We start from the raw sequence: 72089 nt of genomic DNA on the forward strand, positions 1-72089 counted from the left end.
CGCCTCAATAACCCTATAATAAATATTATTAACCCCTAATCTGTCCTCCCTAACATTGCCGACACCTAACTTCAATTATTAACCCATAATCTGCCGACCGGACCTCACCGCTACTATAATAAATGTATTAACCCCTAAAGCTAAGTCTAACCCTAACCCTAACACCCCCCTAAGTTAAATATAATTTTTATCTAACGAAATAAATTAACTCTTATTAAATAAATTATTCCTATTTAAAGCTAAATACTTACCTGTAAAATAAACCCTAATATAGCTATAATATAACGAATAATTATATTGTAGCTATTTTAGGATTTATATTTATTTTACAGGCAACTTTGTATTTATTTTAACCAGGTACAATAGCTGCTAATAATTCTGTTTAGAATTTTAGAATTTTAGATAGCCACTCATTTATAATTTAATCAGATTTAAATTGTAGATTTTATAATTGTAGATTTTATATATGTATTTAGATTAACTCATCGCACATTCTTGAGGTCATATAGATTGTTATATATATATATATATATATATATTTTTTTTTTTACTGATGCCGGCATCTTTTTCTAGGAGTCATTTGTTAGAATCAATTTTAAAATGCAATTAACATTGTTATAATAAATATTTATTTATTTGAACACATATATCCGATCAACTTTTTTTTGGCAACTTTGATACGCTATTTTAAATTAATTGGATCCTTTTAACATTACTCTATGTTTTTATCATCTACCTTTTTACATATATCAACATATTTTTATCCACATTTTTTCCACTTTTTATCCATATTCCTTATGTACTATCTCATATGAGTTTTTATCAGATATTTCGGCTCTCAGCTATTCGTTAGCGCTATCCCTCTTCCACACTTTCTCCTGAACCAAGAGTGCACTTTATGAGGTTAGCACACTCTATTTTGGGATTAGCTAGGAGAGCAACAGTGTAGTATCCCTAATCACACTCTACATTCATAGTTTGTATTTAACCTCAGATTAGGAGATCCACCTATTTTCTATCATTTAAGATAATATTTAAATCACATATTCTTTTGTATTTTCTTCACTTTATCACGCAATTATTCACAGTATTGTCATATACACTTATTCATTTGTATATACACATTGTATTTTTCCTTTAAGTATTTATTATCATTAATTTTATTAATATTTGTTACACATTAATTCTAACTGTCACACTAGATATTTCACATCACACAATAATTTTAGTAATAAGAAGATATTTCACATCACATAATAATTTTAGTAATAAGAAGGTTTACTCCTTCCAATTGATCCATTTTTTTGGATTTATATAATAAGTTCTATATTAAGATATATACACACAAAAATGGACATATTCTCTCATAGAGATAAGATCCTCAATGAGATTGCTAGGAATGATAATACAGACATCGAATACAATAATGAAGGGAATGATATGGAAAATATCCATATAGATTTGGAAAACACTCTCTCCAAAGAAATAAAACATACTTTGGAAATTAAATATATGCAAAATTATTTAGATTCAAATATGGTGCCAAGAGGTCTCAGATTAAAAAAAGATTGTACATTCACACTACCAGAACAATTAAAAACAGAATGGTTTGAAGTATTAGAAAATGCCTCTTTAAACCTTATGAAAATTGTAGTTAAAGCGAGAAATATACAACTTTCAGATGTAAAAAAAGACATTGAAACTATAAAAAATAAAATGAATAGCATAGAACACAACGAGGAACACAAGAATACACAAATTGAAATAATAAGGAGAATCTCTGAACTTAAAAGTAACATTACCTTACAGAAAAAATCTAAATTCCAAAGAGATACAACAGATTATAAGACAAATGAAAATGACAGTAATAGCAATTCCAAACAAATTACTATAGATAGGAATATGGAGGAAATTAATATTGATAACCCTACCACAGATAACTCTAGAAGAGAAATAGCACATTTATTTAGCAAAAAGAAAAATATGAATAAAGACAAAGAAAATGCACCCAATTTTACAAATAATAAGCACAAAACTAATTTTCAGAATCATAATAGAATTGAAGAAGTGAATAAACAGTTTAATAAGAGAAAAGAAAATCATCACAATAATGATAATGAATATCAGAACATAGACTCTGAAAACTGGCCAAAAACATCAGAAATACAAATAATAGTTGGTATACAAGAAGAGAACAATATATACCACAAAGGAGAGGATATAATCAATATAATAATGAGAGAGGTTATGGTAACACATATAACCAAAGAAATTACCAAAATTGGTACCCCAATAGTCATCAAAACTGGCACCAACACAGATATCAAAATAGACAACAGAACCATGAAAACTCAGACAAAGAATATTACAGTCATCAACGCAATTATTACAATAACAGGTACAATGATAATGGACACAATAATAGACAAAATGACAACGGATTCAGAAATCAATCAAACCATTCATATAATACGTATAGAGAACACCCCAAACACTCCTATAACGAACAACAAAACTGGAGAATACCCCTACAAAATAGATACACACCACTACAAGCACAACAGAGTCCTGCGAGAACCCATCAATTCAGGAAACAACTAAATTCAAACATACAAGAAGATAACACACAGACAAAACATTTTTTAGAGGATGCCCCCGTAAAAGCGGGGCCCTCAAGAGATTATCCAGGAGCTATAACATCACAAAGAAACACACAAGGAAAAAGAAGATTAGAGGTAGAAGAGGGAGAGGAACCTCTAAACAAATCACAAAGGAGATAGAAAGCAAAAAGACAGTTGGAATATTTAATTTAAGTAAGGTGATTTTAACTAAAGAACAAGAGAAAGTATTAGGAAAAGGCCTCACATTTGCACCATCATGCAGACTTAATAAATTTGAGACCCTAATTAATATCAACCAGTACATCAGAAAACTCACATTAAAAAGATACTTTCTAAAAAATCCCATACAACATAGAGACACACAAAACAGTTATATCCATACAGACCTGAAGGCGAAATCTGATTTCTTTCCCATACAGGAGAAAAGTGAACACATAAAACTATTTGAGGAGAACATCAAGAAAGATTTAGAAATACTCGATCAAAGTAAACCTTTTAAAAATAATATGAGCAAAAAAGAGAATGAAACACTTAAGGAATTACAAAATAACACTGATATAGTAGTGAAACCGGCAGATAAGGGTGGGGGGATTGTCTTAATGGACACAAACTATTATATTCAAGAAGCAAATAGGATCCTGCAAGATAAGACTACTTACACCAAACTTAAGCAGAATCCATTAAAGCAAAAGGAATTAAAATTAGGAACATTACTCAAAGAGGCTAAGAAAGAGGGCATAATTAATTAATCAGAATTTAACTTTTTAAATACAACATATCCTAAGACCCCCACTTTTTATTTTCTACCGAAGATCCACAAAGACCTTGAAAATCCTCCTGGCCGCCCCATAATCTCTGGGATAGGTTCCCTTACATCAGGCCTATCCCAGTATGTAGATTTTTTTCTACAAAAATATGTGATAACATTACCAGCATATTTAAGAGATTCGACGCATTTTCTAAATAAAATAAAAAATCTAGAATGGCAAGAAAATTACATTATGGCAACATGCCATGTCAATTCTTTGTATACTAACATATCACACCATATGGGAAAAGAGGCTATCAAATAATTTTTAGACAAAGATATAGATCTATCTGGGACTCAAAATAAATTTATTTTGGATTGCATTGGTTTTATCCTACAAAATAACAGTTTTTTATTCAATAATGAGGTATTTCTCCAGACCAAGGGAACTGCAATGGGCACAAGGTTCGCCCCCAGTTATGCTAATTTGTTTATGGGCCACTTTGAAGATAATTATATTTACAATGGCCACTGGGAGGCGAACCTTGTGCTCTATTGCAGATTCATAGATGATATTTTTATTGTGTGGCGTGGGGACGTTGAATTATTAAACATATTTTTAACAGATCTTAATAGTAACAACTTAGGAATATCCTTCTCTCATGAATACAGTTGTAGGAAACTAAATTTTTTAGATATTGCAATAGAAATTAATGATAATCAAATACACACTAAAACCTACTTTAAAGCTATTGACGCTAATAATTATATGCATTCATCCAGCTGCCATTTAAATCAATGGAAACACAATATCCCAAAAAGTCAGTACACGAGAGTAAAGAAAAATTGCTCATCTCTAGAAAGCTATCAGTTACAATCCCAAATATTAACAACCAGATTTATAGAAAAAGGTTATGATAGCAACAAAATAGGCAAAATACAACAAGAGGTTGCTAAAATTGATAGAAACACCCTATTATTACCAAAAAAGAAATCAATTACAAAAAATTCCAATGAATTGTTTGTGCCTTTCATTACTGAGTTCAGCTCAGAACACTATGAAGTTAAAAAAATTCTGAGAAAACACTGGCATCTAATTAAACAGGACCATATACTAGGGAATCAAGTAAAAAAACAACCTGACATAATTTTTAAAAAAGCTAGAAACCTAAAGAGTTTATTATCCCCCAGTGAATATAAAGAAAAAAAACATCATTCTACATATAAAGATATGAAAGGAGAAAAACTAATTGGTTTTTTTCCATGTAACACTTGTAAGTCATGTAAATACAGTTATAAGATAAAAGAAATAAAATCACATAACACGAACTTCAGTTTTAAAATGAAGCAATTAATAAGATGTTCTGATAAAAATATAATTTATTGCATCAAATGTTCATGTAACCTGTTCTATTTCGGACAGACAAGCAGGATTCTAAGAGATCGAATCCGGGAACACATTTTAAAAATAGAACATGGCTCTTCAGAAACAAAATTATATAACCATTTTAAAGAGAAACATGAAGGGAGTCTAAAGGATTTTAAATATTGGGGTGTAACACAAATTAATTTGGGGAGTAGGGGAGGGAATATCAACAATGTGCTATTAAAAAAGGAAGCTGAACTCATATTTAATTTTAAAACCCTCCACCCCCATGGCCTTAACTCCGAAATGGATCTTAGTAGGCTGATATGAAAATCCATTTTTAAAAAAAAAAAAAAAAAAATTTTTTTTTGTCCAAACTGTTCATTTTTTATATACATGTATGATTTTATATTTTTAATATATATGTATATATTTTTAATTTAAATTAATCCTTAACTTTGTATATAACTCAGGAATTTTTTAGATATGGTTTAACTGGTTGGAGTAACTATATCAGATTCTTATTATTTTTAACAATTGTTCGCTATCTCAAATACCGCCACGTAAATACACATCTGTAGCTATCAAAACCATTTAGGAACATAGTATGGATGGAACATTTCAAAATACTCTCAAATATATGTTGTCGATATATATATATATATATATATATATATATATTTTATAAATTTATATTTTTTATATATATACATTTTTTGTATATTTTTTGTATATCTATAAAGAGGTTGCCAAAATTGGATTTATTGTATCAAATAAATTAAATACTAGATTTATAAATAAAGATACAATAAGATCAATTGTAAACATGTGAATTGACAAAATAATGTAACACGTATGCACCACATATTTTGACCGAAGGGTTTGTAATACAATGATTCAAATAACGTCACAACATATTTCCAATAGCTTACTCACTATTGGCTGGGTATTATCCAATAAAAATAGAGAGAGGGCTATTTAAAATGGCCAAAGCATTTAGTAAGCATCTTGATAAAGGCCCCTGGAGGCTGAAACGTGTAGAATTTGCTTACTAAACCTTGAACACTTTATATTTTCTTTACTAGCTGAGGTATCGTTGGTGGATAGGACAGGTACATTGAGCGGTCACTGATCACCGGTGAGCCATCTCTGCATGTGTAATTCCTGCCCCAGGACCCATGTAAACGAACCCAGAGTGCTTTTAAAGGTCTATTATTCATAGGCTTAAACACTGCAAAACGGCACTTTACCATTTGGAGACTTCACCTGAACTCTAACCCGGAATTTGATTTCTCTGGGAACATTTCCAAACGCTGAACACCCGCGGAGGACGGACAAACACAAGCTAAGAACAGACTACAAAACGGAGTAAAGTCACACAGAAGGAAAAAAGTTACTTTCTACATCAAACCGCTTAACCCTGTCTTTGGATTGACACACTGGTAACATTACCCTCTAAGGAGATCATACTGGTAACAATATTACCCACGGATCAGCTCCATTTTGGGAACATTGCTATTAAGCACTTTTTATAATAGACTTTTTAGTTTTATATGCTGCTAATAATTCTGTTTAGAATTTTAAAATTTTAGATAGCCACTCATTTATAATTTAATCAGATTTAAATTGTAGATTTTATAATTGTAGATTTTATATATGTATTTAGATTAACTCATCGCACATTCTTGAGGTCATATAGATTGTTATATATATATATATATATATTTTTTTTTTTTACTGATGCCGGCATCTTTTTCTAGGAGTCATTTGTTAGAATCAATTTTAAAATGCAATTAACATTGTTATAATAAATATTTATTTATTTGAACACATATATCCGATCAACTTTTTTTTGGCAACTTTGATACGCTATTTTAAATTAATTGGATCCTTTTAACATTACTCTATGTTTTTATCATCTACCTTTTTACATATATCAACATATTTTTATCCACATTTTTTCCACTTTTTATCCATATTCCTGATGTACTATCTCATATGAGTTTTTATCAGATATTTCGGCTCTCAGCTATTCGTTAGCGCTATCCCTCTTCCACACTTACTATTTAATAGCTACCTAGTTAAAATAATTACAAAATTACCTGTAAAATAAATCCTAACCTAAGTTACAATTAAACCTAACACTACACTATCAATAAATTAATTAAATACAATACCTACAAATAAATACAATTAAATAAACTAACTAAAGTACAAAAAATAAAAATATTTAAAAACATTAGAAAAATATTACAACAATTTTAAACTAATTACACCTACTCTAAGCCCCCTAATAAAATAACAAAGCCCCCCAAAATAAAAAAATGCCCTACCCTATTCTAAATTAAAAAAGTTCAAAGCTCTTTTACCTTACCAGCCCTGAAAAGGGCCATTTGCGGGGCATGCCCCAAAGAATTCAGCTATTTTGCCTGTAAAAAAAAACCATACAATACCCCCCCCCAACATTACAACCCACCCCCCACATACCCCTAATCTAACCCAAACCCCCCTTAAATAAACCTAACACTAAGCCCCTGAAGATCTTCCTACCTTATCTTCACCACGCCGGGTTCACCGACCCGTCCACCGAAGTCTTGATCCAAGCCTCCGAAGTCTTGATCCAAGCCCAAGCGGGGGCTGAAGAGTAACGTCCATCCTCCAGCTGAAGTCTTGATCCAAGCGGCAAATGAAGAAGTCCATCTTCGGGAAGAAATCTTCATCCTATCCGGGCAGAAGAGTAGATCCGGACCGGCAAACATTTTCATCCAAGCCGCATCTTCTATATTGTTCCATCCGATGACGAGCGGCTGATCTTGAAGACCTCCGGCACGGATCCATCCTCTTCGTTCAACGTCCAACTGAAGAATGAAGGTTCCTTTAAGGGACGTCATCCATGATGGCGTCAATCGAATCCCGATTGCCTGATAGGATTATAGGATTATATCAGCCAATCGAAATTAAGGTAGGAAAATTCTGATTGGCTGATGGAATCAGCCAATCAGATTCAAGTTCAATCCGAATGGCTGATCCAATCAGCCAATCAGATTGAGCTTGCATTCTATTGGCTGTTCCAATCAGCCAATAGAATGCGAGCTCAATCTGATTGGCTGATTTTCCTACCTTAATTCCGATTGGCTGATAGAATCCTATCAGCCAATCGGAATTTGAGGGACGCCATCTTGGATGACGTCCCTTAAAGGAACCTTCATTCTTTAGTTGGACGTCGAACAAAGAGGATGGATCCGCGCCGGAGGTCTTCAAGATCAGCTGTTCGTCATTGGATGGAACAACATAGAAGATGCGGCTTGGATGAAGATGTTTGCCGGTCCGGATCTACTCTTCTGCCCAGATAGGATGAAGATTTCTTCCCGAAGATGGACTTCTTCATTTGCCGCTTGGATCAAGACTTCAGCCGGAGGATGGACGTCACTCTTCAGCCCCCGCTTGGACTTGGATCAAGACTTCGGAGGCTTGGATCAAGACTTCGGTGGACGGATCGGTGAACCCGGCGTGGTGAAGATAAGGTAGGAAGATCTTCAGGGGCTTAGTGTTAGGTTTATTTAAGGGGGGTTTGGGTTAGATTAGGGGTATGTGGGTGGTGGGTTGTAATGTTGCGGGGGGGTATTGTATGTTTTTTTTTTACAGGCAAAAGAGCTGAATTCTTTGGGGCATGCCCCGCAAATGGCCCTTTTCAGGGCTGGTAAGGTAAAAGAGCTTTGAACTTTTTTAATTTAGAATAGGGTAGGGCATTTTTTTATTTTGGGGGGCTTTGTTATTTTATTAGGGGGCTTAGAGTAGGTGTAATTAGTTTAAAATTGTTGTAATATTTTTCTAATGTTTGTAAATATTTTTTTATTTTTTGTAACTTAGTTCTTTTTTATTTTTTGTACTTTAGTTAGTTTATTTAATTGTATTTATTTGTAGGTATTGTATTTAATTAATTTATTGATAGTGTAGTGTTAGGTTTAATTGTAGATAATTGTAGGTATTTTATGTAATTAATTTATTGATAGTGTAGTGTTAGGTTTAATTGTAACTTAGGTTAGGATTTATTTTACAGGTAATTTTGTAATTATTTTAAATAGGTAACTATTAAATAGTTATTAACTATTTAATAGCTATTGTACCTGGTTAAAATAATTACAAAGTTGCCTGTAAAATAAATATTAATCCTAAAATAGCTACAATATAATTATTCGTTATATTGTAGGTTTATTTTACAGGTAAGTATTTATCTTTAAATAGGAATAATTTATTTAATAAGAGTTATTTTTCTCCGTTAGATTTAAATTATATTTAACTTAGGGGGGTGTTAGTGTTAGGGTTAGACTTAGCTTTAGGGGTTAATACATTTATTAGAGTAGCGGTGAGGTCCGGTCGGCAGATTAGGGGTTAATAATTGAAGTTATGTGTCGGCGATGTTAGGGAGGGCAGATTAGGGGTTAATACTATTTCTTATAGGGGTATTGAGGCGGGAGTGAGGCGGATTAGGGGTTAATAACTTTATTATAGTAGCGGTGAGGTCCGGTCGGCAGATTAGGGGTTAATTATTGTAGGTAGCTGGCGGCGACGTTGTGGGGGGCAGATTAGGGGTTAATAAATACAATATAGGGGTCGGCGGTGTTAGGGGAAGCAGATTATGGGTACATAAGTATAACGTAGGTGGCGGCGGTGTGCGGTCGGCAGATTAGGGGTTAAAAAAAATTAATAGAGTGACGGCGATGTGGGGGGACCTCGGTTTAGGGGTACATAGGTAGTTTATGGGTGTTAGTGTACTTTAGATCACAGTAGTTAAGAGCTTTATGAACCAGCGTTAGCCCAGAAAGCTCTTAACTACTGACTTTTTTCTGCGGCTGGAGTTTTGTCGTTAGATTTCTAACACTCACTTCAGCCACAACTCTAAATACCGGCGTTAGAAAGATCCCATTGAAAAGATAGGATACGCAAATGGCGTAGGGGGATCTGCGGTATGGAAAAGTCGCGGCTGCAAAGTGAGCGTTAGACCCTTTCCTGACTGACTCCAAATACCAGCGGGCGGTAAAAACCAGCGTTAGGAGCCTCTAACGCTGGTTTTGACGGCTAACGCAAAACTCAAAATCTAGGCCTAAGATAGCTACAATATAACTTGTAGCTATCTTAGGGTTTATTTTTATTTTACAGACAACTTTGTATTTATTTTAACTAGGTACAATAGTTATTAAATAGTTATTAACTATTTAATAACTACCTAGTTAAAATAAATACAAATTTACCTGTAAAATAAAACCTAAATCTAAGTTACAATTACACCTAACACTACCACTATAAATAAATTAATTCCCTAAATTAACTACAATTAAATAAAATTATCTAAAGTACAAAAAAAACAAACACTAAATTACAGAAAATAATAAAATAATTACAAGATTTTTAAACTAATTACACCTAATCTAATCCCCCTAACAAAATAAAAAAGCCCCCCAAAATGAAAAAAGCCCTACCCTACACTAAATTACAAATAGACCTTAAAAGGGCCTTTTGCGGGGTATTGCCCCAAAGTAATCAGCTCTTTTACCTGTAAAAAAAAATACAACCCCCCCAACATTAAAACCCACCACCCACCCAACCAACCCTACTCTAAAACCTTCATTCAGTCGTCGGATGTCGTTAGAAGAGGATGCTCCGCGTAGGATGTCTTGAAGATGGACCCCCTCTGCGCCGGATGGATGAAGATAGAAGATGCCGCCTGGATGAAGACTTCTGCCCCTCTGGAGGACCTCTTCTGCCCTGCTTGGATGAAGACTTCTGCCCGTCTGGAGGACCTCTTCTGCCCGGCTTGGATGAAGACTTCTGCCCGTCTGGAGGACCACTTCGGCTGGCTTCATTGAGGACTTCGGCCCGGTTGGGTGAAGACGTCTCAAGGTAGGGTGATCTTCAAGGGGTTAGTGTTAGATTTTTTAAGGGGGGATTGGGTGGGTTTTAGAGTAGGGTTGGTTGGGTGGGTGGTGGGTTTTAATGTTGCGGGGGTTGTAATTTTTTTTAAAGGTAAAAAAGCTGATTACTTTGGGACAATGCCCCGCAAAAGGCCCTTTAAAGGGCTATTTGTAATTTAGTGTAGGGTAGGGCTTTTTTTATTTTGGGGGCTTTTTTATTTTGTTAGGGGGATTAGATTAGGTGTAATTAGTTTAAAAATCTTGTAATTATTTTATTATTTTCTTTAATTTTGTGTTTTTTTTTGTACTTTAGATAATTTTATTTATTTTTATTTAATTGTAGTTAATTTAGGGAATTAATTTAATTATAGTGTAGTGTTAGGTGTAATTGTAACTTAGTTTAAGTTTTATTTTACAGGTGTATTTGTATTTATTTTAACTAGGAAGTTATTAAATAGTTAATAACTATTTAATAACTATTGTACCTAGTTAAAATAAATACAAACTTGCCTGTAAAATAAAAATAAACCCTAAGATAGCTACAATGTAACTATTAGTTATATTGTAGCTATCTTAGGGTTTATTTTATAGGTAAGTATTTAGTTTTAAATAGGAATAATTTATTTAATGATAGGAATATTTATTTAGATTTATTTAAATTATATTTAAGTTGGGGGTGTTAGGGTTAGGGTTAGACTTAGGTTTAGGGGTTAATACATTTAATATAGTGGCGGCGGTGTAGGGGAGGCTGATTAGGGGTTAATAAGTATAATGTAGGTGGTGGTGGGCTCCGGGAGCGGCGGTTTAGGGGTCAAACAATTTATTTAGTTGCGGTGGGCTCCGGGAGCAGCGGTTTAGGGGTTAAACAATTTATTTAGTTGTGGTGGGCTCTGGGAGCGGCGGTTTAGGGGGTAAACTGTATAGTATAGTGTGGGTGTTTAGTGACAGGGTACCAAGAAAGCTGTAAAAAAGCCGAAGATCAGCGAGATCGATGACTGTTAGTTAACAACAGTCCGCTGCTCATCGCACCGTACTTGGTGCAGGGCTTTTTGACAGCTTTTTTATAATTTTGGAGAACGTATTCAGGTCCGCGGCAGCGATGTTATCTGGCTCTATATCTGCCCCGGTCAAATGTATGTGCTATTATTGTGAAGTGGAAGAATCTAGAAACATCATAAGCCCAGCCACAAAATGGTAGAAAATGTAAACTCACAGTATTTAAACTTCACCTATCAGCTTTAGCATCACTGACAATAAAATTTCTTAACTGCCTCTGGAAACAACACCAACACCTCTGTGTGTCAGGAGTTTCATGATAAAGGTATCCATGACCCAGCAGCTGTTAACACGCCTCACATCAAAATGTGCAATGCCAAGTGTTGGCTGGAGTGGAGCAAAGCACACAGCTACTGGACTCTAAAGGAGTGAAAATGTGTTTTCTGGAATGATGAATCATAATTCACTATCTGGAAGTCTGATGGAAGACTCTGGGTGTGGTGGATGCAAGTAGAATGCTACCTACCAAAATGTATAGTGCCTACTGTAAAGTTTGGTGGAGGAGGGATAATGATCTGGGTTGGGGCTAGGCCAATTAGTTCCAGTGAAGACTCATCTTAATTCTACAGGATACAAATTCATTTTAGACAATTGGATGCGTCCAACTTTGTGGCAACAGTTTGAGGAAGGCCCTTTTATGTCTCAACATGGCTCTGCCCCTGTGCACAAATCTAGATCCATAAAGACATGTTTTGATGAGTTTGATGTGGAGCAACTTGAATGGCCTGCACAGAGCCCTGATCTTAAAGGGATAGTAAACCCAAATTGTTTCAGACAGAGCATGCAATTTTAAGTAACTTTCTAATTTACTCTTATTATCAATTTTTCTTCCTTCTCTTTGTATCTTTATTTGAAAAGCAGAAATGTATATTTAAGAGTCGGCCCATTTTTGGTTCAGGACCTGGGTTGCACTTGCTTATTGGTGGTTAAATGTAACTAACCAATCAGCAAGTACAACCCAGGTCTGAACCAAAAATGGGCCGGCTCTTAAACATACATTTCTGCTTTTCAAATAAAGATACCAAGAGAAGAAAGGAAAATTGATAATATGAGTAAATTAGAATGTTGCTTATAATTGCATGCTTTATCTGAATCGTGAAAGAACACATTTATGTTTACTATCCCTTTAACTCCACTGAATGCATTTGGAATGGATTTGAATGGTGATTGCAAGCCAGACCTTCTCATTCAACATTAGTGTTTGATCTCACAAATACTCTCTGAAAGGGCACAAATTCTCACAGACACACTCCGAAATCTTGTGGAAAGTCCTCCCAGAAGAATAGCAATTGTTATAGCTACAAAGGGGAGAATTCCATATTGATGCCCATGGTTTTGGAATGGGATGTCCAACAAACTTATATAGGTGTGATGGTCAAGTATCCAAAAGCTTTGTCCATATAGTGTAACATTTAAGGGACAATAAATTCAAATTTTACATAAATTGTTTATTTAATCATTCAACACATGCTATGTACATTAATTATTTATTTTGTCCTCTTTTCCTGTAATTGAGCTCAGAAAACTATTTTTAATTCCCCAGAAAGGCTGGAGTACAAATAGCATACTTAAGGATGGCTAACTTGTGGCCAATGGATCACATACAGCCCACTGGACACATTTTTCAAGTGATGGAAAAAAGCAGGGCTAAGAATATATGCCATTGTTTTTGTTGTACCAGGAAAAAATAAAATGTGTGCTTTCGGGGCTTCTGGTGGGTGAGCAAAAAATGTTGCTACAACTCAAGAGTCTGCAACCTTGTGCAACTGAACCTTTTTTAGGAAATACATTACTATTTGCATGTTTAATAGCTCTTAAGACTTCTAAAATAAATCTATATGGTCACAGCCCATAGACAGATCAAAATACGATTGTTCCATAATGATTTTGGAGATTACTCTTGGAAGAAGAACTAGAGGCAGAAAGATATAACCACCTGAGTTTGCCTGGACCTGGATAGGTACCTGGAAAGTTTCTTGCTTAGATGAGAAGCCATTAGATCTATTTCTTGAAGACCCCACATCTGTACAATTTGACAAAATACATCTGGATGGAGATACCACTCCCCCGGATGTAAGGTCTGATGGCTGATATAATCCGCTTCCCAATTGTCTATACCTAGGATATGCACTGCAGAAATTAGACAAGAGCTGGATTCTGCCCAAGAAAGTATCCAAGATACTTCTTTCATAGCTAGGGGACTTTGAATCCCACCCTGATGATTGACATATGCCACAGTTGTGATATTGTCCGTCTGAAAACAAATGAATGGTTCTCTCTTCAACATAGGCCAAACCTGAAGAGCCCTGAAAATAGCACGGAGTTCTAAAATATTGATTGGTAAACTTGCCTCTTGAGGTTTCCAAACCCCTTGTGCTGTCAGAGATCCCCAGAAAGCTCCCTAACCTGAAAGAATTGCATCTGTTGTGATCACAGTCCAGATAGGGCAAACAAAAGAAGCCGCTTGAACTATATGATAATGGTCTAAAGTCAGAGAGAGTTGAATGTCGGGATTTAAGTATATCAATTGTGATATCTGAGTATAATCCCTGCACCATTGATTCAACAAACAAAGCTGTAGCGGTCTCATATGAAAATGAGCAAAGGGGATTGCGTCCAATGCTGCAGTCATGAGACCTAAAACTTCCATGCACATAGCCACTGAAGGGAATGATTGAGACTGAAGATTTCGACAAGCTGAAACCAATTTAATTTGTCTCTTGTCTGTTAAAGACAGAGTCATGGACACTAAATCTATCTGGAAACCTAAAAAGGTGACCCTTGTCTGAGGAATCAAGAAACTCTTTGGTAAATTGATCCTCCAACCATGTCTTTGAAGAAACAACACTGGTTGATTCGAGTGAGATTCGGCTAAGTGTAAAGACTGAGCTAGTACCAAGATATCGTCCAAATAAGGAAACACCGCAATACCCTGCTCTCTGATTGCAGATAGAAGGGCACCGAGAACCTTCGAAAAGATAACTGGAGCTGTTGCTAGGCCAAATGGAAGAGCGACAAATTGGTAATGCTCATCTAGAAAAGAGAATCTCAGAAACTGATATTGGTCTGGATGAATAGGAATATGAAGATATGCTTCCTGTAAGTCTATCGTGGACATATAATGACCTTACTGAACAAAAGGCAAAATAGTCCTCATAGTCACCATCTTGAAAGTTTGGACTTACAAAATGATTCAAAAACTTCAGATCCAGAACTGGCCTGAATGAATTTTCTTTCTTTGGGACAATGAATAGATTCTAATAAAACCCCAGACTCTGTTCCTGAAACGGAACTGGTATCATTACCCCTGAAAGCTCTGGATCTGAAACACACTTCAGAAAAGCCCGAGCCTTCACCAGATTTGCTGGAACGTGAGAGAGAAAGAATCTTCTCACAGGAAGTCTTACTCTGAATCCTATTCGTTACCCATGAGAGACAATACTCTGAATCCACTGATTTTGAACAGAATCTGCCCAAATGTCTTGGAATAATTTCAATCTGCCCCCCACCAGCTGAACTGAATCAATGGCCGCCCCTTCATGCAGACTTGGGGGCTGGCTTTGGTTTCTTAAAAGGCTTGGATTTATTCCAACTTGAAGGTTTCCAATTGGAACCAGAGTCTTTAGAGGAAGAATTGTTTTCTGTTCCTTATTCTGTCGAAAAGAATGAAAATGATTAGAAGCTTTAGATTTACCCTTAGATCTTTAATCCTGAGGCAAAAAAACTCCCTTCCCCCCAGTGATAGTTGAAATAATTGAATCCAACTGAGATCCAAATAAATTGTTACCTTGGAAAGAAAGAGATAGTAATCTAGACTTAGATACCATGTCAGCATTCCAAGATTTGAGCCATAAAGCTCTTCTAGCTAAAATAGCTAAAGACATACAGGTATATTTAACATCAATTTTGATGATATCAAAAATAGCATCACAGATAAAATGATTAGCATGTTGAAGTAAACGAACAATGCTATACAAATCAGGATCTGTTTCCTGTTGTGCTAAGATATACAACTAAAAGGTTGATGCAGCCGCAACATTAGCCATAGAAATGGCAAGCTTGAGAATATAACCAGAATATAAATAAGGTTTCTTTAGATAAGATTCAAATTTCCTATCTAAAGGATCTTTAAAATATGTACTGTCTTACATAGGAATAGTAGTACGTTTGGCAACAGTAGAAATAGCCTCACTGTCAAACGGTACAACCTTTTAAACCTAGACAGGAAGGAAAGAAGTACCAGGCGTAATCCATTCCTTAGCAATCACATCAGAAATAGCATCAGGAACTGGAAAAACCTCAGGAGTAACCACAGGAGGTTTCTAAACAGAATTTAAATGTTTTCTAGTTTTGATATAAAGAGGACTAGACTCCTCAATATCCAAAGTAACCAACACTTCTTTTAACAAGGAACGAATATACTCAATCTTGAAAAGATAAGTAGATTTGTCAGTGTCAATATCTGGGGTAGGATCATCTGAATCAGAGAGATCCTCATCAGAGGAGGATATTTCCGTATGTTGTCGGTCATTAAAAATGTCATCAATTTTATGAGAAGTTTTAAAAGACCTTTTACGTTTATTAGAAGGTGGAATAGCAGACAAAGCCTTCTGTATCGCATCAGCAATATAATTTATCATATCATCAGGGATATCATGTACATTAGATGTTGAAGGAACAACAGAAACTGTACTAGTACTGGTGGAAACATTTCCTGCGTGCAAAAGCTTATCATGACAACTGTTACATACTACAGCTGGAGATATAATCTCAGCTATCTTACAACAGATACACTTAGCTTTGGTAGAACTGTGATCAGGCAGCAGGGTTCCAACAGTTGCTTCTGAGACAGGATCAGATTGAGACATCTTACAAAATGTAAAAGAAAAAACATCATTAAAGCAAAATTTACAATTTCCTTATATGGCAGTTTCAGGAATGGGAAAAAATGCAAACAGCATAGCCCTCTGAGCATATAGATGCAAAAGGAAGTTGATTTTTTTTTTGGCGCCAACAACATCCGGAAATGGCACAACTCGCGTGATAACAGATGCAACCTCATGCAAGGAAACCTGGCGTCAACTAAAATGCCGGAAATGATGAACTTGCGTCATCAAAGACGTACCTTCGTGCCCAAAAATTCTCGAGCCAAGAATGACGTCATAAATAACCGCATTTTGCAACCTTGCAAGCCAAATTTTGCCTGCAAAATTTAAAGAAAAACAGTCAATTTGAAAATAAGGACTATACCCCAGGTAAGAAAAATAACTTCCTAAAGCATGCTTCCCAAACTGAAACTGACAGTCTGCAAAAGGAATTATACATGGCAAATATAAGTAAAATACATATATTTAAAACTTTATATTAATACATAAAGCGCCAAACCATAGCTGAGAGTGTCTCAAATAATGAAAACATACTTACTGAAAGACACCCATCCACATATAGCAGATAGCCAAACCAGTACTGAAACAGTATCAGTAGAGGTAACGGAATATGAGAGTATATTGTCGATCTGAAAAGGGAGGTAGGAGATGAATCCCGATGACCAATAACAGAGAACCTTTGAAAAGATTTCCCCCGAGGAAAACCATAAAATCAATAGGCGATACTCTCTTCATATCCCTCTGACAAACACTGTACTCTGAGAGGAATTGGGCTTATCACAGAAGAAATCATAAAAAATCAAGCACAAACTTACTTCACCACCTGCATAGGAGGCAAAGTTTGTAAAAACTGAATTGTGGGTGTGGTGAGGGGTGTATTTATAGGCATTTTGAGGTTTGTGAAACTTTGCCCCTCCTGGTAGGATTGTATATCCTATACGTCACTAGCTCATGGACTCTTGCCAATTAAATGAAATAAAAGACAATTTAATAACATTTATTCTAACTTTAATGTGAACAGTATTTTGATTTCTGACACATTTTAAAATTTCTTCCACATCCCTGCCCCTGTATAATGTGACTGCCATCACAAACTCATATATGTAAAAACCATGAACTCTTGAACATGCTTAGTAGGAGCTGGTGCCTAAAAAAAGCATGCATATTTAATGTTTGTGGACAATTTAATAATGTAAATAAATTGCATTTAATTAATTGCATTTAACTAATGAACATTTAATTTTGGAAGACATGAGGAACATACGGGTGCCACATAACGTAATCTTGCAAAAAAGATCAAAATATAAGGAACTCATACTTTCGGATGGCGTTATAAAAAAAGGGGCAGAAGAGCAGGCTGGTCCTCCCAGTTTACAGCTGACTGACACTCCAGCACTCCAAGCAACACCCACTATTATAAGCTGCTTACTCTAGTACTTCAGATAATGTCCAGCTGGTCATGAGGCAGAGTGTTCTCTGAAAATATTACTAGTATAATGCACAATATATGCAAAATCACCCACCACTGCCCACATGAAAGTGTTTGAGCTGTCTACTCTGCATTTTTTTTTTGCAATGTGTTTATCGGTTGAAAACACTGACCATTTGATCAGGCATAATTAAAACAAAGTTAATGCTCTTTATAAATACAATAAAACAAACCAACGCCTGTATACAATTAATTACTAGAAGCATATATTATATATGTTATTAAAGTGCTTCCAAGGCAGCAAATATCGGTAAATGAGTAGATTATTTTCCAAGAGCCTCCAAATAAACTCAGATTGAAAAGGGAGTATTTTTAATCTTTACATCACTAAGATGCTCTTGACGTCAACATGTAAACATAAAAAAATCTATCTACAATCAACTTACATAAAAATAGAAACAATAAACAACAAGAGTATAATACAAATATAAATCAGAGACAATGCGATAAAATACTTCTCTTTCCAATTCATATACACCGAACTTCGAATATCATGATCACATAACTTATTCCTCCAAAGAAGTCAATGGAGCGTGAAAACCTGATCGCATTTTCTCAAGAATATTTCACATTTCAAAGTTCTTCACATAACAGAATATGTTCTATTTATATTTCTATATATATCTGATGGTATTTTGGTACAATATATATATATATATATATATATATACACACACACTGTATATATATACATATATTTAAAAATACTTTGAACATATTTTTCTATGTGAAGATGTGAAGAACATTGGAATAGGGAATAGTTGCAGTAAATATGAATATAACATAAATATTCTTTTACATGTTTTATCTACTTGATTACAAAAGACTCTGATGCACTTATATATATGTCTATATATTTATACATATGTATTTATGTGTTTATATATGTCTGTAAATACATGTATACACATATAAATACATATGTACACACACACATATATATATATATATACACATACACATACATATTTAGACATGTATGTATATTTCTCAATGTCAAAGGCCTTTGCAGTCCTTATTTCTAACACCTGAGACCTCAAATCTTTGAGCCCTTATAACAATTGTATGCATTTTTAAAAATCATTTTTATTAGGTAGTGTTATTATGAGTATAACTGTACTTTTAAATATATTTTTGATGTGTTTTTTGCAACTTTTTTGTCAAGCGTAGCAGTTAACCAGAGCTCTGAGGTTGCGCTATCCTGATGCGCGCTAAATTCAATTCCTCTCAAGCAATCACATTTACTAACTTGTAATAGGTGCACTACTTTCGATGCGCAAACAGCTGCGGATAACCCAAATATTGCTTGCTTTCAACTGTTAGCGCGCCACTTGTAAACCGTCTCTAATATATCTTTATAAACATATGTAAATACGGATTTGTGAATTATACAATAAATTATAAGAATAACTTTCTAAATGAAATATCATGTAAAGTAATATATTTTGCGCCAGATTACATTTGCACCTGAGCGATAAGGAGTTTGTTGCGAGTGTTTGCACTCGTAGTGCTTACCGCTTGTATTAAGACTTGAAAGTAAACGCGATCAATTGAGAGCAATCGCGATTTACAATAGAAGGATTATTGCAACTTCAGAGCTTCAGTTAACTGTTTCACGAAAGTGTCACAAAACACATTAAAAATATATTACAAATTACATAAAGAAAGGAAAGAAAAACACTGGGTCCCATAGTATATCCATCAATTTATTGGATACAGGCTTACATATACAAAGGTGAGCCCTTTATCTGACGCATTTCGCGCATGCGTACATGCGCTTCATCAAAGATGAATTACAAAGTACACTTACACTTATAATACCACCATCTAATAAAAAATATTCAGAAAAAAATATTGCACACAAAAGGTATAAGGGCTCAAATATATGAGATCTCATGTGTTAGAAATAAAAAGGCAGACAAAGGTCTTTAACATAGAAATACATACATTTACATCTTTAAAAATTTATATGTATGTACAGTGAGGGAAAAAAAATATTTGATCCCCTGCTGATTTTGTATGTTTGATCAGTCTATAATTTTAATGGTAGGTGTATTTGAACAGTGAGAGACAGAAATAACAACAAAAATCCAGAAAAACGCATTTAAAAAAAGTTCTAAATTGATTGGCATTTTAATGAGTGAAATAAGTATTTGATCCCCTATCAATCAGCAAGATTTTTTGCTCCCAGGTGTCTTTTATACAGGTAATGAACTGAGATTAGGAGCACTCTCTTAAAGGGAGTGCTCCTAATCTCAGCTTGTTACCTGTATAAAAGACACCTTTCCACAGAAACAATCAATCAATTAGATTCAAAAACTCTCCACCATAGCCAAGACCAAAGAGCTGTCCAAGGTTGTCAGGGACAAGATTGTAGACCTACAAAAAGCTGGAATGGGATACAAGACCATCGCCAACCAGCTTGGTGAGAAGGTAACAACAGTTGGTGCAATTATTCGCAAGTGGAAGAAACAAAGAATAACTGTCAATCTACCTCGGGCTACATGCAAGATCTCACCTTGTGGAGTTTCAATGATTACAAAAACCTGTTAATAATAAATAATAATAATAGAGTGCCAACAGATTCCGCAGCACTATGAACATAGTTGGTATACAGGATAACATTTATATGGATCAAATGGGTAGAGGGCCCTGCCGAGAGTTGCACTTTTGAAGTCGGCTCTTATGAAGGTGATCTACAAACAGCTGGACTCATAGGCTTACATTCTAAGGGGTTCAAGGGGAAACGATGGAGTTAGGAAAGGTTAGTGTTGGTTGTATGCATCCCTGAATAGTAGAGTATTTAAAGAGCACTTGAAGCTCTTAAAATTATGGGAGAGTCTTGTGGAGCGAGGCAGGGAGTTCCACAGGATGGGGGCCAGTTTGGAGAAGTCCTGTAAACGGGAATGTGATGAAGTAACAAGAGAGGAGGAGAGTAGGAGATCATGAGCAGAGCGAAGGGGATGGGAGGGAGAGTATCTGGAGACAAGGTCTGAAATGTAGTGGGGAGCAGTGCAGTTGGGGGCTTTATATGTCAGCGTGAGGATTGTGTGTTTAATCCTGGAAGCAAGAGAAAGCCAAGGAAGGGATTGGCAGAGAGGTGCAGTAGATGAAGAGCGACATGTAAGGAAGATGAGCCTGGCAGAGGCATTCATTATGGCGGCAGCTAAGTAGACCAGAGAGGACGGAGTTGCAGTAGTCGAGACGGGAAAGGATGAGAGAGCTGATTAAAATCTTAGTTGTGTCTTGTGTAAGAAAATGTCTAATTTTAGAGATGTTTTTAAGGTGTAAGCGGCAGGCTTAAGTCAAGGACTGAATGTGAGAAGTGAAGGAAAGGTCTGAGTCAAGTGTAAACCCAAGACATCGGGCATGCGGTGTAGGGGTAATGATGGAATTTTCAACAGTAATAGAAAATGTTGGGATAGAAATTTTGGAAGAAGGGGGAAAAATAAGGAGTTCAGTTTTGGAGAGATTTAGCTTAAGGTAGTGAGAGGACATCCAAGATGCTATATGAGAAAGAAAGTTAGTGACACAGGTTAGTAAGGAAGGAGGTAGGTCTGGTGCAGAGAGGTAGATTTGGGTGTCATCAGAATACAAATGATATTGAAACCTGTGGGACTTTATTAAGGAACCTAATGATGACGTATAGATTGAAAAGAGAAGGGGACCGAGGACAGAGCCTTGAGGTACCCCAACAGAAAGTGGTAACAAGGCAGAGATAGATAGGAAGAGAACCACAAGAGAGCTGTTTCACAGATGCTGAAGGATTGGAGGGTTTAGAGCAAAAGAGCGTGGTCAACAGTGTCAAAGGCTGCAGACAGATCAAGGAGAATAAGCAGAGAGAAGTGGCCTTTGGATTTTGCTGTAAGTAGGTCATTGGTAACCTTGACAATTGCTGTCTCTGTGGAGTGATGGTAACGAAACCCAAATTGCAGTGGGTCAAGAAGAGAGTATAGTGTAAGGAAATGGGATAGATGTGCATATACTAGCTTTTCAAAGAGCTTTGAGGCAACAGGGAGTAAGGAAATAGGACGGTAGTTGGATGGGGAGGTTGGATCAAGGGAAGGATTTTTAAGGATAGGTGTGACCTGTGCATTTTTTAGAGATGAGGGAAATATACCAGTGCTGAGGGAGAGGTTGAAAATGTGTGTGAGAATGGGGGTGAGGGTAGAAGAGAGGGAGGGGAGTAGCTGTGAGGGGATAGGGTTGAGGGGACAGGTAGTGAGGTGGGAGGACAGTATAAGGGCAGAAACTTCTTCCTCGATAACAGGGACAAAAGAGCTAAATTAAGGGTATTTGGGTTTTGAATGCTTGTGAGCTTTTGAGGGGGTGGGAGATTGGTAGTAAGTTGAGAGGTGTTTTCATTTCTGATGGAGTCAATTTTGTTATTGAAGTGGCTGGCAAAATCTTGAGCTGAGAGAAAAGTTGTATTAGGAAGTGGGGGTGGGCGAAGAAGAGTATTGAACGCTGAAAACAGATGTTTTGGGTTAGAGGAAAGAGTAGAGATGAGATCAGAGAAGTATTGTTGCTTACAAAGATTAAGGGCAGAATAGTAGGAGTTCAGGATGAACTTGTAGTGAAGAAAGTTAGCTGAACTCCGAGATTTCCTCCAGTGTCACTCAGCAGTACGAGAACATCTTAGTAGGTACCGTGCCAGAGGAGTATGCCAAGGCTGAGGATGAGAGTGTGGTTTCTGAGCTATGGTAGGAGGGGCCAGGGTGTCAATGACCGATGTAAGGGTGGAGTTATAGTGGCAGATAAATTGGTCAGGGCAGGAAAAGGAGGTGATGGAAGAGAGGAGAGGTTTGAGAGAGCTAGTGAGCTGTTGCTGATCTAATGACTTAGTGCTTCTGTGAAGTTTGGTGTAAGGGATAGAGGAAGGGAGGGTTGTAGGGAGGGAAGTGATGTTGCAAGTTAGGAGATTATGGTCAGAAAGAGGAAAAGGGGAGTTTGTGAAGTTTGAAATAGTGCATCAATAGTTGAAAATCAGATCAAGAGAGGGACCATCTTTGTGAGTGGGAGAGTCAGTCCATTGTGACAGGCCGAAAGAGGAAGTAAGTTGCAGAAGTTTTTTTGCAGAGGAGGCAGTGGGATTATCAAGAGGGAATTTGAAGTCACCAAAAATCAGGGCAGGGGTGTCTGAGGTAAGGAAATAAGGAAAGCCAGGCAGCAAAGTGATCTAAAAATTGAGTTGGGGAGCCAGGGGGGCGGTATATGACTGCAACACCTATAGAGAGGGGAGAAAATAAACTAATCATGTGTGCTTCAAATGAAGAAAATGTGAGGGAAGAGAAGGGCTGTATTTGTTGAAAGGTGCAACGAGAGGAAAGTAAAATACCAACACCACCTCCCTGTCTATTGCCAGACCTAGGAGTGTGGCTGAAATGGAGACCCACATGTGACAGTGCAGCAGTGAATGCTGTGTCTGAAGCAGAGAGCCAGGTTTCTGTAAGAGCCAGAAGGTTAGAAGAGTGGGAGATAAAAAGATCATGGATAGAAGTTAGCTTGTTGCAAACAGAGCGAGAGTTCCAGAGTGCACAAGTGAAGGGAGTGGTGGTTTTAAATGCAAGATGTATGAGATTAATGTTACCAGAGTTTTTTGTTTTTGAAGTCTATTGAAAGGCACGTGTGGGTGTGGATGTGCAAGGCTAAGGAGTTGTGGGGGACCAGGATTAGGGGAGATGTCGCCAGCAGCTAGTATGAGCAAGAGGGAGAGTTACATGAGGTGAGATGCAGATTTGCAGTAATGAGACTGTTTTTGTGCTGAAGTGCAAGGGGGAGAGACAGTCTTTAGGAATGTGTGAAGTTCATGAATACAAAAGTAAGGTGAGGTTAAGAGAGATGGGCTGATGAACAGTGCAGGTGGCGAGGGGGAAGGAGTAATAGAATAAAGTAGTTTGTTATAGAGACAAAAGGTAGCAAAAAGGAAAGTGAGTATAGTGAGCATTATTACAAACTAAGCAAACAGTGAATAAAACACAGTGTTACAACAGGACTTGCCTTATCCCTTGCCCAATCCTTGTTCAATTCTTGTGTAATTATTTTGCCCAATTGTTAATGTCTCACTTATAAATGTTCACTTAAGAGATGTGAACATGAGAACGGTGAGGAATCAGCCCAAAACTACATGGGAGGATCTTGTCAATGATCTCAAGGCAGCTGGGATAATAGTCACCAAGAAAAGAATTGGTAACACACTATGCCATGAAGGACTGAATTTCTACAGGGCCCGCAAGGTTTCCCTGCTCAAGAAAGCACATGTACAGGCCTGTCTGAAGTTTGCCAATGAACATCTAAATGATTCAGAGGAGAACTGAGTCTTTGGCATCAACTCAACTCAACTCGCCGTGTTTGGAGAAGGAGGAATGCTGCCTATGTCCCCAAGAACACCATCCCCACCGTCAAACATGGAGGTGGAAACATTATGCATTGGGGGTGTTTTTCTGCTAAGGGGACAGGATAACTTCACCACATCAAAGGGACAATGGACGGGGCTATTTACCGTCAAATCTTGGGTGAGAACATACTTCCCTCAACCAGGGCATTGAAAATGGGTCGTGGGTGGGTATTCCAGCATGACAATGACCTAAAACACACGGCCAAGGCAACGAAGGAGTGGCTCAAGAAGATGCACATTAAGGTCCTGGAGTGGCCTAGCCAGTCTCCAGACCTTAATCCCATAGAAAATCTGTGGAGGGAGCAGAAGGTTTGAGTTGCCAAATGTCATCCTCAAAACCTTAATGACTTGGAGAAGATCTGTAAAGAAGAGTGGAACAAAATCCCTCCTTAGATGTGTGCAAACCTGGTGGCCAACTACAAGAAATGTCTGACCATTGTAATTGCTAACAAGGGTTTTGCCTCCAAGTACTAAGTCATGTTTTGCTAATGGGTCAAATACTTATTTTACTCATTAAAAGGCAAATCAATTTATAACTTTTTGAAATGTGTTTTTCTGGATTTGTTGTTGTTTTTTTTTATCTCTCACTGTTCAAATAAAGCTACCATTAAAATTATAGACTGATCATTTCTTTGTCAGTGGGCAAACGTTTAAAATCAGCAGGGGATCAAATACATTTTTTCCTCACTGTATATATTAGACATGTGCAATTTGTTTCGGCTGAATTTCGTTTCAGGAATTTTTCATTGTTTTAATCTAAACCGCAGTTCCCCCACATCGCCAACACTAACTAAAACACTAACGGCTAGATTTAGAGTTTTGTCGGTAAGGACCCGCGTATCTAACGCTGGCTTTTTTCTGGCCGCACCTTTAAAATAACTCTGGTATTGAGAGTCCACAGAATGGCTGCGTTAGGCTCCAAAAAAGGAGCGTAGAGCATATTTAACGCAACTGCAACTCTCGATACCAGAGTTGCTTACGGACGCGGCCAGCCTCAAAAACGTGCTCGTGCACGATTCCCCCATAGGAAACAATGGGGCTGTTTGAGCTGAAAAAAAACCTAACACCTGCAAAAAAGCCGCGTTCAGCTCCTAACGCAGCCTCATTGTTTGCTATGGGGAAACACTTCCTACGTCTGCACCTAACACCCTAACATGTACCCCGAGTCTAAACACCCCTAACCTTACACTTATTAACCCCTAATCTGCTGCCCCCGCTATCGCTGACCCCTGTATATTATTTTTAACCCCTAATCTGCCGCTCCGTAAACCGCCGCTACTTACATTATCCCTATGTACCACTAATCTGCTGCCCCTAACACCGCCGACCCCTATATTATATTTATTAACCCCTAATCTGCCCCCCACAACGTCGCCTCCACCTGCCTACACTTATTAACCCCTAATCTGCCGAGCGGATGGCACCGCTATTATTATAAAGTTATTAACCCCTAATCCGCCTCACTAACCCTATAATAAATAGTATTAACCCCTAATCTGCCCTCCCTAACATCGCCGACACCTAACTTCAATTATTAACCCCTAATCTGCCGACTGGAGCTCACCGCTATTCTAATAAATGTATTAACCCCTAAAGCTAAGTCTAACCCTAACACTAACACCCCCCTAAATTAAATATAATTTTAATCTAACGAAATTAATTAACTCTTCTTAAATAAATTATTCCTATTAAAAGCTAAATACTTACCTGTAAAATAAATCCTAATATAGCTACAATATAAATTATAATGATATTATAGCTATTTTAGGATTAATATTTATTTTAACCAGGTACAATAGCTATTAAATAGTTAAGAACTATTTAATAGCTAAAATAGTTAAAATAATTACAAATTTACCTGTAAAATAAATTCTAACCTAAGTTACAATTAAACCTAACACTACACTATCAATAAATAAATTAAATACAATTCCTACAAATAAATACAATGAAATAAACTAACTAAAGTACAAGAAATAAAAAAGAACTGTTACAAAAAATAAAAAAATATTTACAAACATTAGAAATATATTACAACAATTTTAAACTAATTACACCTACTCTAAGCCCCCTAATAAAATAACAAAGCCCCCCAAAATAAAAAAATGCCCTACCATATTCTAAATTACTAAAGTTCAAAGCTCTTTTACCTTACCAGCCCTGAACAGGGCCCTTTGCGGGGCATGCCCCAAGAAGTTCAGCTCTTTTGCCTGTAAAAAAAAACATACAATACCCCCCCCAACATTACAACCCACCACCCACATACCCCTAATCTAACCCAAACCCCCCTTAAATAAACCTAACACTAAGCCCCTGAAGATCTCCCTACCTTGAGTCGTCCTCACCCAGCCGAGCCAAATTCTTCATCCAAGCGGAGCAAGAAGAGGTCCTCCATCCGGTAGAAGTCTTCATCCAAGCGGGGCAGAAGAGGTCTTCCATCCGATTGAAGTCTTCATCCAAGCGGGATCTTCTATCGTCATCCATCCGGAGCGGAGCGGCAGCATCCTGAAGACCTCCGACGCGGACCATCCATCCTGGCCGACGACTGAACGACGAATGACGGTTCCTTTAAATGACGTCATCCAAGATGGCGTCCCTCGAATTCCGATTGGCTGATAGGATTCTATCAGCCAATCGGAATTAAGGTAGGAATATTCTGATTGGCTGATGGAATCAGCCAATCAGAATCAAGTTCAATCCGATTGGCTTAGGTTTTTTTAGTCAGGTTTTTGTTTGGGGGGGTTGGTTGTGTGGGTGGGGGTTGGTTGTGTGGGTGGTGGGTTTTACTGTTGGGGGGTCTTTGTATTTTTCTTTACAGGTAAAATAGCTGACTTCTTTGGAGCAATGCCCCGCAAAAGGCCCTTTTATGGGCTATTTGTAGTTTACTGTAGGCTAGGGGTTTTGTTATTGTGAGGGGCTTTTTATTTTCATAGGGCCCTTAGATTAGGTGTAATTAGTTTAAATCTTTGATCATTTATTTTTTATTTTATGTAACTTAGTGTTTATTTTTTGTGTAACTTAGTGTTTGTTATTTTTTGTAACTTAGGGGTCGATCCGATATAAAGCGTCGCCCGCAAAAGCCGGCGACGCCAATATTTGCGCGGATTTGGTATCACATATACGGCGTAACCTAGAAGTTACGCGCGTATATTTCTGCCGTCGCCCGCAGTTTTTTGGGCCATAGGCAGGTATACCAAACCCGCGCAGTTTGGTATCCAATATGCAGCGTAAGGACTTACGTGGCGAAAATGGAGAAAACTTACTCCATTTTCACCTCGCCACAAAAAGCAGCCGTAAGAAGCCTTACGCTGACTATTGGAGCCCCGTAACTCCCTAAACTAACTAGAAAATAAACCTAACACCTAACGCATGCGCAATGTCTATCTCCCTGTCAACCGCGATCTGCTAAAATAAACCTAACACCTAACGCATGCGCAATGTCTATCTACCTGTCAACCGCGATCCCCCCCCCCCGAAATCCCTAATAAAGTTATTACCCCCTAAACCGCCGCTCCCGGACCCCGCCGCCATCTACATAAACTAACCCCCTACTGTGAGCCTCTAAAACCGCCGCCATCTACCTTATCTATCCCCTAATCTGACCCCTTACACCGCCGCCACCTATATAAAAATGATTAACCCCTAATGTAAGCCCCTTACACCGCCGCCATCTCTATTAAAATGATTAACCCCTAATTTAATCTACCTACCCCGCCGCCAGCTATATTATCTATATTAACCCTAAGTATATTATAGTTAATATAGGTATTACATTATATATATTAACTATATTAACCCTAATTATATTAGGGTTAATATAGTTAATATAGTTACTATAGTATTTATATTAACTATATTAACTCTATCTAACCCTAACTAAATTTATATTAAATTAATCTAATTCATTTATAAACTAAAATATTCCTATTTAAATCTAAATACTTACCTATAAAATAAACCATAAGATAGCTACAATATAATTAATAATTACATTGTAGCTATGTTAGGGTTAATATTTATTTTACAGGTAAATTGTTAATTATTTTAACTAGGTATAATAGATATTAAATAGTTATTAACTATTTAATATCTACCTAGTTAAAATAATTACCCAATTACCTGTAAAATAAATCCTAACCTAAGTTACAAATACACCTACACTATCAATAAATTTAATAAACTACTAACATCTATCTAAAAATACAATTAAATTAACTAAACTAAATTACAAAAAAAAACAAACCCTAAATTACAAAAAATAAAAAAAAGATTACAAGATATTTAAGCTAATTACACCTATTCTAAGCCCCCTAATAAAATAATAAACCCCCAAAATAAAAAAAATTCCCTGCCCTATTCTAAATTCAACAAATTTCAAAGCTCTTCACCTTACCAGCCCTTAAAAGGGCCTTTTGTGGGGCATGCCCCAAAGAATTCAGCTCTTTTGCATACAAGAAATACAATACCCCCCCCCATTACAACCCACCACCCACATACCCCTATTCTAAACCCACCCAAACCCCCCTTAAAAAAGCCTAACACTACCCCCCTGAAGATCTCCCTACCTTGTCTTCACCACACCGGGCCGAACTCCTGATCCGATCCGGGCGATGTCTTCCTCCAAGCGGCAAAGAAGAATTCTTCCTCCGGCGATGTCTTCCTCCAAGCGGCAAAGAAGAATTCTTCCTCCGGCGACGTCTTCCTCCAAGCGGCAGCAAAGTCTTCATTCTTCCGGCGGCATCTTCAATCTTCTTTCTTCGCTCCGCCGCCGCGGAGCATCCATCCCGGCCGACTGCTGAACTTGGAATGATGTACCTTTAAATGACGTCATCCAAGATGGCGTCCGCCGAATTCCGATTGGCTGATAGGATTCTATCAGCCAATCGGAATTAAGTTAAAAAAATCTGATTGGCTGATTGAATCAGCCAATCAGATTCAAGTTCAATCCGATTGGCTGATCCAATCAGCCAATCAGATTGAGCTCGCATTCTATTGGCTGTTCCGATCAGCCAATAGAATGCAAGCTCAATCTGATTGGCTGATTGGATCAGCCAATCGGATTGAACTTGAATCTGATTGGCTGATTCAATCAGCCAATCAGATTTTTTTAACTTAATTCCGATTGGCTGATAGAATCCTATCAGCCAATCGGAATTCGGCGGACGCCATCTTGGATGACGTCATTTAAAGGTACATCATTCCAAGTTCAGCAGTCGGCCGGGGTGGATGCTCCGCGGCGGCGGAGCGAAGAAAGAAGATTGAAGATGCCGCCGGAAGAATGAAGACTTTGCTGCCGCTTGGAGGAAGACGTCGCCGGAGGAAGAATTCTTCTTTGCCGCTTGGAGGAAGACATCGCCGGAGGAAGAATTCTTCTTTGCCGCTTGGAGGAAGACATCGCCCGGATCGGATCAGGAGTTCGGCCCGGTGTGGTGAAGACAAGGTAGGGAGATCTTCAGGGGGGTAGTGTTAGGCTTTTTTAAGGGGGGTTTGGGTGGGTTTAGAATAGGGGTATGTGGGTGGTGGGTTGTAATGGGGGGGGGGTATTGTATTTCTTGTATGCAAAAGAGCTGAATTCTTTGGGGCATGCCCCACAAAAGGCCCTTTTAAGGGCTGGTAAGGTAAAGAGCTTTGAAATTTGTTGAATTTAGAATAGGGCAGGGAATTTTTTTTTATTTTGGGGGTTTATTATTTTATTAGGGGGCTTAGAATAGGTGTAATTAGCTTAAATATCTTGTAATCTTTTTTTTATTTTTTGTAATTTAGGGTTTGTTTTTTTTGTAATTTAGTTTAGTTAATTTAATTGTATTTTTAGATAGATGTTAGTAGTTTATTAAATTTATTGATAGTGTAGGTGTATTTGTAACTTAGGTTAGGATTTATTTTACAGGTAATTGGGTAATTATTTTAACTAGGTAGATATTAAATAGTTAATAACTATTTAATATCTATTATACCTAGTTAAAATAATTAACAATTTACCTGTAAAATAAATATTAACCCTAACATAGCTACAATGTAATTATTAATTATATTGTAGCTATCTTAGGGTTTATTTTATAGGTAAGTATTTAGATTTAAATAGGAATATTTTAGTTTATAAATGAATTAGATTAATTTAATATAAATTTAGTTAGGGTTAGATAGAGTTAATATAGTTAATATAAATACTATAGTAACTATATTAACTATATTAACCCTAATATAATTAGGGTTAATATAGTTAATATATATAATGTAATACCTATATTAACTATAATATACTTAGGGTTAATATAGATAATATAGCTGGCGGCAGGGTAGGTAGATTAAATTAGGGGTTAATCATTTTAATAGAGATGGCGGCGGTGTTAAGGGCTCACTTTAGGGGGTTATAGATATAATATAGCTGGCGGCGGGGTACGGGAGCGGCGGTTTAGGGGTTAATAACTTTATTAGGTTGCGGCGGGGTAAAGGAGCGGCGGTTTAGGGGTTAATAGCATTTTTATTGTTAGGCTAGTGAGGGGGGATAGCGGATAGAGGGTTAGACAGTGCGGGCTATGTTAGGGAGGCGTGTTAGACAGTGCGGGCTATGTTAGGGAGGCGTGTTAGACAGTGCGGGCTATGTTAGGGAGGCGTGTTAGACAGTGCGGGTGTTTTAGACTTTAGTCAGGTTTTATAGGCGCCGGCAGTTTCTAACGTGCCGCAAGTCACTGGTGACGCCAGAAATTTGTACTTACGCAGATTTCTGGACATCGCTGGTTTGTGAGACTTACGGCACGTTAGCATCTGACGGCGACCTATATGGGATGGCTCGAGTTGCGAGCTGAAACTGCGGGCGACGCTGGTTCCCTCGCTTGCGCCGCAAACTGCGATCGATATCGGATCGCGCCCCAAGTTGTTAGTTTTTTTGTAACTTAGTAATTTTTTAGTGTAGATTTAAATTACTTGAGTAGGGTTAGGTGTTTAAATATATAATATAGTTAATTTAATTTGTAGTTTAATGTAATTTTAGTCTAATATTTAGGTTAGGTTAATTATTAGTTTAATATAGTTTAATGTAATTTTAGTCTAATAGTTAGGTTAGGTTATTTAATAGCTTAATATAGTTTAATGTAAATTAGTATAATAGTTAGGGTAGATTAATTATTAGTTTAATATAGTTTAATTTAAATCTAAAAGTAAGTTTAAATTTATTATAAGATAGGGATGAGTTAATAATTAATATAAAGTTAGCGAGTTGTTAGGTTTAGGGGTTAATAGTTTAATTTAGTTTATGGCGATGTGGGGGGCTGGCGGTTTAGGGGTTAATAGGTTTAGTAAGTGCTAGTGATGTGGGATGCCAGGGGTTTAGGGGTTAATACATTTATTTAGTTGCGGTGGGGTCCGGGAGCGGCGGGATAGGGGTTAATAACTTTATGTAGGTGTCGGCGGTGTCAGGATGGAAGAATAGGGGTTAATAAGTATAATGTAGGTGGTGGCGATGTAGGGGGCAGCAGATTAGGGGTTTTTAGACTCAGGGAACATGTTAGGGTGTTAGGTGTAAACATAACTTTTATTCTCCCATAGGAATCAATGGGATATCGGGCAGCAGCGAACATAAGCTTTCGCTGCTTTCAGACTCCCATTGACTCCTATGGCATCCGCCGCCTCCAGCGGCGGATTGAAAACCAGGTATGCTGGGCCGGAATAGTGGCGAGCGTACCTGTTAGAAATTTGATAAATAGCAAAAGTAGACAGATAGTGCCGAATTTGCATTCGGAACATCTGTAGTGACGTAAGCATCGATCTGTGTCGGACTGAGACCAGCGGATCGTATGTTACCTCACAGATTTCTACTTTTGCCGGTCTGTAGGGTTTGATAAATAAGGGGAATCAGGCTCGCCACAATTACGCTGCGGAATTCCAGCGTATTTGCGGTTGATAGCTTGATAAATAGGCCTCTATGTATTTAGTGTAAATATTTCACATTCCAATGTTCTGCACATACCAAAATATGTTCTAAGTATTTATCAATAGATATTTATATATATATATATATATATATATATATATATATATTTATCTATACTTTTAAATAATCATGTATATATACAGTATATATATATATATATATATATATATATATATTGTACAAAAATACATCAGATATATGTAGAAATATTTATTTATGAATAAATAGAAGATATTCTGTTATGTGCAGATCTTCAGAATGTGAAACATTCATATTTTCATGTCAGGTTAGCGCAAATGAGAATATGAGATATGGTTTGCGCGAGAGTGGGGTGTTATGTTTTTTTCCAATTTTTTTTCTCTATTGACTTCTATGGGGGAATACGTGAACATGCACAAGATATTCTAACTTCGGGTTTTGGCAGAAAAGCTTACTTCTAGTGCAAAAGTGTTAATTTGTACTTCACTCATAATCTGGCACTTTGCGTATTGTAGTGAGAAATGAACTGCGACTAGTGTATATTGGTCTAAAATAATCAATTGATTAATGTAGTAAAAATAAAGTTTTGTATGTGTATATTATGTTTTGTTAAAAAAATGAGTGTGTAGAGTGAAAATGATCAAGTGATGTGAATGAGAGTGAAAGATGGTGTGGAAATAAAAGGGAATAAAGGGGGAGTATGTGTAAGGGAAAAGTAATCAGATATAGTGAATAAAGTAATCTTAAATGAGGATGATTGGAATAATGTATAAAGTGAAAGTGATCAAGTGGTGTATTAACATGATGTGAAAAAAAGAAAAAAAAGAGGATAAAGTGATCTGAATGTAAATAAGTAGTCTGATGTAAAAAACTTTGCATATATTGATATATAACCTAGAAAAAGGAACTAAATCTACATGTTCATTTAAACCTTATGGTACAAGTGATTTAAGTTTAAAAATCCAGATGAAAGCAGGTGAATCTATGATAATTGTGACTAAAAGGAACATGTTCAAGTGGGGTAATATAAAACAGGAAGGATTGCAATGATGTTCTCTGCACAGTGGGTGCCATGTACTAAGGCGTCAAATTTTTCGCACAGACCGTATCGAATTAACCCGCCAGCATTCGCACCATGCGGATAGAACTTCGTTACATGAATGTACTAAAAACCAAGCCATAAAATTTCGCGTCTATTGAATCTCGAAGACAATCGGATTATTGATAACTTTGAAGCTTCGTTCAGTGCGAAAGAGCAAAATTATGAAGCAGTCTGCGACCTAATTGGTTTAGTTCTTCACCCACGTGACCATCTAGGTGTCATAATCGTCAGACAAGCGGTAACGTCTGGCTGCTGACATGTATAAGAATGTGCATTTTCCCAGAAATCTTAGAATATTGTTTATTTACTTTTCGGTATTCACTTTTAGAAGATGGCTTGCTCCGGAGATTCAGCTACTTCTAAGAAGACTCGCAACCCTAATTTCTCTCATCAACAGAATGTTGTACTTGTTGATCTAGTATTTGAATATTATGACAATATTTATGGTAGTCGAGTCAAGCAAACCCCCGGTGCTCGTAAGAATCTTTTTTGGGAAAAAATTAGTGACGCTGTGAGTGCTCAAGGACCAACTAAAAAAGATATCGACTCCTGCAAAAAAAGGTTCAACAATATAAAGCGTCAAACTAAAGCCAAAATTGCCAAAGAGAAGCAATTTTTTTTTAAGTTAAATGAAACCCAAATGTTTGATTTAGAAAGAGCATGCAATTCTAATCAACTGTATAATTTATTTATTTATTTTTTTTTTTTTTTTATTTTTTTATTTTAAAGAATTTTTATTGAGAACCAAAAGTACATACAGTCAATAAACACAAAGGAAAACAATTATCGTCCTCAGAAAGAGAACATCAAAGTAAGTACATAGATTTGACAAATAGCATCTAGGCATATTTCTGAGTGATAAACATTTAGGTATGTTTTAAACAAGATGTATATATCTAGATATTAATTGAGAATTATCCTCAAACTTCATAGGGATCTCAGATAATAAAATGTAAATTTAGCTTCTGTGGTGAAGAATTGCAAGTGACAACTAGAACCACGTGTCTTGAATATCAAGACGAACTCTAACTAAGCTTGGGTATTTAGTAGTGTTGCATAGGGGGGGAGGATAGGCCAAAGGAAAGAAGGGCTAAGGGGTCATCTCGTGGGAGGTGGTGGGAAAAATCTGGGTGAGAAAGGGAATGGGGTAGAAGGAAACAGTACAGAGGGAGTGGTGATGGCAGAAGTATTATAGGAGGTATAGGGAGGTGGGGAGAAGAGAATAAAAAAAAAAAAAAAAAAAAAAAAGGGGGGGTTAAAACAGTTTGTGCACTGTGTCCCTGGTCTCAGATTTTTGTGTTACTGACAGGGGAAAGACAGCGGCATGAGGCAATATTTAGGTCTACTGGATCTGAATCCAGTCTTCCCATATTGCCCAATAGTCTTCCATGCGTTCCAGTGAACCATACGCAAATTTCTCCTTGTTAGCTAGGTACTGTATTACCTCGCAAACATCCGATATTGTAGGTGGAGCAACTCGTTTCCATGCTCTAGCAATACAAAGCTTGGTGGCTGCCAACACATAGATCACCAACTGTTTGCTGCATTTGGGGAGGGCTTTATCTAAGATGTGGAAAAGGGCTGAACTTGGGGTTAGTTGTATAGTCAAGTTCATAGAGTGCAACAGTGTCTCAACGTCTCTCCAGAGGTCTCGGATTTTTGGGCACGACCACCACACATGAGAATTGGAGCCTTCTCCTCCACATAGTCTCCAACATTCTGAGGAAATGCTAGGGAACATTTTCAACAGTTTGGTGGGCACTCTATACCATTGCAGCATAAGTTTCATGTAGCTTTCAAAAATCGTTATGCAGTGAATCGTTTTTTTTTGTCAATTGGATCGCATCTTTCAGCTCTTTGTCTGACATGTTTAAAGCTAATTCCCTACACCACATTTTGATTTGGCTCGGGAGGCCCACTGAATGGTCTTGTAGAAGGGCCCTGTAGTGAAATGTAAGAGGCTTTACCGTCCCCATCTCATGTAGCCATCTCTCTTCCCATGGGAATGGGGTCTGAGATTTTGAGTCCCAAATCTCCAGGAGCGGAGCAAGCTAAGTACTCTGCAACATTCAAAGGATAGCCATAGGGGAGAACCCCTCAGTAAGTCGAGTACTTGGTGAACTGACATAAGCTTCCCATTAGAAAACAATTGCTTTACCAGCTCGAACTCATGTTGTATCCAGAATTCGACATGGATATTTGGGAGGTCCCATAGGAGACCTCTCATCTGATGAATCGGCGATGGGTGTGGGGCAATTTCTGTATGGTGTCTGAGCTTGTGCCACGTTTTAATATTTTGCTGTACTATAGGGTTAATAACCCTGTCAACTAGTTGCTTGTGTCCGTGAACCCACAGAACACTCGGAAGATCCAAGCCCTCAGGTAGGTGCAATTCCTCAAGTTTGAACCATTTTGGTTTCTCTCTAGCAGGGCCCCAGGCCGTGATCTGCGATAATCTGGCAGCCTCATAATAAAGAAATACGTTTGGAAAAGCCACTCCACCTCTAGAGAATTCCCTCTGTATGGTTTTATAGCTAATCCGAGGTGTCTTTTTCCCCCAGACATAGTTAGTAAAGGGCCGGTAGATTTGCTGTAGGGTGCCATGTGGAATATTCAACGGAATACAACGAAATAGGTATAATACCTTAAGGAGTAGCGACATTTTCACTGTAGCTATGCGTCCCATCCAAGAAATCTCTCTGAAGTCCCATCTGCGAATTAGGGCCTGTAGCTCAGCGATTAGAGGATCAAAGTTCAGAGACAGAATCTTATCCAGATCCGCACTCAACTGGATGCCGAGATGTTTAATGGACGTTGTGGACCAGTGAAAATCGTACACTTCTTGCAGGTTTAAGAGCTGGTCGCTAGGTATATTAATACTGTATGCCTCCGTTTTCGACATATTTATCTTATAGTAGCTCAGTAAGCTAAACTGTGCTAAGGTGGTGAACACAGCTGGAGCTGAGCACTTAGGGTTCGTGAGAAAGAGAGTGACATAATCTGCGTATAACGCGATCTTTTCCTGGCAGGGGCCCATCTGTATCCCTTCAATAGTAGGCGACACACGAATCGCCTCCGCTAGTGGTTCCATGACTAGGGCAAATAACAAGGGGGACAGTGGGCAACCCTGCCTGGTTCCATTAGAGATGTCAAAGGGGGGGGGGAGCGAAAGCCCAGCCCTCTCACCCTGGCGCTTGGACAGGAATACAGGGCTCTGATCATGGTGATAGCCTCAGGTGGAAAGCCAAACGTCTCTAAAACCCTCCACATATATTCCCATCTGACCCTGTCAAACGCCTTTTCGGCATCTAGTGACAGGGCCAGAAGGGGGGTGTCCTGCCTCTTTGCCTCAGTGAAGACAGAAATCAATCGTCTCGTATTGTCCGGTCCCTGCCGGCCACAAACAAAGCCGACTTGGTCTGTATCGATCAGTGACGGCAGTAAGGAGGACAGTCTATCCACAAGAATTTTGGAGTATAATTTTGTGTCCACATTAATGAGCGAAATAGGGCGAAAATTTCTGCACTGGGATGGGTCTTTGCCTGGCTTGGGTATCGCGACAATAGTCGCTTCGAGATATTCTTTTAATATCTGTCCCATCGATCTAATTTCATTGTAAGTGTGGCACAATATGGGTTTAAGCTGCGTCTGTACCTTTTTATAGAGTTTCCCCGGGAACCCATCCGGGCCCGGGGCTTTGTCGTTCTTTAACTGTTTAATTGCCAATCCAAGCACCATCTCAGTGATAGGTGCAATTAACTTGTCTTTATCCTCCTCTGAGAGTACTGGCAGATTCAATTTCTCCAAGAAGGAGGAAATGGCCTGAGGGGGTGCCACTGTGGGCCTCTCATGTGAGTCAATGTTATAGAGGCGCTCGTAGAAATTCGCAAAGGCCTCCCCTATGTCCTCAGGGGCACACACTCTTCGTCCCTCGAAGTCAAGGTATGGTATTCGGGAGTACGCTAGTCTCTGTTTCAATTTGTCCGCTAACATCGCGCCTGCTTTGTTGCTTTTGGAGTACATAATCATTTTGAATCTCGAAAGGGCTCGTTTAAATTTTTCCACTTCTAGATTCTTGATTTGTGATTTTAGATTCAGAATCTCGCTGGATAGACTATCCGTAGGAGCTAGTTTATTTTGCCGTTCTCTCGTTCTCAAGTCACAAGTGAGTTTCCCCAGTGGGGCTCCCCACTTCTTTTTAATACTGGATGCCTTTGCGATACAGAACCCCCTGATATAGGCCTTTAAGGCTGCCCATCTGATTTGATGCGAGGTCTGGTTAGGTCTGTTTATCTCCAGAAATTCCTCTATCTTATCTACCAGATCTGGGACGAAGGATGCGTCTTCCCACAGGAATTTTGGAAGTTTCCATGACGGTCTGATCAATGTAGATCTTTCCATGTCAATTGACATAGCTACAGCATCATGGTCAGACCATGGGCAGCTGCATATGCTAGAGTTTGTGATGTTGTTCATAGACCAAGAGTCAACAAAGAAGTAGTCCAATCTCGAGTACGACCGATGAGGGGGTGAAAAGTACGTATAATCTTGCGATTCTGGGTGGTATGCCCTCCACACATCGTAAAGTTCAGATTGGTATATGAGGTTCTGGAACTTAGGGGCCGTGGACTTAGAATAATTATCTAAGACTTTATTGTTCGGGATTTTTTTGTCTATGTAAGGGTCCCAGACTAGATTGAAGTCACCTCCTAATATCAGCGTGCCTTGTTTTAGACCGTCTATAAAATGTAACATCGTGCGCAAAAAGGCTATCTGACCCTGATTGGGGGCGTATAAGTTTACAAGAGTATAGAGATGTGAATTGAGCTTACAAATCACTAATAGAAACCTCCCTTCCGGGTCCGTTTCCATGTGTATTTGTTGAAATGCCACCGCTGCGCTGATACAGATTGAAACTCCCCTGCTCTTTTCTTGGTAAGTCGAATTGAGAACTGTCGGATAGTGTTTGGATTTTAGAGCTGGGGTGTTTGTCGAGGCCCAGTGGGTCTCCTGTAAGAAGGATACATCACACCGAAGCTTCTTTAAATACGATTGTACCATGCTGCGCTTTGCTGGTGAGTTAAGCCCCTTTGTGTTAAGAGAGACAAATTTAAGACCGGGGCTCATTGTCACACGTGAAGAGAAGGGGGAGAGAGAGAAAAAAAAAAGGGAGGGGGGGGGGAAGAGGGAGGAGGTAAGAGGGTTAAGGTAAATGTGGTTTGGTTATAGTTGTCTGATCCTCAGATATGAGGATATGAGTAATAAGTCACTTAGGAAATACGATTGAATCTGTGTTCTTTTGCTTACTTTCGGTAAGCTGTGGTGTTACCCTTGGGGGGGGGGTGGAGAGATGCAGTCTGACGATCATATGGACTAGTGTCCAAAAGGATAGAGGAGAAAAATCAGCAAGAGGGAAGGGAGGAGGGGGGAGGTCCGGGCCGAGGCAAGGTCCGTAGGTGGGGAGGTATAGGGGTTGTACTTTAGGTGGGATCTGTCTGTTCTAGGTTAGGGGTGAAATTGTCAGTAAGAGAAAAAGTGAATATCAGACAAGCCAATATGACGTCTTAACAATCCCATTAATAATATCTAGTCACAACAACCTGTTTTAAACGTAAATGTAGGATAAGATGATATTATGCTGTAATAAACATAGGAAACAATGTAGTCAGTTACAGCGAGAACTTTTCAAATATACATTTGCCTGTAATATTTCCTCTACAGTGTGGATCAAATATTATAACTCTGGTCAAACATCCTACTTAGTTGTAACCATTTATGGTTTGGCTAGGCTATATTCAAGATTGTAAAAACAGACACATCAACTTAATACATAACTGATACAGATAGCGTGAAGCAATAAGAGGTTAGTAGAGTCCTTCTTCCATGCTGAACAATTTGGTGTCTGAAAACCTAAACTGAGGAAGGCATTCACAACATGACTGGAAAAGTCTCAATTTCCCGTCTAGTGTGCTAAGGGCTTCCGGAGAGTGTTGTTAACAGGTAATGTCTCTCAGTCTCAGCTTCAGACCAGGCGGTCTAGGGCCAAGGGATGAGTAACCGAGTATCTTTACTGTGTATAGTGGGTCTCAGGTACGACCTGGTGGACTATCTATACTGAATTGTATGTAACTGGGGCCTTACTAGGAGTGCATCGGCTATCTTCTCATCACTAGAATCAGGCTCATTATATCTATAGTGAGAGAAAGAAATATTTGAATATGTAACTATAATTCTGCTGGGGCCTTGTTAATGTCGCTAGTTTAACTGTTGTCATGTTTGACTGTCTTAGCACCGCCGTCAGCATCTAGTGAATGAGCATATCTAGTGTAAGCATATCTACAGGGCTTAGTGGGTTAAGATTTATTACAGCCAGGTGTAAGCCTCTGGAAGAGCGAAAGGCGTTAGTGCAGGTTTTGACATGTGTTAGTAATCTTAAAACATAATAAGGCAAGTCCTATCATTCTAAAGATTATGCAAATTTGTTAGATATTACATATTTCAAGTCTACAGGCACATCAAATGGTAAGTGAACAAAAGCCTTCTAAAGAAGGCTTAGCAACATGTACAACCAGCATAAACAATATTAAATGGCATTTAGAAACGTTGCAAGATAAACATAAAACTCAGGAAGTTTTGCTGTTAGCAGCACATTAGGGTCTCGATAACTGGGGTAAAAAGTCTCTTATTGTGTCCCTGATGCCACAACATCTCTTTGCATAACTCTTCTAAACAAGGCCCACCAGCTCCTGGAACAAACAGCTGTAGTGGTAATAATACTCATGAACATTACAAGGGTCCGATATGTTGAACAGTACATATTTCAGTTCTGTGGGCACGCATAATAAAAAGTACACGTGGGCCATTCAAATAAGGCTCAGCACTACTTGTAACTAGCATAAGGAACATTAGAAGATAGTTTTAAACATTGCAAGAGGAGCATAGTGCTCAGGGGTGCTCGCTGTCAGGAGCAAACTAGGGCCATAATGACTGGAGTAAATAGTCTCTCATTATATGTCCTTGGCCTAATAACGTTTATTTGCGTAAGGCCTCTAAATAAGGTTCACCAACTCTTGTTATTAACAACGGAAACAGTAAACATAATTATAAACAGTGCAAAGGGATTATATAATTCAAACATTTTCATTGTTAGCACCAGATCATGACTGTGATGGTTAGGGCAAAGAGAGTCTCTTATAGTGTGTCCATGCCCTTGTAACATTCCCATGGATGGGACAAAGTGTCTCTTAGTCTCGTAATAAAACATTTCCTACTTCACACAATTATGTAACTGAGAAATAAACAAAGCATTCCCCTATAGAGTATGATAACAAGGGAACATTAAGTAATGAAAGGTATACTTATCAGTCTTCATCATCCGAGGGATCTTCTGTTCCATCTGTTGAGGGTTGTTGTGATGTTGGGTTCTGCCTTTTGGATGGAGCCTTTCTTTGAGCAAGAGGCCTCCACTCAAATGCTGTTGGTCTCAGAATAGAGGAGGAGGTAGTGTGTTGTTCTACTTCTTTAGGAATATGGGAGCCATTTTCTCTAGTTTGGCTAGTGCTTTTGGCCCATCCTTTGAGGAGAAGTTGACCCTTGTCTGGGGTGTCAGCTGTGTAAAATCAGCCATCTTTTTGAATCAGCAGCTTAGTAGGATATCCCCACCTGTACTTAATTCCCATCTGTCTCAGTAGCTTTGTAACCTCTCGGAAGGTGCCTCTTTTTTGTACTGGGACAGGTCTGGAAATATTTGTATGGACTCAAATCTGCTAGGCAAGGTGGGACGTTGGAACATGGCTCGAAGAATTTGCTCTTTATATGTGAAGTAGTGGAATCTAGCGATCACATCTCTTGGTTTCTCTGCCGAGACATTCCTCCCTCTGGGGAGTCTATGTACTCTGTCCATTAAAGTTTCATTGGGGAATCCTGGAGCATGTAGTATTTCACATAGCTCAATGAGGTATTTTCCGAGGTCGGGCGGGGCAATTTCTTCAGGAACACCTCTGAATCTCAAATTGTTCCTGCGGGAACGATCTTCCATGTCCGCCATCTTAGCTTCGACTGTATCTAGCATATCGACAAGAACTTGTGAATGATTAGCCAGATTCCCCTGCTCTACCGCTAGGTCGTCTTGCTTCTTTTCTAGAACGTCAATACGTTCACTGATGACCCCAATATCTCTCCTGAGATCTGGTGTAGAGCTCCTGATAGCTTTGGTGAGGGATTCCTGGAGATAGTTCATCCTCTGAGTGAGGGTAGCTACAATATCTGAGGCTACTGAGCCAGGGATGCTGCTTTCCATACCTGTAGCTTCTGCCATATCAGGGCTGTTTTCCAGCAGCTGTTGTGGGGTGTTGAGTTCAGGCGTAGGCTTCCCAGCCGTAGGCTTAGCTTTGAAGTGGTCTGCCACAGATTTTCTATATTCTGAGGGATTAGCGGCCTTCCTCCGAGAGCCCTGTGGCATGATAGAGATATTAAGGTTTTAACAGAAGAACAACAGTGTAAAATAACACAATTAGGCAGAGATCCCTCGATAGGGTGTTTAGGACCAGTGTCTTAGATCACATTTCTTTAGTTAGTCATCTTATGCCTCGGCCCAGCGGACCCCCCGCCTCTTAGTGCATGCTGTGAGCCATGCGGACCATCAAAAGTAGGGTCATAGTCAGATATTTAAGTGGTGAGTTAATGATTAAAAAATCCAAAGTAAGGCCTTCTTCAGGTTTAAATGCCGGTTAGGTGGGTAAATAGGAATGACCCAGGTAGGATCTCTCAGTTGTACTGCCCCCTCCTAGGGATATGCCTCCTATTGGCCAAGTTGGTAAAGGGTGAGAGGGTATGACCCACAGGCACCTTGCACCTGTGGGAAAGGATGGAGGGGACTAGCTGAGCACACTGAAAGTTAGATTGGGAGGCAGGTAAAGCTGCGTTTGTGGTATAAGTCTCTCTCTGTTGTGGGAGGATCACCAGCCTGAAAACTCTGCTAGTTCATATAAAAAGCAGCCTTTATTAGCAATGACCTTATCTGGTGAAAAAGTCTAAGCAGGTCTTGCACCACTTAAACAATTAAAGCACTAAGATCCTCTAATATCAAGTGGTAAAAGCTCCCTTCAGCAGTATGGACATTCTGAGCAGTATAATGTATAAAAGGGGCTTTTAGGGCAGAGAGTGCAGCTGCCTGTATACAGTGAAATTACTCTCTTTAGTAGAATGGACGTTCTGAGTAGTGTGATATGTAAAAAGGGCTTCTAGGGCAGAGAGTGCAGCTGCCTGTTTACAGTGAGATTAGTTAATTAGATTTCCAGACCGGACAATTTTAAGCGTCTATTTGTCACTGGGGAAAAGCTGTGGCAATGTGTTAGCAGTTTACACAGCCGTTGCAGGGAGGCAGAAAGGCAGGAAGAAGGAGGGAAGATGGCGGACTTTGGCGCCTTTTTCTTTTCTCTCGCTCTGTTCTCTCCTGTGTTCCCCCTTTGTTGTCTATCTTATCCCCTTTGATATCTATCAGGATTACTTGTCCCTTTTGTGTCCGCCTTATGCCCTCTGTTTGTGTGACTGCAGGTTGTTACTCACTGCGGGCGGTGCGCCTCCGGGCAGATTTCCACTATGGCGTCCAAGTGTCTCTTTCAGGACAGCTGCAGTGTAGTCGGTAAAGCTCCGGAGCGGATCCCCGACCCTCCGGAGCTAAGTGCGGTGTGGCTGTATAGGTATTGCAGAGGCAGGTAAGCTGTTCGCTAGGTAGAGATAGCTTCAGGGCCCTGAAGTAGATGCGATTCCCAGCTCACCCGGCACGGCTCACACCCGAGTCTTAGAGAGGGCTGTACGGGTCTGGATCTTGTACCACCGAGGCCAGGCAGTCACACAAGCCTCAGCATGTTCCGAGATGTAGAAACTCGCCTGTTAGGGTGTAGTAAAACAGTTTTAAAGTTGTTTAAATAAATTGAAAAAGCAGGAGCTCTGTGAAGTTGCGACTGCTCTGTGCGGAAGTTAACTCCGCCCCCCCAACTGTATAATTTATTTTTATTATCTAATTAGCTTTATTTTCTTTATATTCTTTGTTGAAAAACATATATTTATATGCTCAGTAGCTGCTGATTGTTGTCTTCACATAGATGTCTCTTGTCATTGGCTCACCCATGTCCATTGCTATTTCTTCAACAAAGGATATCTAAAGAATGAAGCAAATTAGATAATAGAAGTAAATTGGATTTTTATTTTTTTTAAATTGTATTCTCTATTGGAATCATGTAAGAAAGATGGGTTTAGTGACCCTTTACTTAGTGCATTTGAAATAAAGATACAAATTGAAGGTAGAAAATTTAATAATAGGAGTACATTTTACATTTAATTAGCATTGCAAAAATTGCACCTAAAGTTTTAATTTTATTTAATGTATTAATTGAAATCTGTCTTTACTATTTCATAGGTGGCTCTGTTCGAGCATCGACCTCTGCATCTGTCCATACCCCATCTACCTCTTCATCACAGCTACCACGTCCTTCAACATCACAGCATTTGAATATAAGACAAGAACCACAACATGGGCAATATATACGTTCAACAACCAATACCAGCCACAGCCTATCGTCTGCAGATACTATTCCAGATGTAAGGAGCAGTACACCAGATACAGCTGTTGGAAGAAGCTCTGGTATGTATCTTTAAACCACTTATATATACACCTTTAAATATTTTAATATAAATTAGATATTAATCTTTAATTCTTATTTTTACAGCAGATGTTGGCCATGGTGACCGATTCTGCACCACTTTTCAATGGTAAGTTACTTTTGTAAAGTAAATATAGGATGACAAGACAAATAATTTTGGTACAAACTAACTCTAAAATTTAAAACTTTGATTGATATTCAAACTGTGAGACTGTGAGATGGATGGATTTTATATGTAAACAGTTTTACCATGTAAAATCACAATTATTTATTTGGAAGGCCTTTAATCTTATTGTTTAAATCCAACATGACTGTATAAATTTCTCTTGTATAGTAACCCCTCTAACCATTACTGTAGGAACAAATTTTGATCTGCCCCCCTTTTTTTTTTAATTATTTCTAAATTTCTATTTTTTTTTTTTCTTAGATATCGGTGAGGAGGATGATTCTTCTAGAGAGGTCATTCTGAATCTTGTTCCAGCACCAGAGGTTAGATCTCAAGAAAGCGGAAGCCTGACTCCTGACCTAACACAGATGGCACAAGATCAGGATTTGGATATTCATGAGCCTGTAATAAACCCCCGTATTGATGATGAAAATACAAATTCACCACCTGATCATGTAGTTCAAGAACAGGCAATTGAACCTTTGGAACAACCACAAGCTGAACCTATTGTCCAAGAGCAGGCACCTTTGGAAGATGCAAACTTTGTTAGATTTTATTAGAGATAGACATCAGAGCCAAGAGTCGCCAGATCCAAAAAGACCAAGGTTAAATTAGTGCATTTTTTTTTAATTTTTGAAGTTATTATTATTGTTTTTTGTTGATCCAGAATATATTTTTATTGTTATTTGTACATAGTTTTATTAAAGTTTATTCTTATTTGATTTTATTTTCTTATTCTATTCAAAATTTACTTTTAATCATTTCAAGGTTTAAAATGAATTGTACACAGAGACAAATCTAATTGAACCAAATGTAAAATTTATTACATCCCGATTTTTAACAAATATGAAACAAAAAGGCATTATAAAAAACGATATGAGGATCCTCCCGGCCACTACAGTCATTGTTGGTTTTGAAATTCACCATTTTAACATACAAAAATATGACAATTTTAATGTCATCAAAGTGCAAGTTAAAAAAAAAAAATTAATTAAAATGCAATCATTGCTTATCTGTTTTCCACAGCATAACTGTTGTAGCGATTTTGAACCTGTGTATTTAAATTCTTGATAGTATCCATTATTTGTTTAATTTCTTCACAAACAGAGGATTGCACTTGTGATACAACTTGTACCCCGGAATCTAGATAAGGAAAAAAAAAATATAAAAAAATTAAGGATTGTGAGACCATTTTTATAATAAAAATAGATTGTTAATAAGCAGTTATCAAAATTGTATTACCATTTATATTAGAGGTGGTATTTTCCATAGATGTATTTGTCTGTGTAGATTTAGAAACCATAGATATGTCCAAGTCATTATAAATATCAGAAATATTGGTTGAGTTTTTCTCACTACTTGCATCTGAAAAATATATTTATAATTCGAGGTATATATTTTTTTATTGATTTGACTATAATAGAAAATAATAATGTAAATCTAAAAATAATAAACAATTACCTAATTGAATTGAGGGTGAAGTTAATGACATCCTTTCAGGAGCATTATTTTCTTCATTGTCTTTTTTTTCCAAAATATTTTTATTTATTAACCAAAAGCAAAAATACATGCCTTACAAATCGGCTTATCTTTCACCTCGCAGGGTAAACCATAACATAAATAAAACCCAACATTTTAGGCTCATATTTCACCTCGCAGGGTGCTTATTTTGAATTTACAATAATAAGGTATTAATTCATATAAATTAGATCTTCACTTATGAGTCAGCCTCCTGTATTCAAATATATTATTTGCCTATAACTTAAACTCAACCTCCTCAATCATTCAGGTGGTCCTCTAATACTCTGCTATTACAAGGGAGACCCTTCTTGCAGAAAATTTAATATTACGGGGATAACAGCCTTGTCTATCATCTTCCTCAAATCGTGTATCTTACTTTTGGTCTTTTTCTCTTTTTCCTTTCCTCCTAATTTCCTTTAAAATATATTCTAATTACAACCGATACAGATATACAAATATAAATAATAAAAAAGACACAAAACAACACAAAACAAAACTAAACAAAACATAATAAAACAAAAGGGCGGGAGAAAAAAAAAAAAAAAAAAATTTAGTTAAAGCCAACTCCTCTCACCCACTTCCCTCCTCACGAATTATTCATAGTTCTTTTTATACATACTCATGTTGCCAGGTGTTGATATTTATTTAGCATAGTTAGCTGTTGAAATGCTTGTGAATCCCGAAGTGGAGCGATTATTTGTCTTTGTACGTCACATGACTGGGATAATAAAAACTTTTCCCACTTTTCCATCAATGAGTTTATTTTACTCTCCATAAGGATTGCTTGGCCTTTAAAGTCAAGTGTCATTTGGAGTAGCATTTCCTTTGTGAATATAGCTATACTAGGTGCGTTCTTTGCTTTCCAATTTCTGAGAATTAGTTGTCTTGCTACCAAGATAGCTGTATTAATTAGTTGTTTATTGTAAATTTCTGTCTGCTGTGCAAGAAATATTACTAATTCTGGGCTTAACTTTAATTTGACCGGTATATATTTGTTTAGCCAATATTCTACCTTACACCAAAAATTATTTATCTTAGGACAAGAAAAAAAAGCATGTATCAAATCGGTATCTAGGGCACTACATCTTGTACATTTAATAATTTGCGCATTCTTCCATCTTGACATCGATCGAGGAGTCAGGTATGCTCTGTTTAGTAGTTTAATATGGGATTCTCTGAATGAGATCTCTCGGGAGAAGTCTGTTATCAGGACTAAACTTTTCCTAAAACGATCTAAATTGATCTCCCTGACATCTTCGCACCACTTCGCATGGAGTATTCTAATTTTGGCTTTAGCCTGTAAAGACATAATAGTTCTATACATATAAGAAATGGAATGAATCCCTGCACTATAAATTCTAATAAATGTGTCTATGTCTTTCACATTATTTAGGCTTTCCGCTGTTAAGTTATTACTATTAATAAAATGTCGTACCTGTAGGTACGCATAGAATTGCCTTTTTTCCAACTTAAATTCTTTGGCGAGGATTTCAAAAGGTTTAACAGTCATTGTTTGGTAATCAATTAACTGGATGATCCATACTAGTCCTTTCCTGTTCCACTCACTAAATACACTTGATTCCATTCCGCTTATAAAGTCGGGATTCCCCCTAATAGGTAAATACTGTGATATTTTAAAGTTTACTTGAAGCAATTGGCATATTTTTTTCCATGCCACAGTAATGTTTTGAATTGTGTACTTGTACTTAGCTTTTTCCATTGGTCTAGAAACTGGATAATGTAATACAGCTTTCAAGGAGAGGGGGGCTATCGCCTTTTCCTCATTTTGGTAATTAGTTACATACTCTGCCCCTGATAACCAATCTAGCGCTATTTTTGCCAAACAGACCAAGTTATATATTTTTAGATTAGGGAGGGCAAATCCGGCATCAGTTGTCAGATGAGCCAGATTTTTAAGTCCTATCCGTGGCTTCCCCTTACCCCAAAAAAACTTTGAACATTCAGAATTAAATTTTTGAATATCTTTAGCTCGAATAAATACTGGTATATTTTGCATGAGGAATAGAATTTTTGGGAACAGCATCATTTTAATCAGTAATACTTTTGCTGATAGAGAGAGTGGGAGTTTAGCCCAAGTTTTTAAGGAATCACTGCATTTCAACCAGATAGGTGTATAATTTAAGCTGTACCAGTCGTCTAAATTCTTTGATAAGATAATCCCTAGATATTTAACCTTCCCTTCTGCAAGTTTAAATGGGTTATCAAGCAAACTATTTCTTTTTTTAATAATCCACATGATCTCGGATTTCTTTAAATTAATTTTGTATCCTGAGAATTTACTAAATTCATCGATTATTCTAGTTATCAGTGGTATATTTATTCTGGAATTACAGATATAGAAGAGGATGTCGTCCGCATATAGAGACAGAACATATCTTTTATCCCCTGATACGACCCCTTCTAATCTATTCCTACATCTAATTGCCAGGGGTTCTAGTGAGATATTAAAAAGTAATGGTGACAATGGGCACCCTTGTCTTGTTCCTTTCTGGAGTGTCACCCCTGGAGAACTCAAGCCATTAACTAATATGTAAGAGATAGGATCCTGATAGATTAATTTGATAAAGTTTGAAAAATTTCCCCTTATCCCAAAACTGTTCAATGCTGAGAATAAGTGATCCCAGGTAATACTATCAAAGGCCTTATGGGCATCGACTGTCAGCAGGGCAAAGTCTGAGTCTTGTTTTCCCTTTTTACTCTTTCCAGTTAATGCCTGCTCTATTAAAAACATGGCGGTTCTGATATTTTTCTGAGAAGTCCTACCTGGCATAAATCCAGTTTGGTCTGTGTGTATAATATCTCCTATGATGCTTTTAAGTCTGTTTGCCAAAATACTGGCCATAAGTTTGTAATCGGAGTTCAATAGGGAAATTGGACGATAAGAGTCCATACATTCCACGTCCTTGTCCTTTTTATGTATTAATGTTACATTCGCCGCTGAGAAATACCTAGAGGGTTTAACATTTTCTACAAAATAACTATTAAATAATCTCCCCAAAATGCAGACGACATCCTCCTCCAATATTTTATAAAATTCTGCTGGAATTAGATCTGGGCCTGGAGCTTTGCCATTGGCAGCTTTCTTTATTGCCAAAGCTATTTCCTCCTCCGTTATCTCTTTATTCAATACTTCAAGCTGCTCTGCACTGATCCTTGGAGTAATAATCTTTTTCCAAAAATTGTTTTTTGCTACAAGGTCAATTTTATCAGGCGCATATATTGTTTGAAAATAATTATGAAACTGTGATAAAATTTCTTTCGGAGAGATATATCTCCGGTCTTTAACCTTAATGGCTCCAATAAAATTATTTCTTTTCTTGCTTTTTACTAGATTGGCCATTACTTTGGCTAGTTTAGGTGAAAATCTCTTGAATCTTAAGTAGTTATTAACCTCAGATTTTGATATCTGTTGGTTTAAAAAAGTTTCTCTCTCTAACTTCGCATTTTGATAATTAGACCAGTTTAGCTTACTGGGGTTTTCTAGATATTTTGCATACTTGTTTTTTAACTGATTAGCTAGTTGAATTTCCCTCTTGCCTATAGCTTTCTTTCTTGCTATCATATATGACTTGATCTGTCCTCTGAAAAAGGCTTTTGAGGTCTCCCAGAAAGTTTCTATCTTTGATAGATAATTTTTATTGAAATAGAGAAACTCTCTCCATTTAGCTTGCATCCAATTTCTAAATTTAATATTAGATACTAAGAATGAGGGAAAGAAAAACCCCAACTTTTTACTCTGTTCAGTCTTATACTGGCCTAATACTAAAGAGATAATAGCGTGATCCGAGATCACAATATTAGCAATGTCTGTCCTAATCTCAGCTCCTAAAAGCGATTCACTAATTAAAAACATGTCAATTCTTGAAAAAATTTTATGTGATTTTGATTCACAGGTATATGCCCTCTCGTCTGGGTGCTGTAACCTCCAAACATCCCTCAGTTTCAGATTTTTGACGAATTTATTTAAGCCTTCAGCTTCCCTACGATATCTATTTACCTGTGTATGTTTATAGCGATCCAGATATGGGTTAATTACACTATTAAAATCCCCTCCAATTATTAACTCTGAATCTATAAAATCCAAAAGTTTGGCGAAGAGGTTCTTCCAAAACAGTGGCGAGTGCTCGTTTGGAGCGTATATATTACAAATAGTGAACCTTCGTTCTTGGATATATAAGTTTAGAATTAAAAACCTGCCTTCCTTATCTATTATCTGAGATTTAATCTGATAGTCTAAATTTTTATTAAAAAGGCAGGCTACTCCTCTTTTTTTACCAACCGCCGGGGCTGCTACTACCTCACCAATCCATCCCATTCTTAATTTGGCTGATTCTATTTGATTCAGATGTGTCTCTTGTACTAGTGTTATATCGGGGGCGGATTTCTTCAGCTGATATACTATTCTTTTCCTCTTTATGGGTGAATTGATTCCCCCCACATTCCAGGATAGAATTTTAATTGTTTTTTCTACTTGTTTCTTTAACATTTTTTAATAAAGCCGTACTGAACATTAATAGTTTAAAAAATATATTGGACGTGAGGGGGGAAGCCGAGGAGGAGGCAAGGGGAAAAAAGAGAGTGAGAAATAAAAGAAAGAAAAAGAGAGAAGAAAAAAAAAAAAAAAAAAAAAAAAAACACCAGACATACCCACAAACAAACATATATCGTCTTTCAGCTTGTAAACCTATATATTTCCTGCTTGCCATAATGTTCTTATACAACAGGACTCTGAGCAAGCCTAATATTCTTAATAAACTTATGTAGGAAAAGATTTTGAACCTATTTTTTATACTTGAATTGTCTGCCTAAGTGTTTTGTTTCGTATCTTTAATTTTTGCTTGAAATAATGCAATTGTGAGAGTTATGCCTAAACACTTAAGGAGCAGTGCATAAGCATATGAAATACTCAGTTTAACAAGAATAGACTATATAGGCTAAATAAACCTGATAGTCTTAAAGAAATGCTTATGTTGCACTGTGAACAATGGATTGTAGTAATTAATTCGGTAGATTACTGGAACTTGTGGTTGAGAAAGAATTTGTGTCATTAAATTAAAATATAACCTTTATTAGTTTTATTTATAAAAAAGACAGCATAAATTGTGCGTGTATGCTACCCTGGAGAGAGTTAAAAGCACACTCTCTGTTGATTATATGATACTCAGCTTGTATGATATCACTGATATAGAGTACTTGGTAAACCAGTTTTAAAACCGAGTTTATATTATAGGTGTATCTGTGTATTTATCTATCTAAGGACTGTGTGGCCTAATATCTGGCCAGTCCTAGAGATTTTCCCAAGTGGGTATTTATATATGGTATACCTATTCTACTTAAACTTAATGGTTTTTATAGATAAATAGGCTTTAAGGCACTGTGAACATCGATGTCCGGTTATATAACCAGTATATAGTGAGCTAATACCAATGTATACACTTGTAATAAAATTTTCTGTGAAGACTGGGAGGTCTGGAGGATTACCTATATGGCAGTCTCTATATTGTATCACCAACACTTGATTATTACGTTAACTTAGCAACTCTGACTGATATTAATTAAGTTCAGTATGATTGTGCACATAATATTGCATCAAGGGATAAGCTCGATTATGCAGGTGCAGCGGTTAACCATTTTTTTAAACGCTATGGTACATAGTAGTAGCAGCTGCTTAAGCCTGTGAAAAACAGACTTGTTTTTTCTGTCACTCAATTTTGACTACAGTAGTATTACAGCGGTACTAGATTACAGCTTTTAATAGTATGACACAATGTGTCTGCATTTGAGTTAACTTAGTGATGACCCCTGTCAGTTGTTTTCCTTCTATGGTAGTGTACGATATTGTGTAGACAAAATTATCTTTAGAACTTAATCCCCCAGATATTGTATTACCCACTCGTTATCGTATTATGTTATGCAAGTGCAGCGGTTACCCATTTTTATATACTGGGATAAATAGTAATAGCTGCAGCTTAAGCCTGTGAAAAGCCACAGGTTACCAAGTACTAATTAAGAAAAGTTTTTTTTAAGCTAAGATATTTTTTCTAATTATTACAACAAGAGAGGCAGTTAAAAAATAGCGAGGACCCCTGACGCAGCGTTTCACTAACGCATCCTCAGAGGGGTTACCCGGGCCGGCACACTTCCGGAAGTATATAGTATTCTAATGTCCCGCCTCAGATGTCTGATTGGTCAGGGATTCCTGTTCCTATTAGTGGAGCTTGTGTCAATCATAGAGTTAGTTCTGTCACGGAGGTTGCTATGGAGACGCTGTGTAGCCGGCATGGTTACTGGATAACAAAAACAGTATATTATTTTGGAAAGTGAATACAACAGTGTTTAACGCTGCCTTGTTCACATCGTCTTGAATTACATTTATCTTTATTTAGGTCTATGTTCTTATAGTTTATCATAGTGAAAAAGCGGAACTGTTTGTTAAGATGTTTCACAATTAATGTATGTGTTTCTAGATAGTTATCAAGATTTGAAATGTTCGTAGTACTTTTGTTAAGTACTACTTTGATATACAAGTGAGAGGTGAAAAATAAAAAATAAAAATAAAACTTAAGAACAAAAAACGTGTTAGAACTGTGAATAATGCTGAGTGTGAATTTAAAATAAAATAAAATAAAAATGAATTAAAAATAAAAAATAAAACGTCTAAGGACTTTACGTTAATTTAGTAAAACGAATCTAAGATCCAGCTTATGTAGGGATTCATTGTTTACATAATAAACAGTTGGCTAGAAATAAAGCCAACTATCGAGAGGTGTAGTGATAACTAGGTGTTTTAGTGTGATATTCTAAGTTTTTAAATTTAACTTAGAAAAAATTAGTTACTAAAAAGTCACCTTCCGGTGCTCCACAGTGGGGGGATGTGTTACTACCTATTTATTGAGTGAAACCATTGAGGTGATTGGGTGTGAGTAGAGGTTAAAATCTTGATTATAATTATTATATCACATTGATTATGAAGAATCATACATATTCAAGGTATGGTATGTTGAAAATGTTATCTCTCGGATATTGTATTATTGTTTGATCCCTATATTAATTTTTATTTTTTTATTTTTTATATTTTGTTATTCCAGATAGACATGATAGTTGTTGTTATCATTAAGTCCATGAGGTTTGACACTATTCAATAGATGTATCCATCTGCACTCCATTTTAAGTAGTATTTGCTCTAGGTTACCTCCTCTAATGCCTAGAGTCGCTTTTTGTAATACTGAAAATTTAAGCAAGGAATCATTGCTATCATGTTTGTGATAAAAGTGCCTAGCTACACTTGTTATTTGTTTGTTTTTCTCCATGTCCTTATAAGCGTTTTTAATATTCCTGCTATGTTCCAATATCCTTGTCCTCACCTGTCGTGTCGTCATTCCGACATAGAACAGCTTACATGGACACTGAAGGACATATATAACACCTGTTGTGGTGCAGGAGAAGTGGTCAGCTAGTATATGCTTATTATCGTATTTGTCTACAATGTCCTTGATTTTCAGTACCTTGGAACATGTACTGCATGTCCCACATGGGAACATGCCTTTTGATTGACTTGCTCTTTTAGGCATGTGGATATAATGACTTTTAACCAGTGTGTCTTTTAGGTTTTTAGGTCTTTTATATCCTATTGAAACTTTGTCCCCGATCTGTGTTGCTAGTAGGGGATCATTCTTTAAGATATGCCAATGATCATTTATTATCGTTGTTATCTGTTTTATTTGGGGGTTGTAAGTCGTAATCAGTCTTGGTTTATTGTCCTGTTTTTTCTGACGTGGTTGTAAAAGCCTTTGTCTGTTTTGCTGTAATGCCTCAGTTTTAGCTTTTTTTATGGACCTTTTACTATAGCCTCTTTCTTGTAGCCTGTTAGATAATTTAGAGGCTTCTTGCCTGAATGTACTCAAATCAGAACAATTCCTCCTCAGCCTTGTGAATTCCCCTTTAGGGATGGCCTTGAGAGTACAGGGGGCATGGGCACTGGTATGGTACAGTAGGGTATTGGTTGCTGTTGGTTTTCTGTATATGTTTGTGCTCACCCTTCCTTCTTGGTCTACTTGTATTTGTAGATCTAAGAAGTTAACTGATTGCTGACTATACTCGTATGTGAGTTTGATGTTCAATATGTTGTTGTTCAAAACTTCCATGAACTCACATAGTATTGGTTCGGGGCCTTCCCAGATAAACAGTATATCATCTATATACCGAATCCAACAAGGAATGTACTGCACAAATCTATCATTGTCTCCAGTGAATACCGTTAAATTCTCCCACCAACCTAAGAACAAATTTGCGTACGTGGGTGCACAGGCAGTACCCATTGCGGTACCCTGTGTTTGTAAATAGAAACGATCTTTAAATGTAAAATAGTTATGATGAAGTACAAAATGTAATAGGTCTTTAATGAATTGATTATGATCTTGATTATCATTCACATTTGTACTCAAATAGTAAGAAATTGCCTGTTCACCCAGATGGTGTTTTATGTTGGTATACAATGATTCCACATCTGCCGTTATAATGAACGAGTTAGGGGATAGTGTCATGTTATCCAGTTTTTGCAGCACCTCCATAGTGTCCTTAACATACGATGGTAGTGTGTATAGATATTCTCTGAGTCGTTGGTCTATGTATTGACTCGGTTTTTCAGTTAGACTTCCGTTGCCTGACACTATAGGCCGGCCTGGAGGTTTCTGGATGTCCTTATGTATCTTGGGAATCATATAGAATGTGGCTGTGGTAGGGTGTTGCTGTGATAAGAATTGTTTTTCCGTACTGTTGATAATTTTATCCTTATATGCCTTGTCTATGATTTTACAGTACTTTTCACTGTACATAGCTGTGGGATTGCCGAATAATTTCTTATAGCAATGTTTGTTGTCAAGTTGTTTAGTAGCTTCCTCAAGGTACATATTCTTGTCCCATAGGACTATGTTGCCCCCCTTATCAGATGGCTTAATGATGGTATCATGCCATGTGTGGATTTCTTTTAATGCTTTTTGTTCTTGTTTGGTAAGATTAGATCTTATTTTGAAATCAGGTAGTTTTTCTATTTTTTCGCATACAATTTCATTGAATACTTGGATCTGAGGTGATAAATGGCTGGGAGGAACATATTTAGATTTATTTCTGATTTTTTGTCTCCAGTCAATTTCTGGGGATGTGTTATCTGAGTTATCATTGAGCAAGTCTTGTAGATCTTGTAAGGCTAGTTGATCTGTCATAGTCCAATCATCTCCGAGTTCTTTCTTGGCATATAGTTTTTTCAAAAGTAGCTTTCTAGTGTACAGATTTATATCTTTGACAACTTCAAATTTATTTAGTTTGTTTGTTGGACAAAAACTAAGACCTTTGGACAGAACAGAGATGTGGATTTGGTCTAGAGCATGGCTAGTTAGATTCACAATTTTTAAGTTCCCATCCTGATCTTGGAGAATGGGCTTGGCTGTCTCCTTCTTGTCTCTCTTTGAGGAGTGGTTGCTGGCTTGCGCTTGTTGGGCCTCGATTCTTGCACCTGATTGCTGCCCGGTATAGTGCGCTGCCTGCCCGTTGTTATGCCTAAAAAAGAGGACGCACTAGTAGATGTAGAGGGAGCTGATGGGTCATTAGGTGTTAAGGCCTGTGTTTGTAACCTGGTATATACTCTGGGTTGGATACTCATTTCACTGTTAATGCTTTCTATGGAAGTATCTGAGTCTGAAATATCAGTTTCACTGTCATGCTGCTGTGTTGAATTTTGATACTGATTATTATTTCGTGAGCGGGTGTTGTACCTTTTCTGCCACTTATACACCCTTTTATTTAAATAGTCAGTCTGGTCTCTTTGATATTTCTGTTTTTTTGTTTGAATGAGTTCATTTTCAAGTTTATCCAACTCTGATTGATATTGAGTATATAAGTTAGTGAATTTTTCTAAGTTTTCAAAGTTCTTTAGATTATCATAGTAAGTTTTTATTTCTGTTTCTAAAGAAGTTATTTCATCTTCGTCTGCTTCGATTAATATCTGCATTAATGTGAATGAGCAGGTTGTCAAAGCCTTTTCCCATCTTTCTATGTGTTCTTGTTTTTTAAGATCAAACCCAGGGAACATTTTGATACGTAATCCTCTAGGGATCATTTTGTCTTGTAAGTACTTTTGAAAAAAGTGTAAGTTCCACCATCTCTTTGTGTGTTTGTATAATGTCTTATGTGACTGGCAAAGTAGATCATTGATCTGATCCTCCCCTACATTTTGAGGTGGTTCATTTGATGTATTAAAAATTGAGTTTAGATCTTGCAATCTTTTTTGTTGTCTTAGTAATAAATCATTTTGTAGACTCATTGTGGTAGTTCTCAGTAAAAGGTTCTTTAGAAAACCTAGTATTCACACTAGGTAAAAGTACAATTATGTAGGAAAAGATTTTGAACCTATTTTTTATACTTGAATTGTCTGCCTAAGTGTTTTGTTTCGTATCTTTAATTTTTGCTTGAAATAATGCAATTGTGAGAGTTATGCCTAAACACTTAAGGAGCAGTGCATAAGCATATGAAATACTCAGTTTAACAAGAATAGACTATATAGGCTAAATAAACCTGATAGTCTTAAAGAAATGCTTATGTTGCACTGTGAACAATGGATTGTAGTAATTAATTCGGTAGATTACTGGAACTTGTGGTTGAGAAAGAATTTGTGTCATTAAATTAAAATATAACCTTTATTAGTTTTATTTATAAAAAAGACAGCATAAATTGTGCGTGTATGCTACCCTGGAGAGAGTTAAAAGCACACTCTCTGTTGATTATATGATACTCAGCTTGTATGATATCACTGATATAGAGTACTTGGTAAACCAGTTTTAAAACCGAGTTTATATTATAGGTGTATCTGTGTATTTATCTATCTAAGGACTGTGTGGCCTAATATCTGGCCAGTCCTAGAGATTTTCCCAAGTGGGTATTTATATATGGTATACCTATTCTACTTAAACTTAATGGTTTTTATAGATAAATAGGCTTTAAGGCACTGTGAACATCGATGTCCGGTTATATAACCAGTATATAGTGAGCTAATACCAATGTATACACTTGTAATAAAATTTTCTGTGAAGACTGGGAGGTCTGGAGGATTACCTATATGGCAGTCTCTATATTGTATCACCAACACTTGATTATTACGTTAACTTAGCAACTCTGACTGATATTAATTAAGTTCAGTATGATTGTGCACATAATATTGCATCAAGGGATAAGCTCGATTATGCAGGTGCAGCGGTTAACCATTTTTTTAAACGCTATGGTACATAGTAGTAGCAGCTGCTTAAGCCTGTGAAAAACAGACTTGTTTTTTCTGTCACTCAATTTTGACTACAGTAGTATTACAGCGGTACTAGATTACAGCTTTTAATAGTATGACACAATGTGTCTGCATTTGAGTTAACTTAGTGATGACCCCTGTCAGTTGTTTTCCTTCTATGGTAGTGTACGATATTGTGTAGACAAAATTATCTTTAGAACTTAATCCCCCAGATATTGTATTACCCACTCGTTATCGTATTATGTTATGCAAGTGCAGCGGTTACCCATTTTTATATACTGGGATAAATAGTAATAGCTGCAGCTTAAGCCTGTGAAAAGCCACAGGTTACCAAGTACTAATTAAGAAAAGTTTTTTTTAAGCTAAGATATTTTTTCTAATTATTACAACAAGAGAGGCAGTTAAAAAATAGCGAGGACCCCTGACGCAGCGTTTCACTAACGCATCCTCAGAGGGGTTACCCGGGCCGGCACACTTCCGGAAGTATATAGTATTCTAATGTCCCGCCTCAGATGTCTGATTGGTCAGGGATTCCTGTTCCTATTAGTGGAGCTTGTGTCAATCATAGAGTTAGTTCTGTCACGGAGGTTGCTATGGAGACGCTGTGTAGCCGGCATGGTTACTGGATAACAAAAACAGTATATTATTTTGGAAAGTGAATACAACAGTGTTTAACGCTGCCTTGTTCACATCGTCTTGAATTACATTTATCTTTATTTAGGTCTATGTTCTTATAGTTTATCATAGTGAAAAAGCGGAACTGTTTGTTAAGATGTTTCACAATTAATGTATGTGTTTCTAGATAGTTATCAAGATTTGAAATGTTCGTAGTACTTTTGTTAAGTACTACTTTGATATACAAGTGAGAGGTGAAAAATAAAAAATAAAAATAAAACTTAAGAACAAAAAACGTGTTAGAACTGTGAATAATGCTGAGTGTGAATTTAAAATAAAATAAAATAAAAATGAATTAAAAATAAAAAATAAAACGTCTAAGGACTTTACGTTAATTTAGTAAAACGAATCTAAGATCCAGCTTATGTAGGGATTCATTGTTTACATAATAAACAGTTGGCTAGAAATAAAGCCAACTATCGAGAGGTGTAGTGATAACTAAGGCCTAGATTTAGAGTTCGGCGGTAGCCGTCAAAACCAGCGTTAGAGGCTCCTAACGCTGGTTTTGGCCGCCCGCTGGTATTTGGAGTCAGTGATTAAAGGGTCTAACGCTCACTTTACAGCCGCGACTTTTCCATACCGCAGATCGCCCTACGCCATTTGCGTAGCCTATCTTTTCAATGGGATCTTCCTAACGCCGGTATTTAGAGTCGTTTCTGCAGTGAGCGTTAGAGCTCTAACGACAAGATTCCAGCCGCCTGAAAATAGCAGGAGTTAAGAGCTTTCTGGCTAACGCCGGTTTATAAAGCTCTTAACTACTGTACCCTAAAGTACACTAACACCCATAAACTACCTATGTACCCCTAAACCGAGCTCCCCCCACATCGCCGCCACTCGATTAAAATTTTTAACCCCTAATCTGCCGACCGCCACCTACGTTATACTTATGTACCCCTAATCTGCTGCCCCTAACACCGCCGACCCCTGTATTATATCTATTAACCCCTAACTTGCCCCCCACAACGTCGCCGCAAGCTACTTAAAATAATTAACCCCTAATCTTCCGACCGCAAATCGCCGCCACCTACGTTATCCCTATGTACCCCTAATCTGCTACCCCTAACATCGCCGACCCCTATGTTATATTTATTAACCCCTAATCTGCCCCCCTCAACGTCGCCGACACCTACCTACACTTATTAACCCCTAATCTGCCGAGCGGACCTGAGCGCTACTATAATAAAGTTATTAACCCCTAATCCGCCTCACTAACCCTATCATAAATAGTATTAACCCCTAATCTGCCCTCCCTAACATCGCCGACACCTACCTTCAATTATTAACCCCTAATCTGCCGACCGGAGCTCACCGCTATTCTAATAAATGTATTAACCCCTAAAGCTAAGTCTAACCCTAACACTAACACCCCCCTAAGTTAAATATAATTTTTATCTAACGAAATAAATTAACTCTTATTAAATAAATAATTCCTATTTAAAGCTAAATACTTACCTGTAAAATACATCCTAATATAGCTACAATATAAATTATAATTATATTATAGCTATTTTAGGATTAATATTTATTTTACAGGCAACTTTGTAATTATTTTAACCAGGTACAATAGCTATTAAATAGTTAAGAACTATTTAATAGTTACCTAGTTAAAATAATAACAAATTTACCTGTAAAATAAATCCTAACCTAAGATATAATTAAACCTAACACTACCCTATCAATAAAATAATTAAATAAACTACCTACAATTACCTACAATTAACCTAACACTACACTATCAATAAATTAATTAAACACAATTGCTACAAATAAATACAATTAAATAAACTATCTAAAGTACAAAAAATAAAAAAGAACTAAGTTACAGAAAATAATAAAATATTTACAAACATAAGAAAAATATTACAACAATTTTAAACTAATTACACCTACTCTAAGCCCCCTAATAAAATAACAAAGCCCCCCAAAATAAAAAATTCCCTACCCTATTCTAAAATACAAATATTACAAGCTCTTTTACCTTACCAGCCCTGAACAGGGCCCTTTGCGGGGCATGCCCCAAGAATTTCAGCTCTTTTGCCTGTAAAAAAAAACATACAATACCCCCCCCCCAACATTACAACCCACCACCCACATACCCCTAATCTAACCCAAACCCCCCTTAAATAAACCTAACACTACCCCCCTGATGATCTTCCTACCTTGTCTTCACCATGCCAGGTTCACCGATCCGTCCTGGCTCCAAGATCTTCATCCAACCCAAGCGGGGGCTAGACATCCACTGAAGAAGTCCAGAAGAGGGTCCAAAGTCTTCCTCCTATCCGGCAAGAAGAGGACATCCGGACCGGCAAACATCTTCTCCAAGCGGCATCTTCTATCTTCTTCCATCCGATGACGACCGGCTCCATCTTGAAGACCTCCAGCGCGGATCCATCCTCTTCTTCCGACGACTAGACGACGAATGACGGTTCCTTTAAGGGACGTCATCCAAGATGGCGTCCCTCGAATTCCGATTGGCTGATAGGATTCTATCAGCCAATCGGAATTAAGGTAGGAATTTTCTGATTGGCTGATGGAATCAGCCAATCAGAATATAGTTCAATCCGATTGGCTGATCCAATCAGCCAATCAGATTGAGCTCGCATTCTATTGGCTGATCGGAAGTCCTTAGACGTTTTATTTTTTATTTTTAATTCATTTTTATTTTATTTTATTTTAAATTCACACTCAGCATTATTCACAGTTCTAACACGTTTTTTGTTCTTAAGTTTTATTTTTATTTTTTATTTTTCACCTCTCACTTGTATATCAAAGTAGTACTTAACAAAAGTACTACGAACATTTCAAATCTTGATAACTATCTAGAAACACATACATTAATTGTGAAACATCTTAACAAACAGTTCCGCTTTTTCACTATGATAAACTATAAGAACATAGACCTAAATAAAGATAAATGTAATTCAAGACGATGTGAACAAGGCAGCGTTAAACACTGTTGTATTCACTTTCCAAAATAATATACTGTTTTTGTTATCCAGTAACCATGCCGGCTACACAGCGTCTCCATAGCAACCTCCGTGACAGAACTAACTCTATGATTGACACAAGCTCCACTAATAGGAACAGGAATCCCTGACCAATCAGACATCTGAGGCGGGACATTAGAATACTATATACTTCCGGAAGTGTGCCGGCCCGGGTAACCCCTCTGAGGATGCGTTAGTGAAACGCTGCGTCAGGGGTCCTCGCTATTTTTTAACTGCCTCTCTTGTTGTAATAATTAGAAAAAATATCTTAGCTTAAAAAAAACTTTTCTTAATTAGTACTTGATAACCTGTGGCTTTTCACAGGCTTAAGCTGCAGCTATTACTATTTATCCCAGTATATAAAAATGGGTAACCGCTGCACTTGCATAACATAATACGATAACGAGTGGGTAATACAATATCTGGGGGATTAAGTTCTAAAGATAATTTTGTCTACACAATATCGTACACTACCATAGAAGGAAAACAACTGACAGGGGTCATCACTAAGTTAACTCAAATGCAGACACATTGTGTCATACTATTAAAAGCTGTAATCTAGTACCGCTGTAATACTACTGTAGTCAAAATTGAGTGACAGAAAAAACAAGTCTGTTTTTCACAGGCTTAAGCAGCTGCTACTACTATGTAACATAGCGTTTAAAAAAATGGTTAACCGCTGCACCTGCATAATCGAGCTTATCCCTTGATGCAATATTATGTGCACAATCATACTGAACTTAATTAATATCAGTCAGAGTTGCTAAGTTAACGTAATAATCAAGTGTTGGTGATACAATATAGAGACTGCCATATAGGTAATCCTCCAGACCTCCCAGTCTTCACAGAAAATTTTATTACAAGTGTATACATTGGTATTAGCTCACTATATACTGGTTATATAACCGGACATCGATGTTCACAGTGCCTTAAAGCCTATTTATCTATAAAAACCATTAAGTTTAAGTAGAATAGGTATACCATATATAAATACCCACTTGGGAAAATCTCTAGGACTGGCCAGATATTAGGCCACACAGTCCTTAGATAGATAAATACACAGATACACCTATAATATAAACTCGGTTTTAAAACTGGTTTACCAAGTACTCTATATCAGTGATATCATACAAGCTGAGTATCATATAATCAACAGAGAGTGTGCTTTTAACTCTCTCCAGGGTAGCATACACGCACAATTTATGCTGTCTTTTTTATAAATAAAACTAATAAAGGTTATATTTTAATTTAATGACACAAATTCTTTCTCAACCACAAGTTCCAGTAATCTACCGAATTAATTACTACAATCCATTGTTCACAGTGCAACATAAGCATTTCTTTAAGACTATCAGGTTTATTTAGCCTATATAGTCTATTCTTGTTAAACTGAGTATTTCATATGCTTATGCACTGCTCCTTAAGTGTTTAGGCATAACTCTCACAATTGCATTATTTCAAGCAAAAATTAAAGATACGAAACAAAACACTTAGGCAGACAATTCAAGTATAAAAAATAGGTTCAAAATCTTTTCCTACATAATTGTACTTTTACCTAGTGTGAATACTAGGTTTTCTAAAGAACCTTTTACTGAGAACTACCACAATGAGTCTACAAAATGATTTATTACTAAGACAACAAAAAAGATTGCAAGATCTAAACTCAATTTTTAATACATCAAATGAACCACCTCAAAATGTAGGGGAGGATCAGATCAATGATCTACTTTGCCAGTCACATAAGACATTATACAAACACACAAAGAGATGGTGGAACTTACACTTTTTTCAAAAGTACTTACAAGACAAAATGATCCCTAGAGGATTACGTATCAAAATGTTCCCTGGGTTTGATCTTAAAAAACAAGAACACATAGAAAGATGGGAAAAGGCTTTGACAACCTGCTCATTCACATTAATGCAGATATTAATCGAAGCAGACGAAGATGAAATAACTTCTTTAGAAACAGAAATAAAAACTTACAATGATAATCTAAAGAACTTTGAAAACTTAGAAAAATTCACTAACTTATATACTCAATATCAATCAGAGTTGGATAAACTTGAAAATGAACTCATTCAAACAAAAAAACAGAAATATCAAAGAGACCAGACTGACTATTTAAATAAAAGGGTGTATAAGTGGCAGAAAAGGTACAACACCCGCTCACGAAATAATAATCAGTATCAAAATTCAACACAGCAGCATGACAGTGAAACTGATATTTCAGACTCAGATACTTCCATAGAAAGCATTAACAGTGAAATGAGTATCCAACCCAGAGTATATACCAGGTTACAAACACAGGCCTTAACACCTAATGACCCATCAGCTCCCTCTACATCTACTAGTGCGTCCTCTTTTTTAGGCATAACAACGGGCAGGCAGCGCACTATACCGGGCAGCAATCAGGTGCAAGAATCGAGGCCCAACAAGCGCAAGCCAGCAACCACTCCTCAAAGAGAGACAAGAAGGAGACAGCCAAGCCCATTCTCCAAGATCAGGATGGGAACTTAAAAATTGTGAATCTAACTAGCCATGCTCTAGACCAAATCCACATCTCTGTTCTGTCCAAAGGTCTTAGTTTTTGTCCAACAAACAAACTAAATAAATTTGAAGTTGTCAAAGATATAAATCTGTACACTAGAAAGCTACTTTTGAAAAAACTATATGCCAAGAAAGAACTCGGAGATGATTGGACTATGACAGATCAACTAGCCTTACAAGATCTACAAGACTTGCTCAATGATAACTCAGATAACACATCCCCAGAAATTGACTGGAGACAAAAAATCAGAAATAAATCTAAATATGTTCCTCCCAGCCATTTATCACCTCAGATCCAAGTATTCAATGAAATTGTATGCGAAAAAATAGAAAAACTACCTGATTTCAAAATAAGATCTAATCTTACCAAACAAGAACAAAAAGCATTAAAAGAAATCCACACATGGCATGATACCATCATTAAGCCATCTGATAAGGGGGGCAACATAGTCCTATGGGACAAGAATATGTACCTTGAGGAAGCTACTAAACAACTTGACAACAAACATTGCTATAAGAAATTATTCGGCAATCCCACAGCTATGTACAGTGAAAAGTACTGTAAAATCATAGACAAGGCATATAAGGATAAAATTATCAACAGTACGGAAAAACAATTCTTATCACAGCAACACCCTACCACAGCCACATTCTATATGATTCCCAAGATACATAAGGACATCCAGAAACCTCCAGGCCGGCCTATAGTGTCAGGCAACGGAAGTCTAACTGAAAAACCGAGTCAATACATAGACCAACGACTCAGAGAATATCTATACACACTACCATCGTATGTTAAGGACACTATGGAGGTGCTGCAAAAACTGGATAACATGACACTATCCCCTAACTCGTTCATTATAACGGCAGATGTGGAATCATTGTATACCAACATAAAACACCATCTGGGTGAACAGGCAATTTCTTACTATTTGAGTACAAATGTGAATGATAATCAAGATCATAATCAATTCATTAAAGACCTATTACATTTTGTACTTCATCATAACTATTTTACATTTAAAGATCGTTTCTATTTACAAACACAGGGTACCGCAATGGGTACTGCCTGTGCACCCACGTACGCAAATTTGTTCTTAGGTTGGTGGGAGAATTTAACGGTATTCACTGGAGACAATGATAGATTTGTGCAGTACATTCCTTGTTGGATTCGGTATATAGATGATATACTGTTTATCTGGGAAGGCCCCGAACCAATACTATGTGAGTTCATGGAAGTTTTGAACAACAACATATTGAACATCAAACTCACATACGAGTATAGTCAGCAATCAGTTAACTTCTTAGATCTACAAATACAAGTAGACCAAGAAGGAAGGGTGAGCACAAACATATACAGAAAACCAACAGCAACCAATACCCTACTGTACCATACCAGTGCCCATGCCCCCTGTACTCTCAAGGCCATCCCTAAAGGGGAATTCACAAGGCTGAGGAGGAATTGTTCTGATTTGAGTACATTCAGGCAAGAAGCCTCTAAATTATCTAACAGGCTACAAGAAAGAGGCTATAGTAAAAGGTCCATAAAAAAAGCTAAAACTGAGGCATTACAGCAAAACAGACAAAGGCTTTTACAACCACGTCAGAAAAAACAGGACAATAAACCAAGACTGATTACGACTTACAACCCCCAAATAAAACAGATAACAACGATAATAAATGATCATTGGCATATCTTAAAGAATGATCCCCTACTAGCAACACAGATCGGGGACAAAGTTTCAATAGGATATAAAAGACCTAAAAACCTAAAAGACACACTGGTTAAAAGTCATTATATCCACATGCCTAAAAGAGCAAGTCAATCAAAAGGCATGTTCCCATGTGGGACATGCAGTACATGTTCCAAGGTACTGAAAATCAAGGACATTGTAGACAAATACGATAATAAGCATATACTAGCTGACCACTTCTCCTGCACCACAACAGGTGGTATATATGTCCTTCAGTGTCCATGTAAGCTGTTCTATGTCGGAATGACGACACGACAGGTGAGGACAAGGATATTGGAACATAGCAGGAATATTAAAAACGCTTATAAGGACATGGAGAAAAACAAACAAATAACAAGTGTAGCTAGGCACTTTTATCACAAACATGATAGCAATGATTCCTTGCTTAAATTTTCAGTATTACAAAAAGCGACTCTAGGCATTAGAGGAGGTAACCTAGAGCAAATACTACTTAAAATGGAGTGCAGATGGATACATCTATTGAATAGTGTCAAACCTCATGGACTTAATGATAACAACAACTATCATGTCTATCTGGAATAACAAAATATAAAAAATAAAAAAATAAAAATTAATATAGGGATCAAACAATAATACAATATCCGAGAGATAACATTTTCAACATACCATACCTTGAATATGTATGATTCTTCATAATCAATGTGATATAATAATTATAATCAAGATTTTAACCTCTACTCACACCCAATCACCTCAATGGTTTCACTCAATAAATAGGTAGTAACACATCCCCCCACTGTGGAGCACCGGAAGGTGACTTTTTAGTAACTAATTTTTTCTAAGTTAAATTTAAAAACTTAGAATATCACACTAAAACACCTAGTTATCACTACACCTCTCGATAGTTGGCTTTATTTCTAGCCAACTGTTTATTATGTAAACAATGAATCCCTACATAAGCTGGATCTTAGATTCGTTTTACTAAATTAACGTAAAGTCCTTAGACGTTTTATTTTTTATTTTTAATTCATTTTTATTTTATTTTATTTTAAATTCACACTCAGCATTATTCACAGTTCTAACACGTTTTTTGTTCTTAAGTTTTATTTTTATTTTTTATTTTTCACCTCTCACTTGTATATCAAAGTAGTACTTAACAAAAGTACTACGAACATTTCAAATCTTGATAACTATCTAGAAACACATACATTAATTGTGAAACATCTTAACAAACAGTTCCGCTTTTTCACTATGATAAACTATAAGAACATAGACCTAAATAAAGATAAATGTAATTCAAGACGATGTGAACAAGGCAGCGTTAAACACTGTTGTATTCACTTTCCAAAATAATATACTGTTTTTGTTATCCAGTAACCATGCCGGCTACACAGCGTCTCCATAGCAACCTCCGTGACAGAACTAACTCTATGATTGACACAAGCTCCACTAATAGGAACAGGAATCCCTGACCAATCAGACATCTGAGGCGGGACATTAGAATACTATATACTTCCGGAAGTGTGCCGGCCCGGGTAACCCCTCTGAGGATGCGTTAGTGAAACGCTGCTTCAGGGGTCCTCGCTATTTTTTAACTGCCTCTCTTGTTGTAATAATTAGAAAAAATATCTTAGCTTAAAAAAACTTTTCTTAATTAGTACTTGGTAACCTGTGGCTTTTCACAGGCTTAAGCTGCAGCTATTACTATTTATCCCAGTATATAAAAATGGGTAACCGCTGCACTTGCATAACATAATACGATAACGAGTGGGTAATACAATATCTGGGGGATTAAGTTCTAAAGATAATTTTGTCTACACAATATCGTACACTACCATAGAAGGAAAACAACTGACAGGGGTCATCACTAAGTTAACTCAAATGCAGACACATTGTGTCATACTATTAAAAGCTGTAATCTAGTACCGCTGTAATACTACTGTAGTCAAAATTGAGTGACAGAAAAAACAAGTCTGTTTTTCACAGGCTTAAGCAGCTGCTACTACTATGTACCATAGCGTTTAAAAAAATGGTTAACCGCTGCACCTGCATAATCGAGCTTATCCCTTGATGCAATATTATGTGCACAATCATACTGAACTTAATTAATATCAGTCAGAGTTGCTAAGTTAACGTAATAATCAAGTGTTGGTGATACAATATAGAGACTGCCATATAGGTAATCCTCCAGACCTCCCAGTCTTCACAGAAAATTTTATTACAAGTGTATACATTGGTATTAGCTCACTATATACTGGTTATATAACCGGACATCGATGTTCACAGTGCCTTAAAGCCTATTTATCTATAAAAACCATTAAGTTTAAGTAGAATAGGTATACCATATATAAATACCCACTTGGGAAAATCTCTAGGACTGGCCAGATATTAGGCCACACAGTCCTTAGATAGATAAATACACAGATACACCTATAATATAAACTCGGTTTTAAAACTGGTTTACCAAGTACTCTATATCAGTGATATCATACAAGCTGAGTATCATATAATCAACAGAGAGTGTGCTTTTAACTCTCTCCAGGGTAGCATACACGCACAATTTATGCTGTCTTTTTTATAAATAAAACTAATAAAGGTTATATTTTAATTTAATGACACAAATTCTTTCTCAACCACAAGTTCCAGTAATCTACCGAATTAATTACTACAATCCATTGTTCACAGTGCAACATAAGCATTTCTTTAAGACTATCAGGTTTATTTAGCCTATATAGTCTATTCTTGTTAAACATTCTTAATAAACTGTTTGGCTTCCTCTGTTTTGTCTATCAGGACAATCTCAGAATTCTGCCAAATTTTAAGTCTAGCAGGGTAAATCATAGTAGCTTTTATCCCTAAGTCAATCAATTCAGTACAGAGGGGTGCCATCTCTCTTCTTTTATTTAGCGTCTCTGAGGAAAAATCCTGAAATATTAAGATCTGTTTATTGTGCATTTCAAATGGGATAGCTTTACGGTAAAGAGTAATAAGTTTATGTTTGTCCTGAAAATTTAAAAATCTTGCTATAATTGGTCTCTTCAGCACTTGGGAATTATCTTTCCTTTGACTTACCCCTACCCTATGAGCTCTCTCAACCGGTAGCGGGAGTTGATCTATGGGAAATCCCAGTGCTTTAGGTATTACGGAAGAAATTAAATCCATAATATCTGCATATTCTTGTACTTCTGGTATGCCTACAAATTTTAAATTATTCCTTCTAGACCTATCTTCAAGGTCATCAATACGCATTTGCATATTCTGTATTAGTTTACCTTGTGAGTCAAGAGTAGCTTGTTGACTAAATTGCATATCGTCTATATCAGAGATTCTGTTCTCCATTTCAAATATCCTATTGGAGAACTGCTTAACTTCGTTAGACAATGATACAATCTCCTTTCTTATGTTATCAAACTGTGGCATAAATATATCAGAAATTTGCTTTACCAGACTCTCAGTATTGATATTTTGATTCATGCTTGGGTTTTTCTCTGCTAAGTCTAGATCAAGGGCACCAATACTGTTGCGAGTTTTTTTAGGTTGTTTTGGTGGCATATTTCCTGAGCTATTTTTTGTAGTTACTAAGAATCTGTCCATAGATCATTCATACAAACTATATATATAGAAAGAAGAAAGAGAGAAGAAAAGAAAGAGAGAGAGAGAGAGACAAAAGAAAAAAAAAAAAAAAAAAACAAAAAAAAAAACACACGTGGGACTGTGAGGAGGGGGGATGAATACCCCTATTAGTGATTAATCAGAAAAACTCTACTTACAAAACTATATGAACCTAGTGAGAATTGACATGATTAAATAATATAAAGGGAACAAGAGAAGAAAAAAAAACAAAAAAAAAACGGGGGTGTGCTCTACTTCAATATTGCCGTGAAGGATAGGGGAAGAAAAAAAAAAAAAAAAAAAAAAAAAACACAACCAACAGCACAGATACAGATTCTCCTATTACCTTACTAAGATAAATTCCTCACTCCAATGTCCCTGCCTCAGAATCAGACCAAGCTTAATTCTAACAGTACTACTGTTCTCTTACAGACTCATCAAAACTTATTTAACTTTAACACAGTTTTTATACAGGCCTATATATATATCATAGGCTTTATGTAGCCGTTAAGACCACAGTTTGAGCTCTTGATAGTTCTGTAGTCTAATTTGTTTACATATCTCAGCAACTTATTTACAAAAAGAAAACAACGGGAAAAAAAAATAGAGGGTCTCAGCCTCCTACCTAATACTGTAGTTATACCAAAAAATATTTTTCCCACCTTGCTAATGCACATGCACTATCCCAATCTATAATTTGGCTGTCTCCTTTTGCCTGTACTAAATTTTAAGGATTATTTTATCATAATTAGTATTGATTTTCCCCCGGCTCGGCTTTTTAGTGTATACACCACATTTAATTCAGTTTCCCTAGAATCTTCTCTATCTCCCTGTAATAGATTGTTTTCACCCAGAAAGCATTACCCTTGTAGTACCTTTTAAATAACCTATATCGTTACAATAAATATGCACATACAAAGTCCAGCTGAGTTAAGATTTTAACCCTGTCTTCTCCCTTCTCTTTCCTTAAAGTGCATCCCTAATCACTGCGGTATATACATTGAGCCCACAAAAGAGAAAAATACAGAAAAAGAAAAAAAAAAAAAAAATGCATCATGCCTCATATAACTTGGCAACAGAGAAATGTTCTTTATCTCAACAGTCAGTTAAATCACATGAAAAGCAAGGACATTCACTTGAGAAGCAGAGTAAAAAAAAAACAAAAAACAAAAAAAAAACAACATGCATCGTATGACTTGGCACCAGAGAGATGGTCTTTGTCTCATCAGTCAGATGAATCACATCCAATGTCCCCAATACTGAAATAGCCACAGTGTCTTGACCTCCTATTTCTCTTTTTCTCCCTTTCTCCTTTTTCTCTTTTTTTTTTTTTCTTTCCAAAAAAAAATGGGATAGTACCAGGATCTTCAATCTGCCGTTATTAGGGGGAGAGACATTCACCCACAAAGAAAGAAATAAGAAGTTTTTAGCCACATAAGTCCACTAATGGAACTAGCCAATAATTTGCTCCTTATTGACTTTCTAGGGAATAATTCTCTTTTTTTCCTTTTTCCTTCCCTTTCTTCTTCTTCCTTGCTCTCTCCCTGTCTTTTTTAAACCCCCCTTTCTTTTAGAATATACAGCAAAAAATCTTCAACATAAATAAATTCAGAGAGTACTTATCTGTCCTTTTCTTGAGTCAGATTCTTTCCCTTTATTCAGATACGGTGGACGCTGGTAACTTGCGACCCAGGGGTACCTGTAGATGAAAGCAAGCACTTTCTTCTCTTTTCTTTTTGTTGTTGTTCCCTCCTTGTTCCTCTACCTGGGTTTCTGCGAGGCCTCAATATCTTTATGCTGACTTCGATTTCTCTCAGCACTGGTTATAGGGGTGGTTAGCTGCGGCATAGAGTGACTCCTATCCCGGGCAGCCCGTTTAGGAGTGGGGCAGCATAACCCACCTCACCCCACCACCGGCCGCCTTGGGGTCCTGGGAGTACCTCAGCTATGTCTCCACTCAGCACTGTATCCACACTTTGTCGGCCTGCAGCAGCGTGTCTCCTTCAACTCAGAGCCTGGGGTCCCTCTGACAGTTAGTCGCTTTAGGTTTCTTCAGCATAAAGGAACAACCTCCTTCTTACCGTCCTCAACCAGTTACTATCTGCAAGCTGTGGCCCCAGCGACTGGGCCTGGGCGGCTGTGTAGGGCTCCCGATGTCCGCTGCTCGATTACTAAGCAGCTAAGGGCCGGTGCCGTGTCTCGCTCTGCACCTATGGCCAAAGGATCGAGGTGGGTGGTGGTGAGCGGTACCTCACACTCCTCCAGGACGCCAGATTTCGCGCGTCTCACACTGCCTCTCTCACCGCTCCTCCCACTTCCGGAAGCCCATCTGCATATTGCAAGATCATTTTCTTCATTGTCACTATCTGTGAAAGATTATTTACGAATACAATTACAAAAATTTGAATGTGAAAAATGTAATGGTACAAAATATAAGAAAAATACCATCTGTAGAAGACATTTGTAATATTCTTGTGAACCTTGTTTTCTTCGTTTTCAACACTCTTTTATTGGTTTCTGTTAATAACACAAAAAGCTATTCATGATTAAATTTATCAGTTCTATAACTATAGATATTTAAACCATGGTTTCTTTTGTACCTTGAGGTGTATGAACGACAGTTAGGTGCCTGACACCTCCTTTCTGTGGGGACAATTGTCTGTCAAGCAAAGACAGTGGCAAGGGTGGGGATATAGCCTCACTTCTAGGTGTCAAATTTAGAATAGGCCTTACATAACGTGGAGGAGGAGCACCACAAATATTTTCTTTCTTCTTATCTGAAATAGTGAATACAGATATACAAAACAAGATTCAACAAATTTATTTTTCTATTATTATTATTTTTTTTTTGATCTATAAGATAGTATTATTGTTATTTGTACATATGTTTGTTAAACGTTTCTAACTTTTTTTAACATTTTATAAAATAAAGTTTTCACTTTTGGTGTTTTATAATGTTTATAGTGTTTAGATTTTTTAGAATTTTGAAAATTATTGTTATTTGTACTTTTTTTTTAAAAAAAGTTTATCATTTTTTTTAGATTTTGTAAAATCAAGTTTAGAGTTTTTAGTTTTTAACATTTTTAGAGAGTTTAGATTTTTAAGAATTTTGTACATAACAATAATTTCCAATTAAAAATTAGAAAAACATCAATCATAATGTTAATAGATACCTGTAAGAACCAGTATGGACATGAAAGTGATCAATATGGTACACTGAAACCTAATTATTCTTTCATGTCTCATATTGATGATGAACTTATCATAGAATTTATAATTTAAAACAATAATAATTTTATTATGATTTTAAATTATATATATTTTTTTAAATGCAGGGATGTAAATTTTAAAAACAACTACGTTTTTTTTTTTATTTTTTTTTTAAAGTTTTTTTTCAGTATTAG

Source organism: Bombina bombina, chromosome 6 (assembly GCF_027579735.1).
Source record: "Bombina bombina isolate aBomBom1 chromosome 6, aBomBom1.pri, whole genome shotgun sequence".
Lineage (NCBI taxonomy): Eukaryota > Metazoa > Chordata > Amphibia > Anura > Bombinatoridae > Bombina > Bombina bombina.